Source organism: Calidris pugnax, unplaced genomic scaffold, assembly GCF_001431845.1.
Source record: "Calidris pugnax isolate Ruff unplaced genomic scaffold, ASM143184v1 scaffold225, whole genome shotgun sequence".
NCBI lineage: Eukaryota > Metazoa > Chordata > Aves > Charadriiformes > Scolopacidae > Calidris > Calidris pugnax.
In genome coordinates this window covers 4,417,288-4,486,170 of record NW_015091072.1, presented here as the reverse complement: position 1 = coordinate 4,486,170, position 68,883 = coordinate 4,417,288, and the positions used below count along the sequence as shown (strand labels likewise).

General features: G+C 43.2%; 1 long non-coding RNA gene across 1 annotated transcript; it reads left to right on the top strand.

Annotated features, from left to right (window-relative positions):
• The first annotated feature begins 8,750 nt into the window (after window positions 1-8,750).
• On the top strand, window positions 8,751-20,415 carry LOC106896855. Its single transcript, XR_001413677.1, has 3 exons — window positions 8,751-8,930; window positions 18,693-18,756; window positions 20,291-20,415. It is a non-coding gene; the product is annotated as an uncharacterized LOC106896855 (long non-coding RNA).
• Window positions 20,416-68,883: the final 48,468 nt, after the last annotated feature.

Sequence of the window (68,883 nt, the reverse complement as noted above, 5' to 3'; positions counted from 1 at the left end):
TAGTTTGGAGAAGAGGAGGCTGAGGGGAGACCTCATTGCCCTCTCCAACTCCCTGAAAGGAGGTTGTAGAGAGGCGGGTGTTGGCCTCTTCTCCCAAAGGACGAACGACAAGACCAGAGGAAATGGTCTGAAGTTGCGGCAGGGGAGATTTAGATCAGATATTAGAAAGAACTACTTTACTGAGAGAGTGGTCAGGCACTGGAACAGCCTGCCCAGGGAGGTGGTGGAGTCACCATCCCTGGAGGTATTTAAGAAATGTATAGACATGGCTCTTCAGGGCATGCTCTAGTGCCCAAGGTTATTGGTTTATGGCGAGGTGTTGAGTGTGGGGTTTAGTTGGTGGGTGTGGTGTTTTTGGTGGGCGTTTGGTGTGGGGTTTTTTTGTTTGTTTTTTTTTGTGGTTGGACTCGATGATCTCAGAGGTCCCTTCCAACCACTAAGATTATGTGATTCTGTGAAAACATCACAGCTGGGACAGCAACTACTGGCAGAGTCCCACCTATATTCTTGGTGACTTCTGTCTACTAAACCAGAACAATGATTTGACCATCAGAAAAAAGAATGAAGCTACAATAAACACAGAAACATTTTTAGGGAGAAAACACATATCTGCTAAGCCTATTTCTCACCCTTTCCTGAAGAGTTCTCTCTTCTCTCTGCCCCACTGCTCCCCCAAGCAAGAGAAAGTTTCCTGAAGAAGCCAGCACCAAACTAATCTCACAGCCTTATTACTGTTTTCCTTCCATAATTCAGCAGGCTCTGCACATACCGCCTTCCTGTAAAGCTCCCCCAGAGACCAGATCAGTGCCTCAGAGGAAGAGGAACTCCCCCATACCTCTCCATGCTCCCCCCCTCTGCTGTCTCCAGGCAAATTCAGGACCCACTGGAGCCAGCTCTTTGGGCTCCCTCCCCTGTCTCCAGGGTGGCATTTCAGTCTGTCACAAACCAGTCAGAGGTGAGCTGGGCTGAAAAGCCCAACTTCTCTCAAGAAAAAAAACAAAACACCTGTGGGCTCAGGCTGTGGAGGCTACACCTACAGTGCAGACCATCCTAGAACAGCCATGTGGGGAAACCTCTTTTAGAAGACCGGACTAGTATGCTATTGCAGGATCCATGCCCAATTATTAACCTTGTAAATATTTCAGGTTACACAGCATATTATACCTTTAGCTTATTGATATGTCCATTGACTATTAAAATTAATCTTTCATTACACTAATTAATTATGATAGTGATTTGGCAATTATCTTGGTTTGGCTGAGAACAGTTGCAAGCTCTCTTAGTGCCTTTAAAATGTGCTCCAGATACTTGCAGAATGAGAGATGAAAGATATGACTTTATTAGACCAAAACTGGGCTGCTGACAGCTCTCCTGGAATACGTATTGACATTCTTGTTTTAAAGCTACAGACTACATGGCACAGTGTATAAAAACCTTGGGTGCAGGAGTAGGGAAAGATATGCATAGCTTTAATACGTACAGCTTTGCCCTTTTCGTATTCCCACTGAGGTTGGAATTAAGGTAGAAATTTCATCACAGAATCTAGTTTATGGATGGCCCAGAAAATTCATGGAGGCATTTGTTCCAGAGACACGACTAAGTCCTCTCTTTGATCGGAGGAAGCTTATGTCACGCACTGTGGAATATGGTTTACTAATGGCCGGTGTTGGTTTGAATGGCTCCATGGATCAAAACTGACTTTACACAGTGGTGCTGAGCACATTTGCCATTCGCCTGCATTGATCATTAGGATGCTTTGCTTGCAAGGATCGTATTGGGAGACGTTTCTTTGATGTGTGCAAATGTGGGACGGAGCTGAAGCTTTTACAGGAGCTGCTTGGCTACAGGTGAGGAATGCCACAGCTTCGGGAAGAGCCATTGCAAGACAACTGAAGGCTGCTGGTTCTGCCTTCCTATTTACAGGGTGAGCATAGCTCATGCTGTCTTGACAGGGTGGAGATTTTGTTTCTGTGCTTTGGAAAAGCTCACCCGAGTGCAGCCATCACAGGTAATTTCAGCAGGAGCTGACTTTAAGCTCTGTCCTTTTGTACCCTATCACCAACCCTTTCTTTTCAGCTCTCTTCACCCTTGCTTAAGGTAAGCTAAAGCTGCGCCTTTGTGACGGTCAGTAGTCATCCTGAGCCAAACTTCTAGTCATTCTGAAATTAGCGTGAGCACTTCCACTGACTGAAATTGGAAGAGGATTAGGCTTCTATGCAGTCAGCTCCACTGAACTGTAGCAGACATGGTCTGCTCATGTTCACTAGCTTCTCAAAAACATGTGTAATAATTTGGCTGTCTGTGATTGCCTCATTCTCTTGCAAATCACATGCCCTGGGGAGAATAGTGCACTTCCCACTCCTGCTTACCTTTCTACGGTGTGGTCATAAAGAGGGATCTTGCTGTAGTCCTTGGAAGAACAGCCATTGACTTTAGTAGACTCTGGACTAAGTCCTCAGCCTGAGTTTTACCCCTGGCAGTGTCCACATTGCCTGTAAACATTTGGCAATGGATTCATTATGGACTGAGCACTGCACAGTCTTCATAGTCCTGCAGTCTTTAGACCTTGTGGGCAAATGTTCAGCACATGTGGAGGGTATTTACCTCCTTTCATGGCCGATCAGCAGAGAGGACATGGCCAGGGAGACAAGTTCATTGTTCTGTGCCCATATGAGGTAGCTAAACATGAAATGTGCAGCTCCATTTCTGGCTGATAATTGAGTTCTGCAGTCTGCAGCCAAACAATTCATTGCATGTGCATACTGCACCACTCTTGTCCCTATGCCATCCTCCTCCTGAGTGTCCACCAGCACCATCCATCCCTAGTTTGCATGACAACACATTCATGTAAAGTCCATGAACGGAAATGTGTTTGGCTAGAGTGAATCCTGTGAATCAAAGTGAATACAGTGAATCAAAGGATTGGCCACGGATGCAGGAAGAGGAGACAACAGAAATTTATGGTGAAGGCAACATCAGATTGAGCTATCTGAGTTTCTGGCCACAGCTTTCAATTGTGAAGTACACAGCAGCATCCTGGGGAGAAAGGGATGCTGCTGGCAGCCAAACTCCTGGCTGCAGCTTTGTACTCTGGAAGAGAAAATAAAATTCCTGGGAGAGAGAAGAGCCTTGGAGAGATTTAGCATTATACTGAGATAAGGCAACAGTCTTCAGGAAAACTCATTCTTGGATTTTTCTTTTTCAGTTTGGTCACAAAGAAACTCACTTGTGATTAACACTGCCTGGGACTTCCAAAAGCCTGTAAAGGTTAATGATGACTGCTCTATCTCTACAAAGTTGATAATGGGGGTTGCTGGCTCCACTCTTGGTAAGCTGAAGTAACTGTACTGATGTAACATGTAAATATTTGAGTGGCTTTGCTGTTTCAGATGAACTCCCACTGCCCATCTTCATTTTGGAGGCAAAGGCAGCACATCTGGCATTTGGAAAAACAACAACATCAACAAAACCCCCACACTATTAATATTTTAAAACTGTCTCCTGCACACAAATAGAGAAAGTTTATTATCACTTCTAATTGCATAGGCCTGTGTAATGGGTTTATGTGACATGTAGGCTTTTCTACTGAGCTCACCACTATAGGCTTTGAGAGCCTTGGAAACATTAAATAATTTAGCCTCAAAATACCCCCTAGTGGTGTCGTTCAGTGTCATTTGTCTCCATTTTACAGATGAGAAACCAATGTAGAAAAACTTCCAGTGGTCTCCCTAAGGTCTTTGAAAGAGCTTGTGGCAAAGCTTCAAAATCTTGTGCGTCTACCATTTTTTTTTTTTTTCCCTGAAAAAAAGACTCTGGGTCAAAGCAAAACTCACAAATACTGTAACTGGGTTTTGGAGACATTACAACCTGCAGTCAGATTTCACCTGATTGCCTAAAGCTACAGAAGATCTATAAATAAGAAGTCTTAGACTGGACTAAATTGTGGTGTACGTGGCAGAAATGTATCTAGGACTTAGTACTTTAAAAGTGATGACCCAAATGGTGAACTGATAGTCCACCTTAAAAGAGGAAAATAACATCACGAGGAAAGCTAAAAAGGCTTTCAAAAATAGATACTAAGGGGAGTAGAATACTTTCCTGTTTCATCCTCATTTAGCAAATAGTTTTGACTAACCCACCTTTTTTAGTATTCTACCCAGTCCTCAGGGGAAAATCCTTGCAATAAATAGACAGAAAAGCTGGGTAATGGAGGAGTTCTAATGAGATATTTTCATTAAAAAGTTTTTAATACACTGAAATGTTTCACTTTGACATTTGCTAAAGAAATAACCTTAACCTTAACCTTTCATACTCTTTCAAGAATTGATCAGCCCTGTAGAGAAAAAAGAAAATTTATATATATTTTTTAAAATAGAATCAAATAACTCAAAACAAAACATGACATTGACATTCAAAGGAAACACTGGCCACCTAAATTTGATTTCTCAAGCGACGGTGAAATAAACAGCTTATTTCCCAATCCTGCCAAAATTTCTGTTTTGATCCAAACCAGCTCTGCACTTCTGGCTTGGCTGCCAAACCAGAAAATGATTTTCTTTTCACTCAGTTGACTTCATCTTTTAAACTCAATTTTAACCCTTCAAACATTGTCCAGCCATGTCCACACATTTCATAGGAAGTTTCTTTCTTCGTGGCAGTTTAAACTGAAGGCTTAAATTCAATTTGGTCTCCTAAAATTATACTGACAGTGCAAGTCTGGATCTGAAATTTGTGGATTGCTGCACCTCAAATGCATTGGGGTCACATATCTCAGTCCTGATGGATCTGCTTGTTGCAGCTTAGGAAGTGTAGCAGTGTGCCAGTCCTACACCTGCATCTGAATTCAACCTTTATCAGTTTCAAAAGCCACCAAGACTTACACAACAAATGCAATCACATTAATTCAAGGCCCAAAAGTGGTAGGAGAAGTATTCAGCTAAAAAGAAATGGAATAGCATAAGGATGAGCAGCCTACAGCCAAAATATCAGAAAATAAAGAAGAATATTCGGCTTGGGAATAACCTATCCCAGTGTGTGGAATGCAAAGACTTGACAAAGCATTGGTAAGTAGCCTATAGATCTATACCAAAACTCTTGGCAGTATCATCATGTTTCCAGTCTTCATGGCTCTACCCACAGAGACTCATCAGACCAGTTCTCAGTCCACTCTTGTCTAACATCTGGTGCAAGAATGTGAACCCAGGTGCCTCAGTTTTAGACCTGCAGAAGTCCTCTTTAATTTCACTGTCCATTAGATCAGAGTGGTTTGTCTCTTGGACATGATGGGCTCTGTGGATGAAAACCAGATTGTGCAAGCTGAACCCAAGGAAGACGGAGATTATGCTGGCAGGCAAAAGAAAGCATTTTCAATAGTTTATGATCCCTCTGTGGCAGCCTTTCCATATTGTGAACAGCCACAAACAGTCTGTTCGGACAATGCTCTAGGAAAGACCCCAAAGCATGAGCAGAGAATGCCGAAGCAGAGATCTCTGCCATCCCCATTTGGCTAGAAGACTCCACTCCATCCTGGCACCTCATGTCCTGGCCTTGGGTAGCCAAGCTTTTGTCACCTTCTGTTTGGATTACAGGACTGCAATGACCCTTTGGAGAGTCCAGCTGGTACAGCTCACTGCAGCAATATGAACAACTCTGAGCACATCTTACTTGTCCTCTGCTGCCTATGCTGGCTCCCCACAGAACTCACAGCAAAATTCATGGTTTTTTTCTTTATCCTCATAGCCTGGGCCCAAGATATTAAAAAAATTGCAAAAAGCTCTCAGTTGCAAATTCTGTTCTTTGCCATAGTGAGAGTCTATCATAAGGGAATACTTCCTTGGCCAAGTGATGGAGTTTTCTTGGTGCCAAGTCTTGATATGGTGACAAGTATTGATTTTGATTTCTAGGGATGGTTCTTCCACAGACTAACCCAAGCCTTATGACTTTTCATTCGTGCTACCAAGTTTATTTCTTTAACAGTGCTAATCTTCAGCATAAAGGTGAGTTTGCTCCCTCTATGTATTTAAAAAAAGCAAAGTGAAAAGTACATTTACCTTAAAGAAAGTGCCTAAATCCTGCAATAAGGACAGAAGCAGAAGACGAGCATAGAACAGATGCTTTGATATTAGGCTGACGTTTGTGTAAGTGCTCAGATGCACATCTCTGTTTCCACATTATTTCTTTTTGACTGGTAGCTTACCAGTGCAAGAAAAACACATCAGCTCAGTCCACTTTGACAGACACTTCAAGACTTGTGCTGTATCTGACATTTGTTGTACATTAGAGAACATACACTTAGTTATCAAAATTCAGTCAATAAGCATAACTCGTTGGACCAGTGTCTTAAGATTTCCTAGGGAAGTCCACACAGAACTGCAACTTCACAAACAGCCCCCTCTTATAACACATAGTGTTTACTCAGGCCCAAAGCCACTTTTATTATAACATAAAGAGGGTGCTTTTCTCCCACTTTTTCAGTAACATGTCCTGTTCCTTTCTTAAAGAAGTTCTGATTTTGAGGGGGATGAGATATACTTTTGCTTGTATTTCTGAGCAGTGCTAATTGTTGCTTTGTCCCGGTCTTCTCTCTCTGGTCCCATCTTTTCTGGCCACTGACTGTTTTTGAATTATGTTGATCCAGTACCAGATTTCCAAGCATAGGAGATAGTTTCATAAGAGCACAAACTCATTGTTTTTGAGGCTTGGAATTATGGTAGATGCAACATAGTCCAATCCACCGACTTTCTAGTCTTAGGATTTGGAGAACTGGTAGAAAACGATAAACCATCTCTGACTCCTTCCAGTGACAGCTCATTCTCTCTTTCCGCTCCTGTATTATGAAATGTCTTTCTGGAGAGCTAAAAGATATATATTCTGTAGGTAGGAATAGGTGTTCACAGCAATGCTGGGCATTGAGAAACTCTAAGAGAGATGGATCTTTGCATGGCAGGAAGGGAATATATCCTGATAGAATGGCCTCGAATAAAAATGACAAGTGAGGTCCTCTTCCAGCATAGAGAAAAGTGATGTCCCCAGAACGGGAATGACACAGTTAAGCAAATCCTTAAAGCTAGGAAAACGCTGCAGAAAAAGAGAGGCACTGACGGATATCTGTTTTTTTTTGTTACAAACTCTGTTTTTCAACATAGCCGCTTTTCAAACACACTTTCCAAGAATGCTGGTGTGATCAGTTCTTTGTTGTTAGGTTCCCCCCCACCTTGAATACTTAAAAGACTAAGTGTATTTCAATGCCTTTAAAAGTCTTTCACATCATAAGAGATATACCTGTATATTTGTGCAAGCTGGAAATGAATGAAATATCACATGCTTCATTGGAACAACCACAAATAATCAAAGCTGAAATGAAAACCAAATATTGTGAAAAGACTATTTCGATCAGTAGTTGTTGTTCAAAATAGCATACAAAAATATTCCTACAATCCATTCTGAAGAACAAAAACACTGTAGAAATGTCAAAGCTTTTCCCAGATATACTTAGGGATGGACTAACCAAGACAAAATTTGTAGGGAAAGGTACCACCTTTTATTAGGCAGACAGAGAAAAATGGGGGAAAGAAGAGGCATGAGTTTGTTTTTCAGATTGGAAGCAGAAAATTTCAAGCTGTATTGTCTGTCTTAGATCTAAAATCAGTCCAATAAAAGACCTGTTTCAGTCTGTCTGATAAAACTTTGCCTTGCTGATATCCTTAGGCCATCACAGCTGCAACAACGTTCTTACTACATGTAAGGTATTGAATTCTTTTGTCTTATTCAAAGGCCTGGAAGGGACCATGACAGGTCATCTAGTCTGTCTTCCTGACTTCAGATCAGAATCAAATACACCTATGTCACTCCTGAAACTTATTTATCTAATGTTGTCTTAAAGACCTCTAATGAGAGACTGCATGACCTCCTGAAGCAATCTTTGTCTTACCTGAACCTTTCTTACTGCAATTTAAACCCATTACTCCTTTGTTCTATCCATCATGGCCATGGGGAATCACTTCCTCTCTTTGTCTTTTCCACAACCTCTTATGTTCTTGAAGACTTGTTATCCTCTCAGTTTTCCGTTATTTAAGTTAAAGAAACCCAGTTCTCCTACAGCTACCTCACTGGTCTTTTTCTCTAGGCTATTTCTGTCTCTGACTTTTATGTATTCCTAATTATTTCTGTTGCTGTCCTATAAACTCTGTGTGTGTGAATTTTTCTTGGAATCCCCAAGTACTATTTGCTCACCAGTATGGAATATGGTGCATGATCTCAAAACACAGTGAGCATAGAGGCTGATTTCACTCTTTAAGGAACAAGTGACCTTTCCTGCCTCAAATTAGAACCCCTAGAGCACAACAGCATGTTGGAACCCAAACCTGAGGTGAATGTATATGCTTTTCTCATTAGGAATTTTCTTTTGATCCCAAGAGAAGGTAGTTACAGCAGACTAAGGCAGGGTTCCATTAGGGGGAACAGTTCAGAGGCATCTAGCAGAAAATAAATATTTTGTACCAATAAGAATTTCAGTTTTCATATGGACATGTTGCAGGCTCTTAGCATTACACAGGATGCAGGAGGTTATTATTAGCACCAACTCTGCTTATCAGATGGAAAAGGCACAGTACAAAGAAATAATGAGATGAAGCCCAAAGCCACATAATGAGACATAAACATAAGGTAGACTAGAAAAGAAGATTTAGTGATTTTCCTTTTTTTCTTTTCTCCCCGCACTGCAGATTCTGGCACTGAATTTTTCTCTAACCTAAGGGGAAGATGATTAAGCCCAGGTTCAACCTGAAATCCACTGATGGAGACTGGCAGAGAAGTCAGATGAACAAAGAAAGCGCATTTTCCTCATGTATCATGACCAGAGTAATGCAGTCTATTCTGCTGGAGCTGTATCAGAGCAATGTGATGGAATTCATCTTCCACCCAGTGCCCAGGTAATGCCTGTACCTCTTTGCCTTCAACAAAATGGGAAAAGGATAAGCTCAGATTAACTTTCACAGGGTTTTGTTGCAAAACAAGTGTGTAAAAAATGGTTTTAAGTGACCTAGATGATGTCTTTTCCTATCAGTGTTTAGCAATATCTGCCTCTGTAGATGATGTAGCTGTTAGTACTGTAAGGATCCCTTAGGACAAACTTGTGTTGTAACACATTTTCTCTGCACCAAAGCCTACATAAATGTTAAATGAAGCCACTTTAAACAAATATAGGTAACAGAGGGAGAATAAGCCTGTTAACAGAATCAGCATTGCAGTCACTAAGTCATAATATTTTATTTATTTATTATCTCATAATACCTATAACAAAAGTAACTAGATGCTATAAAATAATACTTACAGACATAGAAGTTGAAATGACTCACCACATCCAACCCTTCATAAAAGCTCTTCTGACTCACAGTACCCAAAGAAAGAAAGAAAGTAAAGTAAGTATAGACCCTTTCCAACCCCAAACAGTGTTTAGTTGAATGCCTGGCTGAGCACAACAACCGTAGCATGTGATGTTTTCATAAACACAGCCTCCAAAAGAGCCTTAGATCATCATGCAGGGTGTGGACCTTCAAGCTGTAAGGGGGACAGAGGAAAGAAACACATGTTTTTCCAGATGTGGCCTGCTGTCAGCTGCTGGACCGAACCAAGCCAGATAATAGGAAAGGTGATGGAGAGGGCAAAAGTTGCAGGAAGAAGGTTCTCAGCACATCGAACACTAGCAAACATCATGGTAAATGGATTCAAAGCACTGCACCTTCTGCCACGTGAAAAACCAAAAAGACAGCAAAAGTAGGGAGCAGGGGTATCTGTGCTGCATGTTGAGAGTTAAGGTAAGTTAGGTAATTGTGAGAAGAAGAGTACTTGGTTTGAAATACAGAGAGAATAGATGTCCATGTCATAATAAGGAGCAGCAAGGGAATCTAAGAGGGCTTCTTTGGCTAGTATCAGGCTACACCAGGGGAAAAAAAAAAAAGAAAAAAAAAAGTGGCATTGAAGGGCTCTAAGCACAAAAACAGCAAATACAACTTCTCCCCATTATTCTCAGCAAAACACCTGATTTCCCCTCTTCTGGCACTTGTGGTCCACCACTCCCAAACTCAGCCTCAGCAATTTCTTTAACACTTACAGCTTGAGCAGATAGCAAGGAAAGAACAATGTGACCAATGAAAAGAAAATCAGCACCTTTTTTTGAGCACCTCTTTCCTCCATTTCACATCTTTTTTCCCCCTTTCCTTCCAAACCAAGACATGAAAACAGCATAATGCAGAGGCACTCAGATGGCACTGCCAACACGGTGCATAGGAAAACACATTCCCTCCCTGACTCTGATAATTTAGCTTTGTTTTAGTTTCAATCTAATGAACATTTATGCTGTAGCCAGTCTTCAATTTATACCCATCTAGTCCAAAGCACAATTATATGCCGAGCGTAAAATGCAGCTTTGACTCATAATAATAAGATTGGCACTGGGTCTGGCAGTTTTTCACACTTCATTTTCATGCCTGCAGCCATATCAGTTGGGCAATGATTTTGCCATATCTCCTAAAAAAAGGTCAGGCTGGCAGGCAGAGGGAATGACTGGGGGAGATGTAATATTGGAGTAGGACACCTTCTGAGATACCCAGCGAGTTCCAGAAAGGGATGTGGGAAGAGCACTTTCCCAGAGAAAAGTCTATGTTGAAGAAAAAAACATGACGTGCTTTTCACTCCGTGTTTGCTAATCTAAATTTCTCTGTTTTCACTCTTGCTTGGAGCAGAAGTTTCTGGTTCACATAAGCTCACTGGTAAGTTAGACCTTTTCTAGTGGAGACCTAGTCCAATGGTGCATTTGAGTGGCTTATGGTGGCAAGTGTGCTCAGAAGGTCATTTTCAACTACTTTAAAAACAGAGGTATTGCCTATTCAAAACACTCTGCAGACTTTCCACTAAGAAAGACGTTCTTGTGCTTAATTTAGAAAGTCAGGATTTATCAACAGTATTCTTGGCTTTCCCTCTGACTTGGTATGAGATACCACAGTCATTTTTTAATCTCCCTCTCTCTCTCTGCTTCATTTTCTTCATTAGTAAAATAAAGTGAATGATACCAAACTCTCCCAGGTAGCAGACTCTAGACTAGTCAGTGTCAATTGTAAATGTGCTTTGAGATTGCAGAGTGGAAGGTGCTAAAAAAGAGATGAAGAAAAAATAGGTCCCCTAACCATTCTTTGGAGTCCTCTCACAGTTTCAGCCTATACAGCTATTCATTTCCTGTCTATGTCTTGTATAAATGCTGCTGCTAAGCAATGCACCAAAACAGCTTCCGGTGAAGAAATCTGTTGAGCACAATGGTTCCCATTCATAGAATCATAGAATTGCCTATGTTAGAAGGGACCTTTCAGATCATCTAGTCCAACCATCAACCTAACACTGACAAAAACCGTCACTAAACCTTATTTCTAAGCACTATGTCTACCCATCTTTTAAATACCGCCAGGGATGGTGACTCAACCACTTCCCTGGGCATCCTGTTCCAATGCTTAATAACCTATAATTCTGGCTGGAAGGTGGCTATGAACAGACGGATTACTCCTGTTTGGCATCTTTTTTTCTCTTGGCTAAATACCAGACCCTATTGCATTTTCACCTGCTTACTGCACTGGGAAGTCAGCTTGTCCTTTGTGTAAATTCCTTTGTTTCTTTATTTTTTCAACAATGGGAAAGAGTTCTTACCTGGCCTCTTTGGGGGGGATTTCATGCACAGTTGGTGGTGCCCAGAAGGGAGAAGCAGATGCTATCGAGATATTCATGGTGTCCAAAATAGAAAGCAATTTATATGGACAATTAAGAAGAGCCACACGGGACTTTGGTGGTTGGAAGCTACAAGTCTGTAAGCAGACAATTTCTAGGACTTAAAAAAAAATTGAATTCACCTGAGGCCATGCAAGAGAAGAAAAGTTATATAGAGAGAAAAATTCCCAAGTTCATTCACCAAGGCATTAAGCTCCTGATTTGCAGTGGGAATGCAATATGTGGTGTCCTATCATCAACAGGATTTAGAGGACAGAGAAAGCAGTCATCACAAACCAGGTATGAAATTGTGACAAAGAGTAAAGGCAAAGCAAACCAGGGTCTTTAAAAGACTGTCTGTCCTGACCCTCATCTGCCTGTTACACCTACCCTCCTCTGATTCTCTGTGCCCTAGCTAATCCAAAATGTTTTCTCTTCTCATTCATGACATTGCACAGGAAAAAGACCTGATCAAGGGACAGAAATATGGTGGAACAGATTAGATGCCTGGCATTTATTTTCTTGTCATGGTTTTTGTTCTTTTGCCATTGGGCAGCTAGAGAATGTCAGAATTTTCTGTTGACCTGACATTTTTCCTGCTGCTTCATCAAATACGGGAGTTTCAGTTTCAGGCACAAAGGAGTTAAATCAATTTGCTTCTGAACAGCCCTAAGAAATCACTCAACTCTTTTAAAAGTCTCTGGGGAGGTGGTTGCTGTAGCCTGAGGGATGTGCAAGCTGAAGTTTCAGCAGCCACATTGACATTCGAAGCACAAATGTTTCAAAGAAGGGACAGAAATTATGTAATTTCATCCCTTCTCTAGATGACTATGAAGCTTAGTGCACTGCCTGCACTTGCCTTTTCCCTAGACATTGCTTTGGGCTGTCATGTTAGGTTTGGAGTCCCTCTGAGAATATGCTGCCTCTCAGCAATACAAAGAGCCAGAGGACGTTTCTCACTCAGATCTCCATAGCCAGAGTTGGCATAGGCTGTGCAGGAGCACTGAGAATTGACTCACTCATCACTTTTTTGCATGTGTAAAGCTGGGGCAGCTCAAAAATCCCCTTATGAACCATCACCCTACAGGATGGTGTGAGATTCTCCTCCAGTTCTTTGGCTGCTGAATTGAACTGTTTCAGCTGAGTAGCTCCAAGGCTTCTGCTGCATGCAATGTAGGATCTTGCAGGGCATTTCTTCTCTGGTTGTGTGATTTAAGTCATATAAAAACTCTAGAGACACCTTTCCTGAAGCAGCTAGTCTCTCAAAAGACTGAAACAACAATTTGAAAAGAAAGAAGGAATGGAGTGGTGAGACTAGATATAAGACCTAACTTAATTCAGGTACTGCTGAAGTCTGTATTTTTCCTGCATTTTTCATTGAGATTTCTATGGTGAAAGGAAGTATTATCCATCAAAGGACAAAGGCTTTACTTTGTTTCAGCATCTCTTACTTATCTACCCTCATCATCTTTTGTAGCCTGGATTCCCATCAGAAAGCTATTCTATGTTTTCATGTCCTTTTCCTGGCTGTTATGCCACTAGACCTTGGCATTGTCTGAGCTAAAGTGCTTTTTTCTCCTTTTCCCTTTTTCCTCTTGTTGAAATAGTATGTGTCCCACTCATTCTTTCCTCAGTACTGTTTCTGGCACAACACATACAGACCAGTGGTTAAAGTAGATGTCTGTGTTTTATGAAGTCTTTAATTTCTTGCTATATGATGTGTTTTGGCATTCTAAAGAAGAGTTTAGCTACTCACAGGTAACGCTGAAATTAGGGATTTCATGTGAGATGCAGTTCACATAGGGTTTGAGTCCTTGGTCTGAATCAGGAAGAAAGGGGACCTGAAGTTGTCTCTTTCTCATAAAATGAGCACTTGGTTGACAGATATTCTGCAGCAGAGCTCTTTCCTTTCCTGAGAAAATTTTCTAAACAGAAGTTTCATTGAACCCTGTTCATTAGAAGTAAATCATATGGTGTCTACAAACTTAAAACTTCCCATTTTATGGAATAGTCCAGAACTGGTTCTACTGATAAGGTCTTTCCAACAGAATGCCAAGAGAGACAGCAGATCCTTTGGATACTTGTGTTGCTGCTCTCCAGAAAAGGCACTACAGAAGGATTTATTCCCCAAAATAAAAGGCTAGCATGAAAAAACAGAGTTCATGGGCATCCTCAGAAGCCTAGTATATCTAGGCCCACAGCTCCATCACCTTGGCAGCCATGCGAGATGAATAAGTATGATACCAGCCTGCTGCTACCCAGCAGAACTTCTTGGCATAAGAATATCCAGAGTCTTCTTTGTCTGATGTTTGTCGTTAGCCAGGACACATGCACAAAGATTACTTCTTGCTTCCCCATTTCAGAACTGCCAAGACAGATGTGAAGGTCAAAGGAATGACGTGGCAGTGATGTGGCATGCCTCCACTCAGTGCGCATACATTGAAAGGCTTATTCCATAGGGATGGGGAAAAAAGGAAATGAAAGTTATTTCTTTTTTCTTTCTACTGGGTGCCAGGAGCTATGTTTTAGCTGCAACTGAGACAACTCTAGAGAAAGGGACTGACAGGCAGAAGGAGGGAAGTAAAAACAATAGGACAAGGATTAACCTGCAGAGAATAGGCAAAGAAATCAAAATCAAAAGAAATCAAAAGAAGAAGGTCAACAAAAAAGAAAGGGGAGAAAGAATGAAAGCAGAGGGAAATAACCCAACTAATTCAAAGGTAGGGGCAAAAATAAAGAGAGAAAATATTCACTGAACAGACATAGAACAGAAAGCAACCATATAAGCTATCAATTCCAGTGTCCAAATACTACAGACAGGAATGGAATAGATATTGAGAAACATCCATAACCTCTGCTTCAATCCCCATTCCAATTCTAAGTCAGAAACATCACAACTTTACAACACTTGATGCAAAAGAGCAAATGCTGCTGTGACTATAACATGTCCAACCAAGACAATGGGATGGATGAAGGGCCTTGGGAAGAACAGAGTCATGCAATTGCACGCAGGTGAGCACACTCAGATATTTTTTGCCCCATATGGCTGTAGAGGAAGCCCAGATGAGCAATCACTCTGAACAATCCTTGCTCTTCAGTCCAGAAGAAAATTTGTTCCTGATTCCACATCCAATCAATGCTTTTAATTCAAGACACATCAGTCAGGCAGTACCACTAGGAGCACCAGCATAACCCACCTACTATCCTGTCTTTAGCCTTGGCCAGTTTCTTATTTGGGTAATTTAATGCTTCAAAGGAAGATCAATTTGCCCTCTCCCCACTCCTCATTCCTCCCACCCTTACATACACATCCAAGAAAATAAAGGCCTAGGAAATGAAGGGACTTCCTTTTTACCCCAATAGTGGTCAGTGGGAGCTCTGAAGCATGAAATTAATTAATTAAAATATAAATGCAGTGTAATTCCTTCTATGAACTCAGCAAGCTCTACTTTTTAATTATTTAAGTTCCTTGCCCTTGTTATCCTGTATGGAAGGCCAGAACTTCTTTCCTTTGAAGTTTAGAAAACTTCTCCAGATTTCCAAGCTAATTTATACTCATCTGATCTTTTAGCAGTGCTTTTCGTCAGCTGAAACAATTCTCCATCCTGGTATTTACAAAGAGTGTATTTATGAAGAAAAACTGTACTCCCTCTCATCTTTCTTTTGCTAGTCTAACGGAGCCACCCACGCACACTTTTTAAAGGTCTGCCTCTTCCCCTAATCATTCTCACAACTTTTTACTATACGTCACTTTCCCTTTTTTGATCAGAAGTGACCCAAATTGGCCACAATATTTTAAGTGAGGCCTTCTCCGTCCCCCATCTCAGTGTACTGCTAAAATAATTCCCTTTCTGAAAATACCCTTGCCTGATACATCCCAGAACTGTATTAATCCTTTTCAAGGCAATGTCATATTCCAGCAAAAAAGGCAAAGAAAATATGAAGCAGAAAAGGGAGATGCTGAACAGAAACATGAAAGCATCCTGAGGAACAACAGACAATTCTGGAAGGAGAAAAAAAAAAACCCACAACTTAACTGCCCTGCAAACGTAAAGACATAATCAGCTTTGTAGAAAAGGTAATTCAAAGGAATAATGGAAAGTCAGAAAGCTGAGGCAAGGCACATCTGTACAAAATCACTGCGCTCGCTTTGCACGACCTCTCAGCTTCATGGCAAGTCTCTGACACTGCTCCCCAGTGTCAGCGTTTTGGCAAAAGCAGGGCTGACAGTGTCACGTTGGTGCTCTGAGTGTGAAGAGAGCAGGGCGAGGGGATCTGTCCCCTGAGTCCTGAACAGGCCCTTTGCAGCGGAGCTCATGGATTGTGTCTCCAGGTTGCAGAGCTTTTTGCCTGGTAATTTAAGAATTAGCACTCCCTGCATGTTTCTGTGTGTGCATGTGTGTGTTTTATGCGTGTGTGTGTGTGTTTGGCATACAAAACCAATGGTGTTTTTCTTGAGCCCTAAAATTTTAAGGCCAATAATTTTTAATAAAAATATTTCACTGTCCCATAGACATGCAAATATTGTCCTTTAACATGTGAAAGAATATAGTGGAAGATCTCAAAGTGTTTTGAGAATATTAATGAGAAGTTACAATAATCCCCAGGCAGTGTATGCTTATGTATCTTCTGTGTATCCCACAAGGAGACAAAGTAAGTCCTGCACTAAGTTGCCTCACACTTTCCACAGTGAAATGAGATTATGCTTTTTTTTTGAAGTCATTATTTTGAAGAAAAACTTCAACACTGAAGCATTTTGCAGAACTTTAAAACAGAAGGTGGGAGAAAGAGAAAGCTCTACGTTTTGCTGTTATACAGTAAAGCTGACAGGGTTTGCCTTGTCAAAGACAAATACATAGATATAATCCAACAAATTTTCTCATGGGTGGTTTGTAGAGCAGCATCTTTGCTTCTGCCTGTGCAGAAGGAAGCTCAACTTGCAGTAGACATGCGATATGTCAATTCATTTCCATTGTATTGGCAAGAAGCAACACATACAAGACAGATTTATCAAGCTATCTGATAGTCTGAGAGCCAAGAATTCTTCTTCCAGCTCTCTCCTCTACTCTCTGCTTTCCTCCATACACATGCGTGCACAAATAAAGGCAAATCTGCCACTCCTGCAAGCATAACACTGTAAAGTTCTGCAGTTTTATTGTGGGTGTTTATCATAAAGCATCCTTATCTGTTATCTGCTTATAGAGGAGGCTTTGGTATGTTATTTCAGAGTAATAGCCAAGAGCGAGTTAAATTGCATTAACCTTTAAAGCTGGCATTAATGGGTAACCGTGTCAGGAGACTATATTACTGTACAATTTCCTTTTGCTATTCTTATGCTGGCTCTGCATTTAGAGTATTTTTTGCTGTTAGTGCCATCACAGACTTTGAGCTCTGAGCACAGCACTCAGTGCTCTAGGGAAGCACTCAGCTGGAATAAACGTAGGACTGGCTTTTCCTAACCACTGGAATAAACGTAGGACTGGCTTTTCCTAACCACTGACAGACAACAGGAGAGAAGGCAGATTCTCATGATAGAGGCTGTACATCTTGGCCTTTGGCACAACCAACAGGTGATCCCATACATGCTCCACACCCATGATTCTCACCTGCAGTGAGGTGACTTCAGGGCCAGACTGCACTCAGAGCCTGAAGCTAGTAGGTTAGGACTTGCTATTGGACATACCAGTGCAGTATATAAGAGACAAGTCCCCTCTTATTGTTTCCCCCTGGAAAGAGAGACCTTAGAACTGAGATTTTAGATGTGGGGATTAAACCATATGAGCCATACTATGTTCTCTGTTGCTCTGAGGGAAGACTTCTGCAAGGTACTCCAAGTGTGCAAGCCCAATATACCAGCAGTTTTCCATGAACAGGGACAGCTGGAGCTACTCCAGATGTATTATGGTGTAAATGAAACTGGAATGTGTCCTACCACTTATCAGATATTCTCTTCTATGTATTAATTATACACGTAAAAGTCCTGTATTTAGGAATAATCGCAATAATTTATCACTTTCAGAGAACTGTAATTGCAAACACAACATAACCATTTGTCAGCTGTTTCAGATGGAAAGCAGTAGGCTGGGAGAAGGCAGCAGCCTCTTTGATCACATTTTGATTGGGAAGTCTCTTCATTACAGGTTTTGTTTGCGGACCCTCCTCCCACTCATAACTCTTCAAGCTTTTTTCACAAGCTGCTTATGCAAAGAATACCTGCATTTGACACACCTCCCACTAAAGTCCCTCTTGATTTTTGGAGGGAGAGCTAACAGAACAATGCACGATGGCCCCAAACAACTGAGGCCATGTTTCTGAAAATATACAGTTGACAAAAACAGCAGCAATCTTCAAACTTTTCACAAATTGGGAGCCATCAGATTTGGCATCTGGTAGACCAAAGAGACATTTCTTCTGCAAAGGGGATGAGGTCCAGAGTCAGTTGGAGTATTTCTCAGAAATAGTCCTTGTAAGAGCAGACATACCTACTCCCTAGATGTCTACATGTGGGACACACCTGGGGTAACACAGCAGAGGTGTATGTTACTTGGCTGCCATGGAGATGAGTACAACAGAAGAGCCTAAATGTAAGAGAACATGTTTTGTTTTGAAGCACTGTTGCAATAAAGGTGCATGTTAAATACAGAGCTGCTAGAGTTTCTTGCCAAAAGCTAACATTAATTGTTTAAATTAACATTGCAATTAACACGCAACTAAAATAAATTCCTTTTTCTTTTCCTCGTTTTCTTAGAACTGTCATAACTGTTTCACGAGCCTGTCCTGGGAGCACACGTGCTGTGCTGCCCTTTAAAGTGGAACCGTGAAGCCTCTTCTCCCTGGCTGACCAGCCAGGCTGGGCAGTGCAGGCTGGGGAGGCTTCCAGGCCTTTGCAGGCACCTAGCTTTCTGCTTTCTTATGAACCCCTCTTTTTTTTTTGTCACCAGGGTTGTGCTCAGTGATGTCTTTTTTGTCATCTCCCCAGAGAGGTCTGTCACAGCCCCTATCCAGGTAACCATTTTTTCTCCTTCTCGCTGTAGGGATTTACCATCAGCTTATGGTATCGACAAGAATGGAAGCTTGCACATCACTGAGTACTGGTCTGGGACCATGAGGTTTTGGGCAGCTTCCTAGGTGGTGAAACTTCAAGCTGGAGGGGAACAGATTTAGACTGGAGATTAGGAGAGGGTTCTTCACTGTGAGGGTGGTGGGGCACTGGAACAGGTTGCCCAGGGAGGTGGTTGAGGCCCCATCCCTGGAGATATTCAAGGTGAGGCTCGATGAGGCCCTGGGCAACCTGGTCTAGTTGGGGGTGTCCCTGCTGACTGCGGGGAGGTCGGACTAGATGCCCCTTGGAGGTCCCTTCCGGCCTGGGAAATTCTATGATTCTATGATTCTATAAACACATGGCACCTCCAAGTCTGACCCATTTTTGCCTGAAGCTATCAGTACACAGCCCTAAAGGACTCTATTAAAAGTCTTTACGTTTTTATTTCAAACAGCAGAGATTCACCCTATTAGTTCCAGAGGTGCTGGTTACAAGTCCCAGTGTGTCAGACAATAATAGTCACACGTGTACTTGCACACCAGTAAGCCCCTGCTTTGTGGGGGGGAAAGACTCTGGGCCTGCAGCACTACAGAGGGTTTTGAAACAACGTGTTGCATTCAGAGCTGTAATAAGGATCTCTCTCTCCCCAAGGAAATAAAGGGAAAAAATGACAATCATTGGTAGAAATGGTGTTGATTTTTCTTAAAGATAAATGAAATTGAAATTTGGATGGGAATGATGGATGCCGCCAGTCAGAGTTCCTCTTGTTACAGCAGCCAGTGCCTCTTTATGTACCCGTCTCATGAAAGTGTCAGAGATATTTAAAAAGAAAAAAAAAAAAAAAAAAGAAATATGCTAAAATTAAAATGGAGAAGAAAAAGTCATTTCACACATTTAATGGCATAATGAAGTCTTTTTAATGTAATTTTCTTTACTCTTCTGATTACATATTCACAAAGAGAATCTTCACTTCCATCTTTATTAGACACTGTGTTTGTCATCATTATGGGTTAAGTATTTTCATAAACATTTGATGAATATTAACCATTTAAAATAAAAAATAACAGTTTATTCTCACTGCAATGACTGCTGCACATGGAGATATTAATAATAGAGCAAGTCACATGAAATTACACACCCCTGCAGCCTCAGCCCTGTGTGCAAGGAAGCAATGCAAAGGCTGGGAGATGAGAGACTCTCAAACTAGCAAAGCTGGATCCTAGCTAGACCTATAGACAAGGCTGACAGAGATCACAAAAGACCACTGAATCGCCCTGTCAGAGACTTGGTGCTCCTCAGTCCTTTCTACAGGTCACATAATAACAGGCTGTTTCTTTGCTCCTTTCCCAACATGAGTGCATTCTTCTCTTCCCTGCGCTTGCAAGGGGCTAATCCAGCCCAGGCTTCAGTGTAACATCCTGGTTAATTTATATGTTGTCTCTAGCTGGTGCAAATGTCCTAACAAACACATTTTTAAACATGATCTGTTCTCTACAGCAGAGGAATGGCTTCCTACAACAAACAGTTCCAGAGCCAAGTGCCGCAAGAGGAGGAATGAACACAAGAAAAGACGGTCCAACCAAAAAGAGGTTGTCTGGAGTTGGGTAAAAACATAACCTGGTTAATCAGTTTTTAAGTAGAGCAGAAAAATGCAGACATAATGTTTTGGGTCAATAAGAGCACCAGTTGTAATGAAATTATAACTATATTTCATTTTGATCCTTTATTTTTATTAAGAAAGGTTTATTTCTCAATGACTGAGTCATTTTAAAAAAGGAAAACAATCATATGCACTGCTCGAACGTTGTCTAACCTCTTTCTCCATCCTGCTTCTGTTTCGTTTGCACTTTTATCCATTTCCCTTCCCCCAATTAACAAAATAAAAACATCAGTGATGACATCCTAATTTCCAGGAAACACACGAAAGCTCATTTCTGAGGGAAGGCTATTGTAACAAAAATACCTGACCTGTTTTTTGTCAGAAGGCACCTGTGTTCCTTTGCTTACTCAGAGGAAACAGGAGACAGCTGACACCTTGAGGGCTTCCCCACCTGTAAACCAATTTTTAGACAGCAGGTGCTGCCTCACTCTTCCCCATAAGGTCCCATGCCAGTGCCAACTTGCCCCGAGAGTAAGAAGACATAGAACACTTCTTTTTTTTAAAAAAAGAAGGAAAACAACATGCAAAAGGTGAGGGGAAAATGTCCACCTGTGGATCTTATGGTGCTTCCCTCCCCCTCCCCAAAGTGCAGAGCAATATTGCCGGTGTTGTCAAATGTTATTAGAAGGGCTGATGTGGGAAGGAGCAGAGGGTTACTCTTTGTTGCCTTCCCAGCCATAAACTGGGTCACTTTAATTAAATCCTGTAGGTGGGGGGTCCAGAGCATAAGCCTAAAGGGCCCAAAGGCCCAATTCAAAAGATCCTGACTTGGCCCTGACCGGAGAGGGTTAACAGAAGAATTACCAGTGGATGTTTAATTAGGATTTGAGCGATGGGTATTGAGTATTAGGCTGGGGTTTGTTTAGGGCTCATGTGTGCTCAAGTGCCAAGGTAATTTCACATTGTGTTTTGCTGCTGCATCCTCCGCCCGGTGCTGTGCGGGAGCTAGAGTAAAAGCTCCACCTGGAGACAGCAGGAGACTGCCTGCTTCCCCGCAGCCGATGCTGATGGCCAGGATTTGCTGGGAGAGCAGGGGGGCCAGGAATTATCTCCTGGCTTGCTCCCCGGCTGGCACTCCTCTTCCTCCCAGCGCTTAGCGCCTCTGAGTCCCCAATCCCATGGGGAGCCGAGCACATGCTGTGCAGGAGCAGTGAGTAATTGCAGGTCTGCAGCAGGGGTATGGAGGAGAGGGAGGCTAAAGGGAGAAGGAATATTTGAGCCAAAACCTCCTGCAGACCCCTGGCCACGATCTGTGGGAGAAGGCTGGTGCCTCAGAGCGACTTTGGGTCCGGACCACGCGCAGCCGCGCTGCTGGGTACCCGGTGTCACGGGATGAGGCAGCCACCCCCTCGCACAATGCCACCTTCCAGCACGCTGCAACCTGCTAGTAGCCAACGTGCCGTCTCCAAGCGAAGGATCCCACTTTTCCTTGCAGTTGCGTGAGAGGCTTTTCTGAGAAAATAAAATTAGATGTGATTCTCGGCTTTGGTTTGAGGCTCCTTTTCCAATCCCACTGTCTGATTTGCACCACCTCAACTGACGGCTTTCCCAAGAAAGCTGTTGAGGTCACTAGTACGACAGGACAAACAAGGAGGCAAGACGTAGCTCCCGGGAAACACTCACCCCTCCTTGTCTGGGACCTATTTTGAAATCCTAATTCTGAGCAGAAGTTTGCATCTTGGTATAACATTTCAGCTCCAGGACTGAGGTGTAAACTGGTATTAAGACTCAGGGTTCTGGACACTGTGAAGCAAATGGATCCTCATCTTTATGGCTAGCTAGTTAAACAGGTGCAGGGAGTGCTCCTGGTAACTGGAATTCAACCGCACACATTGCCAAACTGCTGGCAGAGCCCCTGGCGTGGTTTCAACCGAGGCCAGCCAGTAGCATCCCAGAGGACTCCTAGAAAAAGCCTGTGATGTAGCATGGGCCAGGGATCCTTTCCTGTAGGCAGCTTGTACACAGGCGCCTTGGCCTGGAGGGAAGGAGAGCTTTGTTGTATGGAAGCAGGGCACTGCAGACCAAACAGACGCAATATTGGGGAATTTGTCTAATTCCCTGCTATACAAGTAGGCTTTTTCACCACAAGTTTGCTCAGAACCAGTTAAGGGCAATCCCCTTCCAAAGACAGGCTCTCCCCAGCTGGGCTGAGCCCCATTAAGGTGTGAGACCTTCAAATGGACTTGGATAAGGCCTTTCAAGTGGGGAGGGGGACAAACAGATCTAGTTGAGGTTAGCAGTGGAACAAAGAATCTAAGATATGGAGAAAAATAGTCTTCTATGCTGTTAAAAAGTGGGTGCTGTAGAGCCTGGCTGGTGAGAACAGAGGTGACAAGAAGCATTCAGCTCTGGCTTGCATTCCCGTGTCTGGGAAGCAAGGTTCGGTATCTCTAAATAGTCTAAAACTAGACTGGTTTGTTATTAGTGGAAACCAAGCCCTTGCATGTTATTAGTCAGCAGATGGTGTATAAATGTGATGTCAGGAACCAATCTAGCACGACCCACAGCAAGAAAGAGGATGATTAAACAGGGAAATGAAACAGAGCCGAAGAATGTCACAAAAGAGTCAGCACAGAGGGACTCGGATCCCCAGCAGCATGGAGGCTTTAGACCACAGGAAAAAGCTTTGCCAAGGAAAAAAAAGCAAGAAGCAAGTCTGTAAACAGAGCTGACCACGGGGGATAAAGATGAAATGGAAGCAGACTTTTTTAGTATCTCAATCAGGGAGAAAAAAGTGACAAGAACTGACTGAAACGCTGAAAAGTGAGTGATATGCTATTGCCAAGAATAATGCTCCAAACACTGTAATAGCTGATAGAGGTACTGAGCGTCATGAACCCAGACAGAATAAGACTTCAGAGACATCTCTCGGTTGAAGGAAAAAACAACCAACAAACTAACTGAAAGCAGAAGAGGGAGCAGATGTTAGCGCCAAGAGCACTGTGCTCCACAGGCAACTTTGGAGACTGCCGTCAGCGACTCCTGGTGAAAAAGGCAGGTGTGTCTCTCCCCCGGAATACAAATGCAGTAGAGTCTCTCCTTACCCCAGCATACTCACAATGAGCCCTCATCTTTCTTTATTCTTGCCTAGAACAACTGATGTCCCTCAAGAACTAGCCCAGGAGGGCCAAAAAAGATCTCATTTCCTGACCCCTCACATCTATGCAAGAGACAACGTGTTTGCCCTCCTCTACTTTCCCACTGTTTCTCTGCTACAGTATCCTTGTCATTTCCAACAACAATGCTCAGACTCAACCCAACAGGTTCTGGGTTTGCCATTAAAAAAAATCTGTATCAGACTCCTCCCAGAGAGAATAACAGGTGATCTTGTCCCAAGGAACTCAGGGCTCTTTTCTAATTCTCTGCTTAACTTTCTGGAGAGGTTCAGCCTCCACCTTTTGCTGACCCATATAACCTGCTTGTCCAGCTGGCTTCAGGCAGAACCCTCCTAACCTAGTCCTGGTGGCGGGCATCTTCTGTTCCAGCCCCTTCAGGTAGATGGAGAAAAGGACAAACCATCTCCATCAGACCTGCACCATGAAATGTGCGGATACCCAAGTTATAGCCAAGCAAGCTCAGGTAGGTATCAGTGTGCAGCCAAGTAGAGAGGCCCTTTGGGGGGACTGGCCCTGGCTGGCTAACTGTTCTTGTAGTACAGTACCCAGGTGGCTTGCCACCTTCCAGAACTGACTGGCTTGTCTCTGGCTTGGGCATCTCTTCAGGATTCAGCCGTGTGTCATGCAAACGCACCTGCAGAAGAAGTCCCTCTGATGATGTATGGCCTCCAGCAGCCCAGCGCTCGGTGCAGATCCGAGAGGAAGTTCCTATGCTGGTGGTGGGTATATTTTTATTTATTCCTTTTTGCATATATACATTGTCATGTATAATTAATGCTTCCGTAGTGGGTTTTTTTTGATCTTGCATGTGATTTTTATTTTTCCCATCACATCCCCCTCGCCTTAGCGTATGCCAGTTTATTTCATATTTTTCTCCTCTGAGGCAACCATCCTCCCTCCCCATCTCTCTCCCCCTTCAGTTTAGACCACTCTCTCAGCTCCCTGCAATATAGGCCATCCTCCCCTCTCTCTCTTTCCTCCCTCCATCTCCCTCCGTAGCTCTTTCCCTCCCCTCTTCCCTCCCTCCCTTCTTTCTCAGTATAGGCCACCCCCTCATCTCCCTCTCCTGTCAGCAAAGCAGTTTATCGGCAGTTGCAGTCTCATCTATCAGTCCAATTCATCTTTCCCTGCAGCCTTTGGGGGAGAGCGAGAGGAAAAACCACAAGCTGCCTTCCTAAAGAAACCAGTGGCAGCCACGGGCATTAATATGAGAAGCTTGGGAAGGTGTCGTTTTTCACTCAAGCTGACATTTAAGCTGTTTCATAAATATGAAATCAAACCAAGGGCCCAGATGGGCCTCCACCCCCTCCTCTTTTGACTAAGAGTGCCTGTGATACTCTCTTCACCAGCTTAAAACAAGGGGATGACAGGAGCAAATCCCTGGGGGATGAAGGATAGAAGGAGCGACTGTTCTCAGCAATGGCACCTGTGATGTTTACACTAGTTTCAGCAAAGAGCCACCAACCAGTTCGGCAGAGCCATCAGTCACTATTGGTAGTGGCAGGTTTTCTGAGGTGGGATTTCCCACTGAGTGCACAAGGCAATGGGGTGGATATTTTCCCTGCTATCCCCACAAGGGATGGTGGATCTCTTTACACCAACAGCTCTCTTATCACTATAACACCTTTTCACACACATGCAGAGCCTGATTTCAGGAGAGATGGGGGTATAAATCTCTGTTTCTGGTCCTTTTTAGAAATCTGGCCTTTCTTACACCATCCCAGTCTCTATGCAGCCTGTGGTACCATCACAGGTGTGCAACACCTTGAGCACAGCGGATCCCTGGGAACAAACACAGGTTTTAGGAGAATTTACTGGACCAGCTGGGAGGCCTGCAACCTTACCCTCCCCTCCTCTCCCATTAGGAAGCAATTCCTCTCATGGCTGGGCCAAGGAAGGGGTTTCATGGGTACCAGTTAATGACCACGGATCACAGGAGCAAGGGAAAGGAGGTAGATCCTGCCACCTCTTGGTATGGTAGGGAGGGTGAGTTTGGAGTGTCTGCTCTGTTGTGCCCACCCCGCTGGCACTGCTTCAGACCACCATCCACTCCACTGTCCCTACAGATCTGTACAGTACACGCAGGCAAGGGAAGAGGACCACAGACTGAGGAGAGATGTGGAAATAGCAGCATTGTATATGCCGCTAGATATTACGGGCAGGGGTACAGCTCCTTGGGATCCAGGCACTAATTACAACTGCCCTGAAATTGCTCACCAGCTTATATATGATATGATAGCAGAAAGTGACATCTCGGAGCACTGAGCTTTGCCTCTTGCCTTCCCAGAGAGCCATGTAATACAGTCTCATCCCTCAATACGGCATGCTCATAGTGTCTTATGCTGTCTGTCCCTACTGTAGCCCTTGAAAAGCTATGCTTGGACGACTTTCCAATGGAGAAATACTATCTAATTCCCAGTACAGGTCTAGCTGACCACTTTTGTGAGAACTGTGAACTTCTCTTTCCCTCATGTTTGACCCGATTATGTGTTTAGAGGGAACAATTGTGTCCCCACAGTCTCCATTTGACTGGACTGAACAGTGATCATTTCCTCTGACATGATCAGCCTGCCATTCCCCTCATCATGCAGGTTTTCCATGTTGGCATTTGTTCCAGTTTTAATTCTTGTCAATCATTTTCAAGAGAGAAGAATGACACCGACTGTTTCAGGTGATATCTACACGTCCTTTGTACAACCACCATGGTACTCCCCTGTGTCTAGTGTGTGCTCCTCCCCAGGCACATCCTAAGATCTCATTTACCTCTTGCATGGCCATTTCTACTTGTAAGCTCATAGTTGTACTGTGATTGACTGCCACAAGCAACTGTCTTCTGTTGTCTTGTTTCAAGCTGATAAGCATTCGGTGTGCAGCAGAAACTGTTGCTCACAGTACCCAAATCTATTGCATTGCATTTCATGCTGCTGCATTCCCTCACATCCCAAGGTATTGTTAGTCTACAATACCTTGTGTGATAATCTGGTGACTCTAGGCATTGATGGTGCTGCCTGCAAAAGTTAACCCTCTCCTAATTTTTAGGCTAAAGTCATAAGTGAAAACATTTGTTCCAAGAACAAGGCATAAGAACTTACCTAGCAACCTCCTTCCCCTCTTTCACCAGTTCCTTGCTCACCTCACAATTCTTGTACTAATCCTCATATTCCCTCATTTAACTAATAATTTCCCAGGTGGCACCATACCAAATTTTAATGAAGTACAGATAGAGGAGATCTACTACTTTTCCCTTGTCTAGAACATCAGTAACCTTATCAAAGACAGATATCGAGCTCGTCTGGCACAATCTCTTTTTGATAATGGCATATTGCACTATATCCGATTTTCTATTCCATGTCTTCAATTATTCTTTCCGACATAATTTGCTCTGAATCCATCTATGCCCTCGAGGCCAAAATAACAAGCCCACAGCTGCCTAGAGCTCTCTCCCTCCCTTTCTTAAATACGGGTACTACATTTGATATTATCCAAGCAGTGGAACCCCCAGTGATTGGACAGATTTATTAAAAATCCCATCTACCAGACCCATAATTTCATGGGCCAGTTATTTTTGCATGCTGGGGAGGGTGATTTCTTAGCCTCCCCAGTTTGAACACAGTAAACTCTCTGAATTGCTTCCATCTTGCATGCAATCATTGCCCTTTCAGTAGAGTTATTACTGTTAGTCCACCCGACTTGTCCCCCACACTCTGTATTTCTGCTCTTAGGGGCAAAGTATCCCTCTAGTTTAGAGCTGTGCAAATTTTTCTCACAATATATAGAGGCTCCACTTCTTTTTCCATTTATGGTGTTAAGGATCTTTCTGTTGTTTCATTTCCTTTGCAGGGACTAACTCAGTTTGACTTCTGGCAATTCTCACTTCATCCGTGCACTTCCTGACCTCCCAAGACAAACCTTTCTTTGTTGCTTAATCCCCTTTCCCAGGAAGCCTTGATGTGCAGGTGGACTAGGTAGTCATCAACTGCAGCAGACTGCTGGGGGGGTAATGAAAGAGCCACAGACCTATGACTTTCTGGGCCTACACCAAGTGCTGTGGAGTTAGCCTTGCTGTGACTGCCAACACGGACAGGGTCAAGGTGGCTGCTACTGCGGCAGGAATATGCCCTCTGAGTAATGGGGGCTGCTGCTCCTACCCTCTGCTCCTCTGGATGGCAGACGGTGAAGTCTTTCACATCCCCCTCCCAGTCCTGATTCTTTGCTTCCCCTCCCAGAGACGTGTATCCACCTTTCACACATGCCACCACAAGCAGCAGCCCGAGAGGCACAGATGTGTAGCTGCTTTGGGTTCAGAATAGCAACAGAGCACTTCTGTAGTTCCTTTGGAGGTGGGGGGAAATAGAGAAAGACCTGCATTTTGAGATGATGGTGGTTACAAGGGTATCGAGTAGTTGTGGGAGAAAGGAAGACTCCTTTCTTTAACTACAGTAATCCCTGAAACCTCCCTTGTGGCCTCCCAGCTCATCTTGTCCTCACTCACCTCACATTTGCTCTGCACTGTCACCACAGACGACTTCTTTGATCTTCATATTTAGGGATGGCAGCATTCAGAAATTTGTTAATGCTGTAGACAATGTGCTGCTTCTGCCCTCCTCTGTTCCTTCTAGGCTCTCTTCTTGTGGCTGAGATATTTTTTAAGTTAAACTTTTGAAAGAAATCGGTCATTTTTCTCCCCCAGGTTTCCTCCCTTTTCCTGTGATGCAAATTCCAAATCATTTTGCACTACCCACTTAAATGTATCCCCTGCTCCTCCTTCTTTAAAGTCTCTGAGTTCCCAAGTCCAGCTGACTTACCAATTTCTTTGCTTGCACAAAGTTTACCCTTTGGAAATAAAAGGAAACTCTCAGTTATGATTCATTCTTATTTATCCAACCACTCGGTTTGAACTGAACCATATAGCTGTAGGACTTGAAGGGACCTTAAGAGCTTACACAGTCCATCTCTGCCCCAAGCGATGATCAACTATCCAGACCTCCATCACTCCTGACAGTCATGTGTTTAACCTGCTCTTTTAAACCTCCACCGGCAGAGACTCCATAACCTCCCCAAGCAATCTGTTCCTTGTATTACTCTCCCTGCCCTCAAAAAATATTCCCCAATGTCTCATCTGAATCTCTTTTCCTGCAATTTAAGACCATTATTGCTTGTCCTCTCTACCACGGACACAAAGAAAAGGTTATTGTCTTCATGGCAGCTTCTTCCTTCCCCGTAAACCCTTTCAATCTTCTCTTTCCAAGCTAAGCAGCTCATTCAATCTTTCCTTAGTGGTTGTGGTTTCTACATCTCTGAGCATTCCTGTTTTTGTTTTCTGGACTAAGTCCAGGAAACCCCCATCTTTCTTAAAATGTAGCAACCAAAACTTGATGCAGTTGAGGCTGAATTGAAAAAGCATTACTTCACATATCTTACACATGGCACTACTATTTATATGTCCCAGCATGATGTTTGCTTTCTTTGCAACAGGTGATTTACTATTATTGACTCACAGGCAGTTTGTGATCCACTGTAACCCTCTATATCCTTCTCAGCAGAACTATAATCGGCTGCTCCCATTTTGTGCTGGTACTTTCGATTGCTCCTCAGCACCTTGTACTCATCTTCATCGATTTGCATCCCACTTTTTTTCAGATTATTTCTCCAATCCATACAGATTGGATTTGAATCCTGTCCCCTGTACATGCTTTTCAACAGGGTATTCTTTTCATTTAGTATTCTTTTCATTTATTAAGGGCATGCATTATTTCGTAACCTAAGTCATCAGTGGCCATGGTACCCAACTTGATGCATCCTTCCAGTCATGCAGTGAATCACTAACAACTATTTTGCAAGTACAGTTTTCCAAACAGTTTTGAATCCATATCATAGTAATTTTATCCAGACTGCATTGCTCTAGCCTGCTAATGGAAGTCTCACATGAGGCAGTGTCAAAACCTAACAAGTCAAGGTGCTTTGTCGTTATCTACAGAGCTTGTTACCTGTCAGAGTAGGAAATCAGGTTGGCTTTATACAATTTGTTCCTGACAAAATCAAATTGCCTGTTATTTACCATGTTGCTATCCAACTCATGATCAATCTATTGTTAGGTCCCAGATAAAGCTCTCCTGTAAAATTCTCTCTGCTAACTGAAATCAAGGCTAGAATAGCAGCACTTTTGACGGGGCTCAGTGATTATTTGGTGATGAAGTCTTTTAGCTATCACATTCAAGAATAACCAGGCCCTACTTTTACTAATAGCACTTATTTTACAATGTATATTTCAGAAAATACAGCCTTCTAAACTGACTCAGTTCCTAGCTATATTTGTCTCTGTCTCGTACATGTTGAAGTGCTTTATGATCCCATGGGCTAGAGTAGACACCCAGGGGTAACTTTTTTCCAGTTCCTCCTCAAAGTTATTTTAACCCAAGTCAATTCTCTTTTAGCTTTGCTACTACTTACTTGCCTATCACACCCTTAATGTGCACAATCCCAGCTAACTTTGTCTTTGTTTCTGTCTTTCCTGAAAACCATATACCCTTCAATACCTATGTTCCAGCCATGACTGTTACTCTAACATGTTTCTATAATAACCACTTAATAACAAATAGTTATTTTGTTCTTTTTCATGTTCCTTGGACTAATGTTAATGAACCTTGGCTATTTCGGTTTAATATTGCCTATTTTTCTAGCTAAATTGTGTACAAGTGTTTCCCAAACAGTATCACTAGTTTCACTGCTGTTCTAGTCAACATTTGTACTCTCGTTTTCTTTGCCTCTTTGTTTTATTCCATCTATTGCTACATACTGTTTTACTCAGTGTTGCTCTTTCTGTGTATTAAACAAACATAGGGACAAATATTGTACTAGCCTCTTCCAGACTACCACTCTGTTTCCTAGACAATTATTAATTGTTATTATAACTATGTAATAATAACTATTATTAATTGTGCTACCTCAATGCCAGGAAGCAGCCTCTCAGGCTTGCAGGAGTCATCTCTCCCTGGAGAATGACTCTCCTTTTTGGGAATGCCTCTCAGTCGTTAGGCTGTCTGAAAACCTACCCAATAACATTAGCCCTGTGACTCTTACTGTTTCTGTGTACACAAGAAATCCCACTGTAGTTCACTGAGCTTCACTCACTGCTCTGAGCGCTTTCCTTAGCATGGCACAGATATTTTTGACCTTCTGTGGTGGGATTCTGGCAGTAACACTTGTCGCAGTATGAAGGTCAGCCACTGGATTTTTCACAGGGTAGTCTTTGGGTTCACAGATCTTCATGGTTGGATTCACCACTGGATGCACCAGGGACAAATATATATGTTAAGACAAAACAAGGCGATTAGTCCTGAGCTGTGTCTGTGGAAGCACACACCACACCATAGAAAGCTCACATTTCCAAAGGTAAGTTACCAAGTTGAGCAACTTTCTGTGCCATGGTCCAGGTGGATACCTTGCAGAAACAGCCTGGACAGGAAGGCACAGCAACTGCAGGTAAGTGTTCATGGGATATTACTTCCTTTGGCTTAGCCACTTGTGATCCTTGCAGTCATGCAGCAAACTTTAGCTCAGGGGAAGGGGAGACAGTCACTCTAGCAAGTGCTTAGCAAGATAGGAAGAAGGTGAAGGTCTGGAATGTCTCTGCTGTATGGGAGGCTCTATGCTATAGATGCTTTTTAATTCTTTACCTATAGCCTGCTCTGAGACATGCATGGACTGAGAAGTTCACGGTGCTTCAGACATCCCTTAGAAAACAGAGCAAGCCTTTGAGACTCCTGGCAGGGTGTTGTTGTCATTTGCTGATTCTTCTGCTTTAAGTCTTTCTGTTTTCTCCCATTTTCCTCTGTGAATGACCCTTACCTTTCCTCTGTGTCTCCAGCTACGTCCATCCTTTTTCTTTTCTTCAGATGATTGACTGATTCTCTTGCTATTCCATCCTCGACCTCTTTCTCCACTGTAGACTTCAGTGCAGCAAGCCTATTCTCCACTCCCATTTCTACTCCATTAGCCAGTTTCTTCCTCTGCACATATCGTCACCTAGCCTATCACTCAAGGGCCTTCCATTCAACTGGCATCATGGATCTGGAACACTGCCATATAACCACATCTAATCCTTGTGGAGAAATCTTCACTGAATAGAAGAGCTGCCTAGGGGTAGCAGGGGAACTGGTCTGGAGACAAGTTTGTGACAATGTGGAGACCAAAGCCTGCAGTGACAGGAAGTGCTCCTCCTAAAGCCTGGATATTTAGATAATCAAGAAATTTTAAGATTATAAATATTCTTGGGAGAAAATTAAAGGAGGAGAACTTTTCTCTTGGAGCGCATAGCATCACAGATTATTAGAAGATATTACAAATTAGGGACAAAATGACACACAATTTCTTGAAATGCAGTTCAGTGAGGAAACCAAGTTATATTTCTATAGCACCTGGAACATGATATCCATGCTCAACCAAAAAAAAAAAAAAAAAGGAAAAAAGAAAAAAAAAGAAAAAGAAGAAAAGAAGAAGAGAGAGTGTAGGAGAAATAAGAGAAGAAGATAGGGCCCCAGAGACACGTTATTAAAAAAATTATATTTAGAATCTCTGAGTCTCCAAGGAACAGCAGACGCAGAAGTCAATTATACTACCTCAAAGGGAGATTTCTAAATACCATATCTAGTGAGAAATTACACAGACTTGACTCCCTACATGCTTGCAGCTCCCATGATCTTTTCCATTTCACAAGGCAATTGTGAATCTCTACCACTCTGGGGTGGCTGCCTTTTCATGCAAGGTATGAGTGCAACAAACATTAGCTGTGTACATGTCTAATCCAGTGATTTAATAGACCTGAATAAAACTTGGAATCTCTATGCCAAAGGAATTTCAGCAATTTTTTTTTTATTTTAACAAAGGCAAATTTGAAAAGAAGAAGAAAAATGAAATGCAGAAAGTCTTGATGAAAAATCGTTCACTTTCGATCAATCAGAATGTTTTGTCTCTATCTTAATTTTAATATGACATTATACTGTAGTTTCAAAGAGAAAATAGGAACCCCAAAAAGTTATAAAAAAGCCTAAATGAAACATTTCAACCTCCTGGAAGTGTTGATGTGTTTTCTGAGTGAAATTTCATCAAATAGCACATTTCTACAGACCCTGAAGCTTTCATAAAATCAGTCTTTACGAACAGAAAATTGTTATACTCCAAAAAAGAAAAAAAAAAATCAAGTACCTCTCCTATTGAGTTTCTAACCTTCAGCACTGGAAGTACAATCACTGTCACTTGTGTCACTAAACAGCCTTCTAGGTGTGAGCGGCAACAACCTCAGCAGTTCCTCTTGCCAGACACTTGAGAGAGTGCGCTCAAATTCATGTGGTTTCACACTTGTGACCTACAGACCGCTGCAGGTCCACAGCCTGTCTTTGCCAGTGTAAGATACTTATGAGACACGGTGTCTTTTGCTAGGTTTGAACTTGCTATGTGAGGTGAAATTTCCACTGGAAATATTTGATTCTGATCTTGAAAAGCCTGTTTGTACCCAACACTTATCTGCCTTGCAGGGCAGCAGAGGATGAAGACTCACCCCATGGAGCCTCACCCTGACACAGGAGCAGAGGAAATCATACTGGCCAGCCATGAACCATCCCAGGGAAAACCTCCTCTCAGGTAGAGAAAAGCATTCCAAAGGAGGGAGATAACAGCTGCAGCTTCCTTTCAAAGCCACTCCCTTCCCTCTTTCTCCAGGACAAGCATGGATGTGGGGTAATTAATTTCTTTGGATTTCCCGGTTGATCTTCACTAAATGTCTGCCTTTACTCTTCCCTTGTATTTCTGAAATGTCTCTTCTTTCTCTGTTCTGTGAAATTACTCTCTCCTTCTCTTGCCTACATTTCTGGAGAGTGATAAATACATTAACAAATGCACCTCTCTGCCTATCAAACCTGGAAATCAGGAAAGGTGTACATTCAGAAGATCAAATTCTACAAATTCTAGCTGCTGTGGCTGCAGCAGGTGAGGGACTTTGAAATACAGAAGTATTGTATAGCTATCACCTGGGTGAAACATTTGGGCTGTTGACGCATCAGATCTAGCCTCCCCACTCAACAGATCACAAACAACCTAGGAAAAGATCTTGAAGGATATAATCCACTCCCCACTTTTGTCACAGAGACCTTTCTTGCTTTATTTGGTGGCAATGAAGTCACACCCTTTGTCTTCAGAGAGAAGAGTTTCACTTCAGGTCAAGTAGTGTCTGGCATCAGTGAGGAGTGAGTAGGACAAAAAAATGTCCACAAACTAGTACCTGATGAGTGGACCATCAGGGAATCACTACAGCTTGCACTTCACTGGCCATTTTGGACTGGGAGGAGGATTAATTACAGTACAGACAGTGGGATTTGCCCAAGTAAACATAGGGACATGCACTGTTAGAAATTTGCATCTGGGGAAGCCATCCTAAGCTTCCCTTGTAAGTCAGTAAAGCTCTAATCAATATAACTAATGCTGTTTAGGGTGCAGTTCATCGTGTCCTAAAATAAACACCTATGTTTTATCTGCTGAGGCACTCTCCTCAGCATCCATTAACAATAATGGCATCTAGCCACTAGACATGTAGCAGGGATCTATCTAGGACATAGACACCTGCCTTGCAGACAGCCATCACTAAGCGAGACAAGTCCTCCCCTGCCTTCCTTTCTGAACTATAAATGGGGCCAGCGGGGAATAGGCTTGCATTATCTGTGCACAATTTGTTGGGGACTTTGCTTCTATATCCTCTTGTAGCTAATGGTCTGTTCCATTTATTCTTAAGGTTAAGGTGACCTTGTAAAACTAAATAAGTGCATTTCTCAAATAGAACACAGGAAATATATGTACGCACACATTTAGATATTCGTGAAAGAAATTAACCCCACCTCTCTAACTCATTTCCCACTTTCCTTTCAGTGGAAAGATAATCCACTTAAATAGAGTTCCCAACCTTTCTACAGGCATAAAACAACATGAAAAAGATGGAAAAACCCAATTGGTTCATTCCTTTCCTGTTCATGGAATAAAAAGAATAATTATTTCCTTATTAAAACAAAAATTAAATATTTTCTAAGCTTTCATCCTTTTTTGTCTTCGTTATACCACTACTTAAAATAAAAAAAGAAACATGAAACTTAATAAAAATAAACCAAAATTGATGCAAACAGAATAATTGGCAAGGCGTGAAAATACTGCTCGTATCCTGGAGACAGACAGCGTTGTCGGTCGTTTCTTAATTTTCACTCTATTAAGGTAATTTCCTGTGACTGTGGCTTTTTTTCCGGCAGCCATTCTCATGCACTGTCAGCCCTGCCTTGTTTGCATGCTGGGTAGGAGTGTGTGGTTTGGATTTGTTTTTTTTTTTCTTGCTAAGGGAAGGAGAGAAAAAACCCCATGTAACAGGTGCATTTCTCAGAAGACTAGAGGCAGACATGCTGGTCCCCAAGTCCAAGTGCATGGAAGGGAGCAGAGAAAGTAAATTTCCAAATCTAACTTCCATATCGCTGTAATATCAGCTCAATAGCACCTTTATTGGATGTCTCCTATGAGAAGCCAAAGTTTAAAGCAGCACTGCCCACCACAAACTTTTATATTCCCAGAAAAATGTTTGCATCACCACCACAGCCCAACTTGACCCAGATCTGGTTCTAAACTTACAGCAGTCTCATAGCAATTTGTAACCAGGGTAAATCTGCAAGCATATGAGTTTCTGTGGCCAGACTGACAGCCATGTCAGTTTTCTTCATTGCTTAGTTTCTTCCCTTGCTTTCTTCCCATGCTCCTCCTCATGAGCAGGAGACGTTGGTACAATCCATCAAGGCCATTACATGTACCTGCCATAAGATGTAAGCACCTTGAGGAAGTGCATAACTAAATCTAGATTCTGCAAGAGTGCTGTCCCAACTTGAAATAAACAGTGTGTCTTCAAATATGCCAGGAGTGACATAAGGCCAGATTAAATTGATTTTATAACCACAATTAAATTCTTATATTAAATAAGACTAAAGCCTTTGTCTAAAAGTCTGACTGCTCCACCTGAAATAATTTTAGAAAGCTTTGGAGTCTGGAAGTGGAAATCATCTTTGGCCTCTTCACTTTATCCATTTTACTCCTTGCTTCCAGCCTGAACCAAATATTAAAGTGTGGAAAAGTTTTAACTGGAAGCAAGAATTATCAGATGTCCTCAAAATAAAATATACTGCCTGTGATCAGAAGCTGGCAGAGCAGAGCAGGCAAGGTGCTCTTTCATCACCATGTGTCCCTCCATCTCTAACACTTGCTATTCCTCCAGGTGCATGCATTTGCATGTGTGCATGAATTTACAATGACTTTGAAAATCCACATGAATTTTGTTGTTATTATCTAGATGTCTGGTGAATATTTCCCAAAAGTTGGAGTTTGTATACAAACTTCCCCAGAAATGAGTTATGTTCTACAATATTCATCTTGTGGTCACATTCACCTGTGCACTGGAGACCTGATTCACAACCTGTTTCTTGTGGCACAAAACTTTGGCAATCAAAAAAAAAAGATACTCTCTTTCTTTACTAGCTTTGCTCTTCAGGATTCTCTCAGCCTTTGAGCCTTGTACCAGTGAAATCAACAGCTCATGTTCTCTTTTGAACCATTGGCAGGTGTAAAATAGTGAGGCTGAGATTACTGGATCTAATTTCTGTTTCATATGCATTTGACTATAAGAGACAGTTGTCCTAATATCTGCTGCATGGCATTAGGAGCAGGCATGATCTGCATGGTGGCCTGAAATGAGAGAAGGGGGAGCTGGGTTCCACAAGCAGCCATAGACATGAGATCCAGCCTTGCAGAAGGTAGTGCATCTCTCTGCCTCCTTTCTGTCCTGCACACCAGTCCTAAGTGAAAGCTTACTGGCTTCCTATTTAATTTTCGGTTTTGCAGGTCAAAAATACTAAATAAAAAGCACTTGTCTGCTTGCAGTATTGCCCAGTTCTCTCTGTTCTTGATTTTCTGAGGAGCCAAATCACTTCCACCACTCAGGACTATGCACAAATGACAGATTAATACCATGAGCCTGTCTACAACACACAGTAATGCAGACCTACACAGAACAGCCTGAAAGGAATTGCTTTAGGTTAGAGAAACAAGTCTAACCGTGACAGCAAGTGGAATAATCAAGCCAGTTAGAAGGGAAGTTCTTTCTTTTACCCAAGGTTTTGAGGTAGCACATAGGTCTTTTACTGTACCACATTATATCACTTACCTGTAGCCATTCCTCCAGCTTCCCACTCTCCCCTGGGAAGTTCTATCTCCCTACCTATTTTTATCAGCAAGCACCAAAGCCATTGGAGGAACCAGTAAGGCTTTAGCAGGAGGACTTCTATTAGCATCTTAATGAAACCACGTGTGCCCTGCAGTCATAGAGAACAGGTCACATAGTCCTTCATGTCCACTGGGCACTGGGAGAGAAGGTCCAATCTGGCTGTGCACTATATAACAAGGAGCTGGTGCTTGTTTGCAGATGGATGATTTCATAAAGATAGGATTCGTGTCTTCACCACTGGTAAGATCCCATTTCCTACTGTCCCCTGTATCAGCAGTCATGTAGATTTACCATTGCTCCTAGGATCCCAGGTCCAAAACTTTCCAACTGATCCTTTAGATGGTGAATAATGCATCTCCCTGCGTACCAATGCCTGTTGTCTTCACTTACTGGGTACCAGTGACAACCACTAAAACTGAGAACACTTGAGAATAATTACTATGGGGCTAATGCCCCCTACAATTCCCAAGAAGCAGCTCTGAAGTTATAGCAGCACTTCACTTTGGGAGCTGCTATTTTCGGTGGATCCTTCAAGCCACAACCTGGTGACTTGTTTGTGGCAGAAGCAAGATACATAACTCGTAAAGGCAGACTGGAATCATCACTGCTCAGTGCGGACCCAGGGCTGGAGACCGTTTGACTGTTTAGTGCAATCAAACTAACTCATCAGACACAGCTGTTACCGAGCTTCCTCCATAGGATGCCCTTCATGTCAGTCTATAGCAACCCCATCTGGCCAGCTGGAAGAAAAGTATCAACCTCTTCTGGAAAGTGCATTCACACCTTGGTAGAGCTGCCCTTGGCAGGGCAAAGCCAAGGAGGAAAAAAAGAGCTCTCCAAGGCATCTAATGAACACAGCATGTAAGACCTAAACTAAGCCAGCTCCCGGATGCACCTACATGTGTCCAGCCTTTGAACTGACCTTGTTCATGGCTACTGCAGAAAGCAGAAGTGAAAGAGAGATGAGGCAGAAAGGTAGAGAGCTGGCAAGAAAAGTAAAGGCTAGAAATTTGGGATAAATGGGAAAGGACAGGCTTTTTTAGGGTGGCAAGTTTTGCAAAGTTCCTAGAGGAGGCACAAACAAGTAGGCACATAAGACCAAAAGGAGGCACTTAAACCACTGAGAAAACTCCTGCATTCACTGCAAAACATGACAAGTATGCATGGCTCCAGAAAATGTGTCCTCCAGACTCCCATCCTTCTAGTGCATTTCCATACCAACAGCCTCCAAACTCTCCAGAAGACTATACCAAACAGGAGATCAGCCATACTAAAGACCAAAGCTATGAAGAGCATTGCCCAAGTGGCAGGTCCCAAACAAAGCTTAGCAGAAGACAAGTCAGGAGACACTCAGATGGTTCTCAGACAAAGACCCTGCCTCATGCTATAAAGAACAAGAAACATATCCATGTGCAACTAATAAAACCCATCTTCTTATGTTAGCATGCTGTAAGTCCCTAACTTTCAGCAGGTATATCACCCATACTCTGCAGATGTACTGTCTATTCTTTCATTTTATTTTCCCTCTCCTCATTTCTGTCCTGTGTTTCGCATTCACTCTGTTTTTTGCTCTACCTTATTCCCAACTGCCTTTTTACCTAATATTTTTTTTTTCAATAGCTGTTTTCTCTTTTTCACCAGTCTCTGCTTTTCTCTTTCTTAAGGGGAGCATGAACTGGGGAACATCTGAATTAAAATGTGTGCGCACCGGATGCATGCGAGAGCTTAATATAAGGCATGAGAAGTTTGCCACATCCCTAGCGATTAGCTCTTTGACTGCCATCTTTCTAGCAGCAGGATTTTCTTCAAGAGGAACTGCATGGTACAATCAGCTCAGTTAAGGAAAACTAAATGAATTTGGGATTGATAAAAAACCCACACAATCAAGTTCTGAAAGAGTGAAGGAAGACGTGTTTTTGGTATCCATCCTGACTCAAATTGCTTTTCAGCAGTGAAAGTAAAACATATCTATTTACAAAATACAGAAAAAAAAATAAACACCAGAGCCTGATGCATCCTGGACAACATGTAAAGACACAAATATGGAACTAGTCCAAGTCAAAAGATTTTTCTTATTTCATACAAATAGTTAATTACTGGCGTCAGGGAGTAGACCAAACAGCACGGAAACTGACTACTTATTGAAATTAACTGAAGTGGGAAGAAAACAAAGAAAGCGTGAGAGAGAAAGACAGACAGAAAAGATACATATATATTAACACCTGATACCAAATGGAATGCTGTAAATTAGAGCTAAAGATCCTTATTCTGCCAAAAGTTACACCGATGTATAACAGAGAACAGAGCCGGGCCCAACTGATGCTGCAGGGATTTTTGCTGACCCCTTGTAAAGTGGAGTTGCTGCTGTCACCTTGTATTCATTTTGTTTTCCCCTCCCTTGCCCTCCCCCAAGGCAAAATCCCTGAATCAGCCGTATGCGATCAAGGCATTTTGCCACTGTACAAGCAAAATGGGGAGCTCTTGAACGCTCTCATGGCAGCCATCCCACATCCCGCTAGTATATTTCAGCTGTCAGGTGGATTAAATATCACCATTTAAGCAAACTCATGAAAATGTAAGAGCCTCGCCATTTTGTCTTTCTCAAGACGAGTTCGCTGTCTCGGGCTAAAGGTAGACAAGAAACGAGTTTATGCCATTTGAACTTGTTAGACGCCCAACGGTTTCAAGACCAGGTATTCAGGAGTCCTGCATCAGTGAGTGACCCAGGAAAGGTCTTTACAAAGGACTCAGCCCCTAGTAGTCCCCGGCAGGAGCTTTTTGATTCTTCCAAACCCCAATGCATGAGAATTGCAAGCACTGAGGGCTTCTGAGGACCCTGCATAACTGAACTACTCCGATAAGCAGTGGTGCTAGAAAGCTCACGCTGACCAACAACCATGTGTTTTTCTTTAGCCCAAAATACCATAAACCTAGATGGTTTAGTGTTGCTCTGCAGATCCCACACTCAAACATCGACAGCTCAGTGATGCAGCTGCCACTGAATTTGGGCTCAATTTAAGTCATTTAGATGTGTTTTCAGGCACATGATTGTGCCTGAAAATCAAATATTTAGATCTTCCAGAAGGTCTGACTTCGGGTGACAGAGAGAACCTCCACCTGAAAGCAGAGACTGTAGCTGAAAATTTGGCCTTTTGTTTAAAAACTTTTTCAGAGAAGTCCAGTGATGATGGGAAGGTTAAATGCCTGCGCCACATTGGGATGTTCTGTTTCAGTCTAATCACTCAGGGATTAATCACCTGCAGTTTCTAAATGCCACCCAGATAAGTTGCTCCATGCCTGCAGAAGCTGGGCACTGCTTTTAAGAATTGCCTCAGTACTGTCTCTGACTCAGCATCCGGCCACAAGCCTGACATTCTCCCCTGGGCCAGCAGAAGTCCTCAAGGACATCACGTTCATCTCTGCTGGAGAGTGAGCCGATGAATGTGACAGCCTCCTGCCACCTGCCATGGGCCTGGCCAGCCAAATCAGACTTTGATGTTAGTCTGTGGTGAGATGGGGCTTTCTGTGTCCCGAAGGAAAGCCAAACTCACTTGGAGTTACAGGCTTACGGTCTCGGAATCTTTCTGCTTCAGCTGATATATTGTCTAAATCTAAAACTTATTTAAAAACCTGTCTGGATGCGACGGCTTTTAATTAATCTTCTCTTAGTTTTTATACTATATAGTACCTTGAAGACGCAAGATCAATCACTGCTGTATTGTAATGTAGAGTTGGGAGACAGAAAGATAAATGAGCTATCAAGTTTAGCATTTTGATAGCTAAGTTTAATTTTAACTAGCTCAGGAACATACTGTAGATAGGTGGATAAAGTCATGAAATGGAGCATTCGTTTTTAGGACCCAAGCTAGAGTACATCAGAAAGGAACAGAAAGAGTTCTTTAATGTCTGGTCGATCTCACATGACTTTTCAAAAGAATAAACAATTGCTGAAAATGAGAAACATCACCAAACAGCAAAAATGAAAATCATGCAAGTCTGATGGGATATGACTATATTTGGCATATTTCATCTGCATATTCTACAGCTTCCACCATCCAAAGACTCATTCATAAAGGCACTGGGACTATTTCCAATGCATAATGTTAGGCACACGTGAGAGCTGAGGCAGAAACAGGTCTCAGTACTTCATTAGGAGGGGTAAATACAGCGTCACGTGCATGATGTGGAAGAGAGAGGGAAGTTTATCACTCAAGGGTACAAAATGAGTCAGCAGGAGAGCTGGCAGCAGAACTGAGGAATCCTGACTCATCATTTACTCCATCCGTGAGGCTATCCACAGAGCTCCAAGTAAGTGATATAACAGCCAGCCAAGTCATTCATCCTTTGAAAGTGCCTATGCAAGGATTAGGCACGTTCAGGTCCTTGTGCCTTTCATGACTCACGGTGACTCAAATTCTGATGTGTTTCACAGGGTCCATCACAAAAACTTTAATTCCTGTGTTTTCTCCTCAGTCCATTGTAATGATTTTCATTCTAATGCGTGCCATGCATCCATCACAGTGACTACTTCTAACGTACTCCACCCAATCTTACTGCAATGACTAATGCTAATGCACTGCACCAGTCTGTGAGGAATTTCCATCATGCATCATTTTAAGATCACATTGTATTCAACAGGACGTTCAAATTAAGGCAGTTCTTGCACATACAGTTGCTCTGAATCTTAACTCTGCCCTTTTTCCATTAGACCAGTAAAAAGGTTGATCAGGGGAGCTAAATAAAAAGCATCTCTCTTTCTGTCTGCATCTCCAAGGAATTTATAAAACACCCATTGCCCAAGTTTTCCACACTCTGGGTGAAAGCGTCTTTTTGCCAGAGGTTTTTTCTGATCCACTGGGGTAAGAATTACTGAAATTCACAAAAATAAAAAAAAGAGGAAAAAAAATGCTGAAATCATTGCTTCTTTTTCCACCAGGTCAAACGTAACAGTTGGATTTGGGGTTGGGTTTTTTTTGGTTGAGGTGAGCTGCATAGCTGTACATGATTTCTCACGTACTAAAGAAAGTGGATGCAACTGTCATGACTGATAATATGTATCTCACTCAAATAATTCAGTTTTCAGTTAGTCTTCTGGTACTGTACTGAGGCTCTGAGCACAGAGTTAATAATAAATCGCATCTGTTATTTTACCAATTGGTCAAAAATGCTGTGGCTACATGACAAAAAGAAACAACCTGTTTTAATTCATTCAGCTGGTTGAAAATTTGTCCATAACTTTTTGGCAGTTTGACTTTGGAGCATCCAAAGGACTGTATATGGTATCAGACACCATCTGTCCTCCACTATGTGGTATTAAGCCAGCATTTAAAAAAACAAACAAAACCAAAAAAACAACTTAAAAGTCACCTTAGACTCTGTAGATTCTGCTCTTGCTAATTCAACAGGCAGGAACTTGTTTGCTCCTTATTCTGCCAAAAGTTACACCGATGTATAACAGAGAACAGAGCCGGGCCCAACTGATGCTGCAGGGATTTTTGCTGACCCCTTGTAAAGTGGAGTTGCTGCTGTCACCTTGTATTCATTTTGTTTTCCCCTCCCTTGCCCTCCCCCAAGGCAAAATCCCTGAATCAGCCGTATGCGATCAAGGCATTTTGCCACTGTACAAGCAAAATGGGGAGCTCTTGAACGCTCTCATGGCAGCCATCCCACATCCCGCTAGTATATTTCAGCTGTCAGGTGGATTAAATATCACCATTTAAGCAAACTCATGAAAATGTAAGAGCCTCGCCATTTTGTCTTTCTCAAGACGAGTTCGCTGTCTCGGGCTAAAGGTAGACAAGAAACGAGTTTATGCCATTTGAACTTGTTAGACGCCCAACGGTTTCAAGACCAGGTATTCAGGAGTCCTGCATCAGTGAGTGACCCAGGAAAGGTCTTTACAAAGGACTCAGCCCCTAGTAGTCCCCGGCAGGAGCTTTTTGATTCTTCCAAACCCCAATGCATGAGAATTGCAAGCACTGAGGGCTTCTGAGGACCCTGCATAACTGAACTACTCCGATAAGCAGTGGTGCTAGAAAGCTCACGCTGACCAACAACCATGTGTTTTTCTTTAGCCCAAAATACCATAAACCTAGATGGTTTAGTGTTGCTCTGCAGATCCCACACTCAAACATCGACAGCTCAGTGATGCAGCTGCCACTGAATTTGGGCTCAATTTAAGTCATTTAGATGTGTTTTCAGGCACATGATTGTGCCTGAAAATCAAATATTTAGATCTTCCAGAAGGTCTGACTTCGGGTGACAGAGAGAACCTCCACCTGAAAGCAGAGACTGTAGCTGAAAATTTGGCCTTTTGTTTAAAAACTTTTTCAGAGAAGTCCAGTGATGATGGGAAGGTTAAATGCCTGCGCCACATTGGGATGTTCTGTTTCAGTCTAATCACTCAGGGATTAATCACCTGCAGTTTCTAAATGCCACCCAGATAAGTTGCTCCATGCCTGCAGAAGCTGGGCACTGCTTTTAAGAATTGCCTCAGTACTGTCTCTGACTCAGCATCCGGCCACAAGCCTGACATTCTCCCCTGGGCCAGCAGAAGTCCTCAAGGACATCACGTTCATCTCTGCTGGAGAGTGAGCCGATGAATGTGACAGCCTCCTGCCACCTGCCATGGGCCTGGCCAGCCAAATCAGACTTTGATGTTAGTCTGTGGTGAGATGGGGCTTTCTGTGTCCCGAAGGAAAGCCAAACTCACTTGGAGTTACAGGCTTACGGTCTCGGAATCTTTCTGCTTCAGCTGATATATTGTCTAAATCTAAAACTTATTTAAAAACCTGTCTGGATGCGACGGCTTTTAATTAATCTTCTCTTAGTTTTTATACTATATAGTACCTTGAAGACGCAAGATCAATCACTGCTGTATTGTAATGTAGAGTTGGGAGACAGAAAGATAAATGAGCTATCAAGTTTAGCATTTTGATAGCTAAGTTTAATTTTAACTAGCTCAGGAACATACTGTAGATAGGTGGATAAAGTCATGAAATGGAGCATTCGTTTTTAGGACCCAAGCTAGAGTACATCAGAAAGGAACAGAAAGAGTTCTTTAATGTCTGGTCGATCTCACATGACTTTTCAAAAGAATAAACAATTGCTGAAAATGAGAAACATCACCAAACAGCAAAAATGAAAATCATGCAAGTCTGATGGGATATGACTATATTTGGCATATTTCATCTGCATATTCTACAGCTTCCACCATCCAAAGACTCATTCATAAAGGCACTGGGACTATTTCCAATGCATAATGTTAGGCACACGTGAGAGCTGAGGCAGAAACAGGTCTCAGTACTTCATTAGGAGGGGTAAATACAGCGTCACGTGCATGATGTGGAAGAGAGAGGGAAGTTTATCACTCAAGGGTACAAAATGAGTCAGCAGGAGAGCTGGCAGCAGAACTGAGGAATCCTGACTCATCATTTACTCCATCCGTGAGGCTATCCACAGAGCTCCAAGTAAGTGATATAACAGCCAGCCAAGTCATTCATCCTTTGAAAGTGCCTATGCAAGGATTAGGCACGTTCAGGTCCTTGTGCCTTTCATGACTCACGGTGACTCAAATTCTGATGTGTTTCACAGGGTCCATCACAAAAACTTTAATTCCTGTGTTTTCTCCTCAGTCCATTGTAATGATTTTCATTCTAATGCGTGCCATGCATCCATCACAGTGACTACTTCTAACGTACTCCACCCAATCTTACTGCAATGACTAATGCTAATGCACTGCACCAGTCTGTGAGGAATTTCCATCATGCATCATTTTAAGATCACATTGTATTCAACAGGACGTTCAAATTAAGGCAGTTCTTGCACATACAGTTGCTCTGAATCTTAACTCTGCCCTTTTTCCATTAGACCAGTAAAAAGGTTGATCAGGGGAGCTAAATAAAAAGCATCTCTCTTTCTGTCTGCATCTCCAAGGAATTTATAAAACACCCATTGCCCAAGTTTTCCACACTCTGGGTGAAAGCGTCTTTTTGCCAGAGGTTTTTTCTGATCCACTGGGGTAAGAATTACTGAAATTCACAAAAATAAAAAAAAGAGGAAAAAAAATGCTGAAATCATTGCTTCTTTTTCCACCAGGTCAAACGTAACAGTTGGATTTGGGGTTGGGTTTTTTTTGGTTGAGGTGAGCTGCATAGCTGTACATGATTTCTCACGTACTAAAGAAAGTGGATGCAACTGTCATGACTGATAATATGTATCTCACTCAAATAATTCAGTTTTCAGTTAGTCTTCTGGTACTGTACTGAGGCTCTGAGCACAGAGTTAATAATAAATCGCATCTATTATTTTACCAATTGGTCAAAAATGCTGTGGCTACATGACAAAAAGAAACAACCTGTTTTAATTTATTCAGCTGGTTGAAAATTTGTCCATAACTTTTTGGCAGTTTGACTTTGGAGCATCCAAAGGACTGTATATGGTATCAGACACCATCTGTCCTCCACTATGTGGTATTAAGCCAGCATTTAAAAAAACAAACAAAACCAAAAAAACAACTTAAAAGTCACCTTAGACTCTGTAGATTCTGCTCTTGCTAATTCAACAGGCAGGAACTTGTTTGCCCACATCCAATCCAGATCAAAAACGTAACAGGGGTTGATGCAGCAGTTAAAAAAACAAACAAAACCAAAAAAACAACTTAAAAGTCACCTTAGACTCTGTAGATTCTGCTCTTGCTAATTCAACAGGCAGGAACTTGTTTGCCCACATCCAATCCAGATCAAAAACGTAACGGGTTGGTGTAGCAAGGCACGTGTCCTCAGAATTGAGAGATGCTGTTTTCTTCCCAGCTCACTCCATCTGCTTGGCAGTGTAAGATTATGTGTTGCTGTTGCATTGGCACAGGGGTTTTAGCCAGTCTGTTCCACGCTGTGGTGTGTGATGTGGCTTTGGTACGGCAGACATCCTGGGGAGGACCTGTCCCGAAATGAGAGCTTGTGTTCTGCAAAGGCAGGCTCTCATTACTAGAGCCAAATGTATAGCAAAGACACACAGGTCAACCGATTTTATTAACTTAGAAATAGAATATGACTGCGGCCATTTTTATGCTTTGTTTATACTTGCTTTAGAGAGCCCTCACACGTGCAAAGCCCCGTTGGAACGAGAGTTCACAGGGAATAAATCTCAGGCCTGTAGCTTAGAACCACTTAATCACACAACAGACTTCATTTCTGGCAGAAGTAATTAACAAAGGTTCAGCCATCTAATCAGGGAACAAAGGCACGGCTCTGTCACCTCATTGACCAATCATGCCACCCGAATATCGAATCATGAATATTGACTACTCACAGTAAAGGGTTTGCAGGTAGCTCCCAAACCAAAATACACATAAACCGAGACTGCAGGTCAGTCAAAGCAAACCCACAGTGTGAAACTGGCTGAACACAGACAACTGGCAAACATGGAGGGGAAAAAAAGAGCAGCAAAGCAAAGCAGCAGCTAAATTTGCCAACCGCTGCAGATTCTGCTTGGCTGAGTATAAAACAGAGGGCAAGAAAAAGGAGGATGAGAAAAGAGGATGCTCCCTGCTCTATTCTCCTGATAGACACTGTCCAGAGGAAGGTTCAGAAGTGTAGGAGCACTCAGGTTTGCACAGGGCATGTTGAACAGTGGTGAACTCTTGTCGAAAAACCTGTCTTTCAGGACTCCACACCATGCAGTGATCCTCCCAGACACAGCATTCCTCATTCACTTCCCTTTTCCATATGCTTGTTTTGACAGTGCCAAGCAAGGGCACTCTATCAAAGCTGATTTTTTCTGCCATGCTTGGAAGCTTTCTCCTTTGCACTGCATTCAGGCTTCCTTCCTTATGCTGAGGTGAACACCACTCTTCTGCAGTATGAGAAAAGTAAAGAGTGGGACAGGGGAGGTGGTTGGTGCTCTGTACTGGGTTATTCTGGTAATCACTGAGGCAGAACTGAGACTGAGCAGCCTGAGACAATGAGAAAGTTCTCATTCAGATCACAGCATCACACCACGTTCCTGCCCTTGCAGTGTAATGAATAACAGCCCCATCATCCAGACACCTTTTTAACAGGGGAGCCACCAAAAATGGAACCAAAATTAAGAGCTCAGGCTCCTTCTAACTTGTCATGTAAGCCCAACTCCCAAACAAACACCATTTTCAGAAAGGGTTCACACCTTACGAAAACAGCCCCAGCCCTATTCATGGACTTCAAATTCAAAACCAAATCTACAGAAAACCTGAAAGAGTTGGGAGTGGAAAAGTGCAATAGTTCATTCAATTCAAAGTGATGTCATTTAAACAATATCTTCCACCAAGTGATGCCAACAGAAAGCTGAGGTATGAAAGAGGGTAAATAGGGCATAAAGAGCTAAAGAGAGAATTTAGGTTCATACATACAAGTATAGCAAGGCAGGCAATGAGAAATTCTTCAGCTAACCCTGTCTTGCAGTCAAAACACTATGCAGAGAAGCTGGAGAGCTGGGATTTATTTTCAGCCCAGGCACAGCTTTCATGAATGACCTGGGCACCATTAATCCACCTTGTTCTAAATCTTTATTTCCTTAATTGTAAGAAAGCGCAATAAAGCCAATAAACTACTTCAGAAGAAGCAAGAAGAACATGGTAATATTTGCAAGGTGTTCAGACACTACTTTGAGGAGACAGGAAAGGATAAGAGAACAGAGGCTTCCCTGGTCCTCTTCTGTAAGGATGCAGTCAGGCATAGTGGAAGGTGTGCAGCTGCCCATACAGAGACAGAAAGTGTTGGGTCCAGTCCGGCTACTGTTGGTCATGCAGGGTAAAAGATGTGGGGAATTCTAAGTGCCAGTCTTGGTTTGCTGAATCTGAGACCCAATTGCTTAGCTGTTCAGCTTAGGTCTAGGTGTTTATCCAAGCGAGGCTGTAGCACCCTGGGTTACATTCAAGGTTAAGGCTTCAGCAAGAATGGGATGAACTGAATGCACAAGTGAATGTGCAAAGCCAGGAGACCACACCAAACTGAGAGGGGAATCAGGGAATCAATGCATGATTTAAATTAAAAAACCTCCCCACTCCCCTTCCACTCCCCACCTCAAACGTGGGGAAGAAGGACCAAAGCAGAATCTTATGATGGAGGACCTGCACACCACTGTAGCCCTTCCCAGCAATGACCAGTGTCACGCTGTGAGAATAAAGAAATAAGAACTAAGACTTCATAGCAGGTTGCCACATAGTAGACTGCATAGTATGTAAAGCGGTCTGAAGACTAAATTAACTTACCAGCCTCCTGCAGTATGAGTCCTTCTGGGTGAGTGTATCTACATGTATGTAGACAAAGAGTCCTCCCCCATAAGGCTGTGAAATCAGGCAATTAAAGGGATGTAACAGAATTCACCTGTAGGGAAAGCATCATCTTCCATTTTCTACCTCTAAAGAATCTCTCCTCTTTTAACCTTTTCCAGTCCTTCTGCTTCTGGAAAGGAACAGTGTATTTATGCTTCTCCTGCTAGCCTCATAATTTCAGCTGCTGAGGGTGTATGGATGGCAATTCAGTGTCCTGTGCAGCAATGTAGCTGTCACATGCCAGTGTCTGAATCGGTGCAAAAAGATGGCCAAGAGGTGAGAAAATGTCCAGGAGCAGTAGCAGCTGGCCCATTGCAAAAGACATTGAGATATTCACATAAGGGTTTCACTGTTATGGACTGATGTTTCTTAGCATACCAGTTACAACTGTTCCTGAGGTCAAAAACAAGGTAGCACCTTCCTTGTGAGCAGGTGAGAATAAGTTGCAATTACTTCCCCCAAGGGATTACTCTAACCAGAGAACTGCTAAACAGCTTTAATTGCTGGCAGCAGCTCAGCTTCTCCGGCACAGGCCAGTGAATGTTGGCAGACTGGTTACAACCAGTTCTTACTCCTCTGCCTTGGTGGAACAGAGCTTTCTCCATATGAAGTATCACATGAAGAGAAATGAGGCAAATGAGAAGGTGCACTATTTGCCCCCCCCCAAAAAAAAAGAAATATTGGGATAGATGAACAGCAGCAGAAAAACCACAGTGATTATCTCACATCACCTGGCAGAGGAGATCAGATGAGGAGCAAATTTAAGCAGGTAGAGAGAAGTAAAAGCAAGCCAGGTACTCTGCCTTGCCTTCCCATGCTGGCCTGTGTCTCCCGTGTGTTTGCTGTTACCAACAGTGCTGCCACTTTGCTGTGGACCTAGAAAAACCCCAGTGCTGCACAGGGAAAACAGGCAATGCCAAAGCTGCAGTGGGGGAGCTGGAAATGGGTACCCATGGGGAGCTATAGGTTCTCCTCAGGGTCAAAGAGGTGGGACAGCTTCTGCAACAGCAGCGTTATTCTGGCCAGGATGGCAGTGGAGAGCCTGGTCTGTGCCTGTTCACATCAGGACTGTGTCAGCCCCTGGGTTACCCCACACATCAGAGTACCTGGAGAATAAAGGAGAAGCTGGGTCTTGTGCCAAGGTAGGGGCGGTTCAGTGGCACAGCTGGAGATGGTGAGGAAGGGAGGGAGAGAGCTGCAACATTTTTCAAGGATATAGCAACCTTCATAGCCAATCAAACCAATTGTCCAACTGCTCTAACGCCTTGTCTCAGTCAGTGGCTAGCACCAAGGATAGATGTAAAACACTTAAAATGGGAAATAACTAACTAATATGTCCATTGGGGAAGTTTCTTTATAACCCCAAGCAGTTAGCGGTTGGATTTATGCCCTGAATCTCCAGGGCTGATATTTCTTATAAATTTTTTATTTTCTCTAATGTAACTGTGAATGTTCGCACTATCCACAGAAATAGCTTCTTTTTTTTTCTCTTTTTTTTGCTAAGCCTGTGAGCTCAGTGGGTAGTACCCTGCAGCAGGCAGTTCCACAGTTTAATAAGGTACCATAAAAAAATAATATTCTCTACACTTCCAGATTCATGTTGCCTTTTATTTTCAAAGGACTCCCTTTTGTCCCAGTACTGAGCACCTTTTTATATATTATTATTTATATACTTCTAACATACCCCTTCTTATTCATCTCTCCTACGAACAATATCTTCCTTCATCTTTTTCAGTCTCTTCTTATCTGAAAATCCTTCCAAGCCTCCAAACCATTTTCACTGCCTATCTCCAAGTCCTGCTATATTCTTTTTTTTTAAGAGCAGTTGATGAGAAATTAGCTAAGTATGAAGGGTGAAGGTTTATCAGTAACTCTATGATGGTATTATATCTTTAATATTAATTTCTGTCCTACGCTGTAGATATTTTTGCTGTGCATCTAGTTATGCTAAGTTCAAGGAAAGATGGGGGGGGTCTAACTTCTCTGAATAAGCATCTTTGTGCAACAGCTATCTCCTGCTGTTCCTCATGCCTGTGAATACATCTCTCATCTTCTGTCTTAGTGCATGTTATCAGGCTGTGTTTCTTGCTGGGGATTGTCATTAGAATGGTGACCTGCTAGGGTTATATAGCTGCCCAACTCCTATCAAACGAGAACTTGAAACATTTTTCTGTTATTTTTAAATACAGCCTTGTACCGCCTCGTTTAACTTTAATGTTCTGTTTGAATGCATTTCTCTGTAGTCATCTAAGGGAATGCTCCACAAGGAAAAAACACTGAAAAAACTTGCTGTTTTTTTTATCTCTGTTAAATTCTGCTCTGAAGTGATGCTCAGAGAGGGAGGATTGCTTGGGTGATCGGACCAGGGCAAAGCACTATGGCAGAAAGACTCAAATCCCTGCTCTGCTCTGCCTTCTGTTTCCTCATGGGGTCTTGTCACTAGCAGAGGCTATGGGTAGGCAACCACAAGTGGTCGAGTTTCTGATGCTTAACTAGTTACTGCTCATCAGCTGAACCACAGAAGCAAAGATGTCCACATTTCATGTCCATAGAGATAGCAAAATAAAATCTCCTCACTTAAACCATCTTCTAGGAGCACACCAAAGGGCAATTAAAGCTGGCCAGCTGTCACTCAGTCAGCTATGAAAGCACATCCATTCTCTCAAGGTTTCTGCACCTGTAATGATTCCTTAACTCACAGAAGAGTGGGGAGAAAGCAGCAGGAAAACTGTAAGGTACATGTATAGAAAAATCTGTCACAGCACTGCAGCCACATGGCTACGTGTGTGCCTGAGAATGCAAAGCAGCAACGGGCTATGGCACCACACAGAAAAGTGACCTTTATGGTTCCAGGACACCCTTCTCTCCTTCCCTCTATAAACCTCATCTGAAGTCACTAGAAGGAGGAGCTCAGCCATATGGGCCAAAAAAAGAAGGTGTAGTGGAGGCGGTCTTGGAGCCAGGGTCCTGGCACTGCCAGGGAAAGGATGGCAGCAAGCAAGCACAGGTGTTAGGATAGGCTGACACCACAATGTCCACCTCTGCTCTCCATTGTTGGGTGGTGTTCAAGTTGAAGCAGACACTGCTGCTGAGACAGGCAAGCCCCACACTCTCCAGGAAAAGTAAGCAGCATAACTAAGCTCAGCGCTTGGTTATGGTAGTGCAATAGCTCCAGGAACACCACATTTTGGTCATACTTGAAGCCAGCCCTGATCTGTTAGGACACAAGTGCTGTTTGGTGTGAAAGACAAATATGTAGTTGACAAACCATGCTAATAGAAAGAGGGGAAAAAGTAGAACCTTCTCCTTCTTGCTCCATGTTACTGTATTATTTTCAGGGTTGGGTTTTTGCAGGTTTGGAAATAAACGCTGAGTTGTTTTTCAAACCCTTCAAATTCAGTGCAAACATCTTATTTTATTATCTGCCTTTTTGTTGTTGGTTTTCTTTCTTCCTCCTTCTCCTCTTTTTTTTTTTTTTTTTTAATCCATTCAACTATTTATTGGATCTTCTATTCTCCTGTGTGCATTTCTTCTTTGCTACACTATCTTCTGCTTTTTGCAGATAAACACCTTACACCTGGGAGACAGGCTCCTCTAATTAGTATTAAAACCTGAAGTTTTTTTCCACCCCTCTTTGAAGCTTTCTAGGATGCCTTTTCATGAATAATAATGTCCTCAATTCAACATAATGCAACACTGAATCAAAAGGTACTGTAGCAATCACTTCCCAACAAGACACATCGGCCCTTCCTCTTCCTCTTCTTCTGTCCAGCTAATGATGAGGCAACAGAAAGTCCAGGCTGGAAGAGGAGCTCAGAAGCTGAGGTTTCTGCTTTCAACAGTCTGCTGCCCTTAGCATGCTCTGTGCAGAGGACTTGGTGTCTTTTGTCACCTCTCCAGCTCCCCATTGCCATTCTCTGGCTGCTTGACCTCCTTCCTTTTTTAGTCAATCCTTAAGCAGATTCCTAATGATTCCAACAGGATTTATCTAAGAGGTGGAGAAATAACTTGGGACCCTGGAGTTCTCCATGGATGGGCCCTCCAGGACTACACAGCCATGTGGGAATCAGGGCCTGGGCAGTGCCACCCTCACAGGTACACTGTGACAGCAAATCACAGTTCACACAGGGAGGCTGTGCTGAAGTAAAAACTATGAAATGGAGCATTTGTTTTTAGGACCCAAGCTAGAGTCTACCAGAGAGGAACAGAAACAGTTCTCCAATGTCTGGTTAATCTCACATGGACTATCAGCTAGGGAGAAGGCTTGGGAACACTGGAAGACATTTCCAGAAGACTGGAAATGCCCCTCGGGACATTTGTTCCTTATCACCCCAATCCCAGACAGCCTTGAGGACCTTAACTGGTCCAAGGAGGGCTAGGAAGTAAAACAGAGGAGCAGAGGGACTAGGCATTTTTCTGGACCTGGAAGAACAGGAATGAATGAATCCTGCAGACATCTGGGGAGTGATTCAAGTGTTTAAACATCAGACTGTAGTACTATCTGAGTTGCTCCAGGATTGCTGACATGTTTGTACAGGACTGGTGGATGTGACAACTCATGGTAGAGCCCTCCCCTTCTGGAGAGGCAGCTGAAGAGGCTACAGAACTGCTCGCCTGTCTGGGGGTGTCTTTAAGCAGTCAGTGGCGAAAGACAGTCTGAATTTAGGCAGTTGGACCTATGCTCTGTGGGGTTTTTTGTGCCTGCTCAGGAATCTGATACTGGACCCTGACACAAGGCAAGATGCCAAGCTGGACTTAGTGCTGGTCTGTACAAAGACCGTGCTGGATGCCAAAGATCCCCACCCCTGATTTAAAACATTGGGGGAAACATGAGAACGCAGCATGTAATCAGTACATTTTACTTTTAATTAAATGTTTCTTGCCACTCTCTCCTTCCCCCATCCCATCCCCCTCCTTCTCCCCCCAGATAAAGCATGTGCCAGGCTCAATGTGGTTCAGAACATTAGCTAAATGCCCACTGGGCTGAGGGGTCAGCTAGTTCACCAACCATATCAATTAAATGCCGGTTATTACCCTTTCATTATTATACAAACTAATCCCATACATCTAGTGAGCTGGTGTTGAGGGGACTTCACGCCCCTTAAAACTTGTAACATTAATTAGAGTGCAGTCAACTCTCCTTTGATTTGCAGCCCTCCTCCCCACTACCTTTGCATCCCTGTGTCCCGGTACCCACCCTGCTTCTGGTACCCCTCCCTCCTGCCTCACAGCTCCCCTTCTGTCCCAGAGCTGGGGTGCCCATTCACAGCTGTACCTGTTTTCCTTGTTTTTCCCCTGTTATTCCAGCCCTGAGGCTCCCCTCACACAGTTCTGCCTCTTATCCTGAATTTGAAGCGTCTCTCTCCACATTTCTGAGACCCTTGCCTATTAAACCAGCATTTGCTTGAACAGAACCCTCTAATCATATTGAATTATGCCAGATTTTAATGTGGCTTCCTAACATAGACACATGCCCATAGGGATCCAGGCTGAGAACGCCAAGCCCACATCATCTTTGATCTAAGACACTACAAGATATAAACCCTTGATCATACTTCTAATGCTAATTAGTCATCACCTTCCCCTTCCTAAGATATATGTGTCTAAGAACATTGCTGCTGATTTGGTCATGGACAAATTAATCGTTGCATATGCAGTATGTAGTGGCATTTCTATAAGAATGTTTAATACTACTGAAGTGGTTGCATTGAATCAAAAATTATAAACTTTTCCAGCACTCCTGTAATTGCTATTCAGGGAGTCATTCCAATAGCAAGCTTCCAAAAAGAAATGAGCAGCAGCATTTTTGTAACGAAAGCAAAATGTCTTCCAGGAAAACCATAGCCCCCCTTCTCTTGGAGGAAGTCTGCATTGTATCCTGAGAGGTGCAGACCCCGATTTAAAACTCAGACTCCAGCCCTAAAATGCCATATTATTTTTGTAATCTCTACACAGGAACTACTATCATGTAAACCCACAATTACAAAAACAGTAATGGCGCAGGTTTCCCCACTCCCATTATTTTCTCTGAATAGTTCTGGCAACATATTCCCCAGCCACTCTTAGGAATCACACTACAGTTCATGCTCCTATGCTACTGCAAAATGATCTCACATAATGAGCCACGTTCGGGGTAATTGATGGAAGTCATATAACTCATGCAAACAAATGGATGCCTAACAAATAAACATATCCAAAATGAACTTGCACTATTTGTGTGCTCGGCTGAGATATGAACTGCATGTGCTGCAGGTGACAGACAGAAAGTGACAGAGACTGGCAAAAGAAAATGAAAACCTAAACATTTACTAATTTAATCAGTTCTTTCCTTGTTCTTTACATCTGGTGGAATGTACTGACTAGCAGTCTTAATTTTAGTCCTAAATCTTAATTCCAGTCCCAAGGTTTTGTAGGATCTAGTGTACAGACATTGGAAGTGCTCTGTAGCTAAGGTTGTGGATGGAGATTTCCACTGGCTAATGTATAATTACTGGATTCAATTTTCAAATTTGGCACCAGGGACAAATGGATTTATTAAATAATTGCTTCAGTTGAAGATTTAGAAACTCTTACAAAATAGACATTTAAAGATGCCAATTGAAATTCAGGCCTGTTTTTCCCATATTTCTTTGGGTTTCACTATCTTAAATCATACATGCTACGCACACATCACATTTCACCCAGTATCTCATCTTTACAATCTTTCAGACATAGGGCAGGTATTGGGACTTGAAGCGAAGACCTTTAAAAGTTATTTCTATCATTTTTTGCAACTGGATTTATCCTGGCAGAGAAAACCAATAGATGTGAGAGCTGTCATCAACACCACGCTCTGCTATGCATCAAGGTACGAAAGAGACCTTTGTGCCCAGCGTAGTTTATAGACATTGCATTCCACTTAATGAAAGGGAGTAAAATACAGATGCTGTTTTCAAATAGCAGGGTCTCCTTTTGCTTCCTTTTCAAGCATATTGTCAGTGTAAAAGGAAACAAGCAAAACCCAACCCCAAGTGGACCGTGTCTTTGTTAGGAAATAGTAAGTTAGGCTCTTAACTCATCATAACAGCATAGGTGCAAAAGGCTTGTAAAGATGGACCCACATTCAAAAAGTGCAAACTAGTACTGGATCCCAGTTCCTCACTCATGTGAAAACAGCAACTGCTTTGTTTCTCCTAAGGTTTTCTCTCTGGTTAGTTGAGAGAAAAGAAGGAGAAAATGCTGCCAGGAGAAAATACTACCATGATGTCTGTAAGATGACAGCAGAAAGTGCTGTGGAAATCTGACTTGGGTGTACATCAGCAAACATCTGTGGTGGTCTCAGAAGTCACCTCCTCCTGGCTGCCCGCTCCCAAGTCAGTCTGCTTGCCACCACTGACTGCAGCAGAACTTGCCCAGGCTTTAGCTGCTGCCATAGACAGCAGCAGCCCAAACCCACCTTCACCAGCAGCTTCTGTTGGCATCTTGGGCTTCCAGCTCCAGTGGCTTAAAAGCAGATATATCATAGAATCATGGAATGGTTAGAGTTGGAAGGGACCTTGGAGATCATTGAGTTCCAACCCCCCTGCCATGGGCAGGGACACCTCCACCAGACCAGGTTGCTCAAAGCCCCATCCAGCCTGACCTTAAACACTTCCAGGGATGGAGCATCTACAATTTCCCTGGGCAACCTGTTCCAGTGTCTCACCACCCTCACAGTAAGGAATTTCTTCCTAATATCTAATCTAAATCTCCCCTCTTCCAATTTAAAACCATTACCCCTTGTCCTGTCACTACACTTTCTGACAAAGAGCCCCTCTCCGGCTCTCCTGTAGGCTCCCTTCAGATATTGGTAGGCTGCTATGAGGTCTCCCCAGAGCCTTCTCTTCTCCAGGCTGAAAAACCCCAGCTCTCTCAGCCTGTCTCTTCATAGGAGAGGTCCTCCATCCCTCTGATCATCTCTGCTTTATTGATTCTAGAGGAAGATATATCCAGCAGAAGAGTGGGGCAGGCACCAGGGGGTAGCTGTGGTGACAGTAATATCTGCCAGAAACATTACCGTTGGCCACACTGAAATAAGAACCCCAAGTGCCATCTGAGGTCATACCTGCACGAGAAAGTTCCAGCAATCATGTTAGTGGGGATGCAGATGTACAATTTAGCAGAATGGATCCCAGTGTGAACACCATTATCCCCATATGAGAAAAGAGGGCTTAGGAGCAGAGGGATGGGGTATTGCAAACTCCTTCCCAAGTGACATCATCTAACCTGAAATAGGCTCCTCTAATAGTCAAAAAGTTGTACTCTGCAGGAGGATTATACGTGTAAACCGTATCAGTTTAAATCTACCTCTGCAGTCATATTAGAAGGATGTTCCCATACATACAGAGGCTAACGAAGGGATAAGCACACGCCAGGAGTAGCTGGGGACATGGTGGCCAGATATGCAGGGTCAAGGGGAGAAGAACTGAAGCACAGCTTGAGAGGAAAGCTGGGGGGGAGCAGGTTGACGTACCAGTAGTTAGGAGTGTGAGGGAAGATAAAATGCCCTTCAGGAGGAGGTTCTTGGGGATTATAGCTCTACACCCTTGAGCACACTGCTGTACAGCAGTCATGGTAATAATTAATAACAAGGAAATGATTCTCGCCCTGTTCTGGTCACCTTATTAAAGTGAGGATATTGTGGAAATGGAAAAATCCCAGCAGGACAGCACCTGGGATGATAGATGGATGGGATGCATTTTTAACAGAGCTTACCACATTTCAGGAAATATATTTCTGAGGGGAGAGTGCCTGCAAAGCTTTTATATTCCTTTCCTACTCTGCTGCTACCAACTGCTGTCAGAAATAGGACAGCATGAGCCAAGGTGGACCCTTGCTCTTACTGACTGGTGGCCAATTGTGTTATGCACTGCGTCCCTAAAATGCTCAGCTAAACCACTAACCTTATCTTTATATTTTTGTTGCCGTTCTCCTTTGCTCTTTGGGTTCTTATTGAGACAAGGAACAGAAACACTTAAAATAATGCCAGCCAAGGTGTTCTTTCTGCATGTCCAGAGTGGCCCACGAAATCTGGAAAGAGTTGCTGTTTGCCCTGAAGGACTCCTAAAATCCCATTTTCAACTGTTCGGCCAAGCTGTAGTTTCTAATTTAATAAGGGATGCTCTCAAATAACCTCAACGTGCAAGAAGTCAAAATAGGCGTGGGTATCCAGGTGCAGCAGAGCTGAGTTTAACATAAACACAGGACTCTCTCACTTACACAAATGCACAGCAAGGAGTAGATGTGGCAAGGCTGTGCAAGCCTTTTAGCCACAAACAGTTCCCCCCACAGGTGGTCACTTCTCCTGCATGAAAGCAAACCAGGATCCCAGCAAAGAAAACTTTCCGTGCGGGGTTTGAGCACTTTCTGCTCTGCCCCTGCAAACGCAGCCCCACACTGCAGCTCCTCCTGCCAAGGCTTTTAGGTGACGTGGTGGGCTAACAGAGAATGGGCCATTCACCCTGTTCCAGCTAAGCCACAAAGAACAGACCTTTGCAAGGATCTGTGTTACAGTTTAAAGGGGAGGCAAGAAAAAGAAAGAAAGAAACAAAAGAAAACCTTGGCCCTCCAAAACAATTGAACAAATATCTCCCGGGTTAATAAATAACAGGCTTGGCTGGGGAATTGTAATTGTGTGTATAATGCATCTCAGATCTACGGTATAATTACACTCTCAAAACCATTGACTAATAAAAGGCACCAGCCAGGGGAAAGGATGCCTTCTTGCCATGGGTTGACAGGCAAGCAACAAACAAGGCTCACTTTTTCACCTTCTATTCAATAAAATCAGTGTATTAAATATGCAGGCAGAGCACCTCCATTAAGCAATTCACTTCCTTCCTTTTCTTTCTCTCTCTCTCTTTTTTTTTTTTCTTCTCTTCCCCTCCTTTTGTTTCCATCAAGACAGGGAAGGTTAAAAAAAAAAAAAAAAGCTATATATGAAACCCCCGGCTATACGTGAGCTGTATTTTAATGAGGCTGCATCTTGGTCCCTCTGCTATACTAAGTAAACATGTTTCTCCCCCTGCAAAGAAAGGCTTTGCTTGCCTGGGCCAAAGGGAAAACAGCTCAGGGAATACTAGATGGTTTTTTCTCTGCCCACAGCCCTTCCTCCATTCCCACTAAAATAAAACCCTTCCTTACATTACAGAATGAATGCTTGTTCACAGAGTAAAGGCAATATGAGCTATTTCCACACAACTCACAATGCATTTGGAGGACCTTTACAGGAAATCAGAGGCCAGGGGACTCACCTGAAAATCACGTTTCAGTTTCTAAAACTTAGAGAATCACACCTGGATTTAAACAAAACAGCCAGCCCTTTTCCTCCAGCGTGGTCTGAACTGAGGCACTCGAGTCAGTGCATGTCACTCTGGCCACTTCTGATTTCAACCCTGCCCAGAGAACTGAAAAACAAGAGCATGACATGACTATTTGGAGGCTCTGGGAAGCATCTGGTGTGGTGCTTTGCTATAGGAGCCCCAGCAGGATATAGAAAGGACAGTGTAACTGGTTCAATATACAAGAACAATATAAGCCCCTTTCCAGCCCTTCACTCTGGCACCAAAGCAGGACCAAAGGGCTGGTGTGTGGTGATGCCTTTGCCTCCTCTGCCTGAGAGCCTAGCCCTCAGCTGGAGCTGCCATGTCTTTGCAAGGAAAGAGGAGGTGGCACGACCCGCACACTTCCAGCTGCCCTGGCACACAAAACGGAGAGCACTAACGTGGATCCTTGCTTTCATTGTCCCTGACCTGCCCGTCACAAGGCCCTAGAAGAGGTGGCCACCTGGGTCTGAGATGGGTGAACATGGCAAAGCAGGCTGAGCTGCTCCAGCCACCTCACCCACCCTTCTCGGCCTGTGGACTGTGGTGAGGGGCCTGTGTGTCTGTAGGTATTCCTCCCAAGGAAAGCAAGCAGAAGAGATGCTCTTCCCACAGACTGAGGAGCCGGGTATTAAGCTAGAAACCTGCATCCTCACGCACCAAGTGGGAGAGCTGCTAATTGAGAAACCCCACAGCTGATTAGCAAGCACTTCCAGTTTCAGATGCTTCCAGCCGACGCACCTCATTTCCCACCCGTGCCGGCAAGAGCGCAAGTCCAGTAATGACCCCGCCGAGGTCCCCGGGATGCGGAGCCTGGCCTTGAAACACGCAAGGGAGAGCAATTGAGCTGTGCTGGCTGTCACTGCCTCCCTCCCAGGCCCCGGGGAGGGAGCGAAGAGAGAGGAGTGGAGTTGGGAAGGTTTCCTGACTCAGCAGCCGTGCGTTCATTCGCGGAGGCACTGCTGCTGCCACTGCTAATAGGTTGTGGTAATGGAGAGGCGTCTCGCAGGCAGGACGGTGGGAGGCTGATCAGCTCCAGCAGAAGAAGTGAGGTCAGTGGTAATGAGCGACAGCGAGGAGGAATGCAAATTGCGGGAGGATTTATGGAGCGGTTTCTGCTCAGTGAGCAGATTCCAGATAAGTGGACTGTTAATAAGGCAGGCAAGCTCTTGGGCTCTGCCAGCTGTTTTGCTTTTTTGACTGGCATTCACCTCAGAGCGGGTGCAAGGGTGCCCACAGCATGGACACCCTGGCACAGGTGAGGTGTTCCCTCGCCACACACACACACGGTGTGTCAACAGGCATTGCTGTGCTCTGCCACGACAGGGCCACGGCACGAACTTGTGCCAGGATGAAGGAAAGCTGAAGGAAAGCAAGGATGGGTGGCAGGGGACTGCTTACCAGCACACAAGCAAAAAAAGAGTATAACCTAGCAGGCCCAAGCCCTAACCAAAGCCATTTTTATCTTCTGTTCTTCATTCTCTCCCTCCATCCTTCCCTCATCTCAGAATATATGAGATATATATATATATATATATATATGGTGTTAGATGAGTATCTCTCACCAGCCCCCCAGAGATGAAGTGACCTGAAGGCACACACAGTAAATTCCAGCACAGCTGGGAAGGGCAAACTTACCTTGCCCACCTCTCGCCTGCCCAGGCTTGAGTCTCTCAGGAGCATTGCTGCTGTGAATTACTAATGGTAGGTGTCACAGACTCTGCTGAGGAATGCCACTCTCGGGCCAGCCTGCAGTGTGTTGGTGACATACTGGAAATCCTTTTTCTTTTAGAATTATTCCTCCTAAAGGCTGTGGGATTTGATCACAAAAAGGCCGTGGGCACCAGGAGAGTAGCCAGTTTCTCAGGCATAGCACTGCTGCTCTCAGCTGTTTGGTGTGACACTCCAGAGCCTGTAAAACTTAACCACTACTGGTCTTGCACCTTTCCTCCAAGCAATCTGCTTGCCTGCAACTTGTTAGATCCCAGTCTCTGGGTTAACGAGGCCTCACAGACTAGCTGCCATCAAGCCCTCATTATTTGTAGGAGCAAGTCCACTCTAGCAGAGAAGGTGATCTGTGAAGTCCCACTCAAAGCGCTTATTGTAATCCTGAGCTGTGAAGCCCCACTGTACTGTGCTGGGAAGGTCCTGCCTCAAGAAGATGGGAGATGGTGGGAGCAGTCACCTCTGGAGGAACTATCTACAGAAGAGAGGAACAGTAAGGGACCCTCTCTAACACTGGACAAGGCAGAGCAAGGTCCCAGGCTAAGGGGTCTCTCCTGCCATCCCTCTTCTGAGCCAGCACACAGGGCTCCCACAGACATCCCACAGACTGGGTGACATGACAAGGGAGAACGGGTGGCATGGACAGGGGATTCTGGGTCATTCTGCAGCAGTCACTGCACAGACTGTGTTGTTTTCAGGTCAGTAAAAGCAGCTGTGTGTGCTCCTTGGCTTCCTGGAAGCACCAGACCTCTTGGCTACATTTGGGCACATCCTTCTGGATCAGCAGAGGGTCATGGCACTGCACATGTGCATCTTAGCAGCACCACAACAGGGGAGTGAGAGACAGGAACCAAATGAGCTAATTTCATTCTGAATACATGAGACTTGACAAGTCTATTAAAGGGCTGGAGCCTACTGTGTCTCATTATGAAAAATTAGTGCTGTCCTATAAAAATACTGGAGACAGTGTCACTTTAGGAAAGGATGTCTTGAGGATATGGTCTTTTCTTAATAGGCCTTACATCATAAGGGACATTCATACCTCAGGAGTGAGCGAAGGGGTTTTGAACCTCGGATCTGGTAGCTCTGAAGTCTGACACTTTTAGGATACTCTAGTTTGACCATCTCTTTCTGCTCATTTGAGGAAAAGCTGGAGTAGCCAGGAGTCAAATGGACAAAAGGAGGATTTTTCTTATTTCTTGCAGTGTCTCAATGAAAAACCCAGTAAGAAAAACAATAGGTTAGATTCAAACAGAAATAAAAATGTGCAAAGGTTTTCAGAAAAATAAAAGCAAATCACCACCATTTCATCTTGGGCCAATGCCAACTAGGGTCAATCCGAACATGATGTTTTATTTCTTCTCTGAGTTATTCAAGCTGCTGCCTAATCTTTTCTTTTTAATGTGGATCAATGTTAATGCCATTTCAAAAAACAAAGATACTTCTGTGAAAATAATGTAAAAATTAAACATTTTAGTGTTTCAGAAATGAAACACCACAGTCAAACCCAAGATGTTTTGATATTTACAATAATTCTTATCTCTCTTCTGCCCCTGGGTTTTTGGGAGGTTGGTGGTTTGGGTTTCTTTGCTAAAACTCTTTCCCAGATTTGGACCAAACATATTCTCAATTTTGGCTTTTCACTTCTCTCCTCATCCCAGACTGTCCCACATCTTTTAGTACTTGTTAAAAGGTTTTGCCTATCTCTGTTTGCAAGGTCGAACCTTCTCATGGCTTTGGGGACTAACCTAGTGTAAAGATAAGAGAAAAAAGGTGTTTCACTCCATCTCTTCTTCAGCATCTGGGATGGACCCGAGGAACTCAGACATCTCTGTGCCACCTAGCACCTTGCTAACTTTGCTATGACCACAGCAAACAAGCACATCAACTCTATGGAGGTGAATGATCAATGGAAAGGCCAGGATGAGTCCTGGAGGAATGCATAAGCCTCATGGGCAAAAGAAAACTATCTGCCCCTGCTGAAGCCCTACCAAGAGAGCTATGGCTATAATGGGGACAAGGCCTGCAGCATCTTACACAGTAACAGAGGTGTGCTGGATTGGTCAGCACCCTCAGACATCAGATCTTCACATCTCCAGGATGTTCAAACAAAGCTTAACTCAGTACACTTTTCTGACCTCTTTTCTTATAATTAAAGTGAAAAGATTTCTCCTGCCAGCTACCTCTCCAGGAATGTTGTCTTCCAGACAGGCAGAGGAAAGAACACATATGACAGCTGGAAGAGCTCAGAGAAACCAAAGTGCTTTGTCTCACAAAAGAAAATACAAATGAGCAATCTGAGTGCCATCAAACCTGCTGTGAGAGAGAGAGAGAGAGAGAAAGATCGAGGTAGGATCAAATCCCTTGTTAGACCTTAAGCTCCCTGGAATTAGGCTACTTTAAGAAGAAAAGGGACTAGAGTTTAAAGGATTCAGAGAATTTCCCATTTCTTGAGACAACTCTTTGACCTTTGCAAAGAAAACTACAAAGAACCCAGAGCATAAATGAACAAGACTTTTGTGTCTTTCCCTTTCTTTCCTTTTTTTCCCTTTCTCAGCTTTCTTTGTAGAAACAGTAATTGTGCTGCCCTTTCTTGGAAAGATGCAGTTCTCTCTCAGTTAGAGCTTCATAATACAAGTGCCAGTACTGCTGCCTTTGGCATTATGGGAAATTTGAATGGAGAATGCAACTGTATGAGACTCATCATTAAAAAAACTTCCTTCACAGTGTTCTCTGGAGCAGAGGCAGAAAAGACCCAGGGCCTGGGCTCAACCCTAGCCTAAATCCATTGAAGTCTTAGCCTAAATCCACTGATGTTTAAGACAATTGCCCTAACACAGATGGATGGTTGCTAGCACAGGTTACCATCTCTATACAAATGTTTCACAGCTATAGAGGCATGAAATGGTCTATGGTACATGTTTGAGTTTCCCTGGAAGCTAGTGCCTTGTGTCCATTGATGTTTCCCTCAGATTTGAACCTGGGTGAGGCAAATCCATCTGTTGATATATACATTGTGCTTTTCTGTCAGTCTATCACAAAGATTTACATGCTTGGAAGAAAATCCAGCCATAACTGTCTATAAAGAAGTTGCTAGTACATGAGCCACAGCAAACAAGCAGAAGATAAGAAGGGAAAGGAAATTAAAAACCTTGTTTGTCAGGGAAAGAAAGAATATATCTCTTCCATATGTGCAAATACAGAGAGCACTGTGCAGTCACGGGAGCACCTAACACAGCACATCCATCACATGTATACAGAAACAAAGGTATTCCCTGCGGTACCCCTGTGCCCCACAGCTTGGATGGGCACGCAAGTGACTAGAGACACTCAGAGGGACACCCTAAATGCAGACAGTCGAAACCCAAACTTGCACACTGACAACTCCTATCAGAAACTCAAGTGTGAATAAAAAATTCTGTGGACACGCAGTCATTTCCACAGGTACAGACGGTTCCAGGTGTCCAAGCCTGCAGCCACACACAATACAAGGTACCCCCACTGCACGACAGTGCCCACACACCATCACACACTCTCAATAACATGCACGTGTTCCTCTCTCCAGCACACTTACGTATGGTGACTGGTTTTAAGTAATACATCAACACAAATCTCCTGCTCCTGGCGAGTTTCTACACAGGCTTAGTAACAAACATCCACGCGCATCATTGGATAACTGATCTGTATCTGCACAGGTTCCTATCTGCAACCCATGCATGCACCCGCAAATGGGACACCTGCCCAGCTGGATGCAGATCAGCCATAGGCACAAGAATACCTGCTTACGAGGCTACTACAGTGAATTACATGTATGACCAGAAATCACAGCCTCATTGGTGAAGATCTGCATAGCTCCCAGAAAGTGACCCCTTCTCTTCAAGGTTCAGCTTCTTCATCAACTTGGTTTTCTTCTGTGCCTGCAAAAGCTCCTTCCCTCCCTCGATCCTTCCTTCCCTCTGAAGCTCTCTTCAGAGAAGAATAACACAGCTGAACTAATAGTCTAGCACGTAGCTGTCTGATGGCCTTCCCTTCATGCCTGCCACTTGCCCATGTGGACAAATGAACATCTAGCTGCCAGTTGCAGCACAGTCCAAAAAAACATCAGAAGGTAAATGAAAGGGAGAAAAACTTCAGGGGTAAATCCCTCACTGAGTGCCAGGCAGCTAAAATCAACAGCATAACACGAGGGCTGAACTTGGCCCAGCATGGTGCTTTGACGAACTAAACAATTAATTAACAAATATCTTCCCAGCAGATCTCTTCTTGCGGCAGGGTATGCGAGGAACACACAGATCCATGTAAAAGCTCTATCGCCACCATTACATGCTGGAGAATAGCATCTAATTAATTATAATGATGGCAAAGATTAGATCCAAATTCCTCTACACAGTGTGTACACAGCCCAAACAGACAAAATAAATCAGAGCGCCGTACCCTAATCCAGCAGCTTCAGAGGATTAAATAGGTGCATTCTAATCATAGGCTCAGAGCAGCCCCACTCAGTATGCACAGAGCTGCCCCCGTATGCGACCGTGTCTCTAAGGGACCCTGGAAAAGGTATCTCACTTCAGATGAAGAACATAATTTGGGCCTTGCCCACCTGCTGTCATTTATGATCTCCTGGCTTGCTTTCCCTCCCCAGATTTTAGCTTACACATCCCAGGCAAATTCCAGGAGTAATAATTCATATCTCTCTAAGCCTCTCCTGAAATGTCAGCTGGGGAAGACACTAGTTTTCATTGCTCCACCAACACGCTGTTGTGCTGTGTTCTGTTGCTTAACAGTAGGTGCACCGATCTAGAGGTGGTAGCATCACAGCCAGAAGGAGGGAAAGGGGTTTTCCCTTCCTCCTCCTCCCCAAGAAATTTTATCAAAACGAAGATGCTTTCTTTTTCTTAATTTTGTTACTATGAACTATATGAGAAGGCTGGGGGTTACACTACTCATAAAGCAAATAGATCTGTTCTGTGTCCATCATGAATAATTTTCAAATTCAAATGAAAAAAATTACTTCTCAGAATGTAAAAAAAAAAGAAAAGAATAAATAAACACATCTTTCCATGCAATAGGTGAAAAAGTCATTAATTGTATCACTAATTATTGGGTTGGCTCCACCCCTGGAGTGGCTGAGACTGAATCAATCCTATTACAGCTACTGTGAAACTGAGCTCTTACGCTAGCTAAGAATAGAACTGGGTGGTCCAGCCCATAAAAAACACCACAATTTGTCAGCATGAAAAACTTAATTAATACATACTTTTCCAAAGGAACAATTTTTTTTGAAAAACACAACTGGAAATACAGTCACTTTTCCACTTCACAAGTCCAAACAATATCTTTTGACATTCCTTGAAACCAAACATTTCATTTTGGGGTGTTATCATGAGTGTTTCACAGCCCTGCTTTTGCCTGTGCTGGAACTGATCTTCTGTAATGTTTGGCTGCTCCCTGACTTCCACCCTGCACTATAGAGCTCAGTCAGAGCAGATCTGCAGTGTATTAATGGGAATGTGTTTTAGAGAAGCAGACCAGTCCACTTGAAAATCATATGCACCAGAAATACAAACTACAACTCCCATGAGGCACCACAGCCACTTGATGTCAAATAAACGTACAGCAAAATGCTTTGATTCATTTCAGCAAGTGCAAATGTTTGAACCAACCCAAGTCAAAACATTCTGTTCAGATTCTAACATTTTAAAGCTGTCAAATGTTGCTGCATTTTATTTATGATAATAAAGAAAATGGTGCTTTCCCTTGGAGAATCATTTCCATGGGAAATCTCATGCCTGGAGAAGTTCTGGGAGCTAAAAGACTTGGTAAAGGCTTCTCTTCTCTTTCATACAGGGTGTATCTTCACTGCAGTTAAATTGCAGGCTAAATTGCAGGAAGCACGGACATACATGAGCTACCTTGATCTCACATGCTGTTGATATAAGGAGCAATAAGTTTACAAGAAGCCAGTGTAGGTTGATCTGAAAATCTACGTAAATATCTGCTACCCTAAGCTGGCATTTGTGAGGATCACCACTGCTGACTTTAATTTAGCTAGGGTGGTTATTTCTGTCCATCCTGAAATCACACCTCTGGCTCCAACATGGACATATCATCCACAGGTTGGCTCCATGTTTAATAAAGAACAAGGCACAGTACCTAGGAACATCCCAAGTGTGTGAGATCTTCCAGAGGAATTTTCCTGAGAATAGTTACCCCATGCATGCCCTCAAAGAAGAGGTGGCGGGATACTGAAATAGGGTAAAGGGAGTATGGATCCTTAGGGCTCCGTAACACACCTGAAGAACTCCATCCATCTCAGAAAAAAAAAGGAAAACCAGACAAATTAAATCTGCGTGTTCTCATCACTACCCCTCTCTTTTTGTCTAAGAAAAAAGGTGTAATATAACCTTCCATCATTTCATCACAGCCTCATGCTATGAACCAGTCAATACTTTTTATTATCACTTATTATCACAAAAGCTGCAACACTCTCTGATCCATCAAGTGTGGAACAAGGTCCCATTCCACCTGATGCCATACAAGTAGAGAACAAAAAGACAGTCTTTACCTGAAGGAAAATGTAAATATAAGGCAAGAGAGTGGGTGGCTAGAGACAGATGGGGAAGAAGGAGGCAATAAGATGAACAATGTCACTGTAACAGGCAGACCTCTGTACATTGAGTACTTAATAATTATCTTGCTTTTGGTGTGGAGTGGGTGAATTTGGCTTGGTTTTTTTGAGGGGTGAGAAATATGTGTTACAATAAAGACAGATTTGAGGGCAGAATGCAGAGGTGCCTTTGCAGATACTGTCAGGGAATAAGGAAGACAGCAGCGAGATGCTCTTTATGTAAACTTGACAAGTGTTGGTGCCAGCCAGCATGGAGAAGTGACCAGGGGACAGAGCAGACCTGCTGATGAATCAAAAGAAAGTTCATGATGTTAGAGAAGGGTTGTGAAAGCAAAACGGCAGAGGGCAGACTTTGCAACAGCGTCCTGCAAAGTTTTCATCAAGGTGCAAGCAAAATGTGCTGTGACACCCAAGGGAAGGAGGGCTTACCTCTGAGCTGAGGCCCTGGCTTAGAGATGCTGCTCTTGAGAAAGTATCTGCAACGGTTGAGGGGCTGTGTGTGTGCATGTTAAGTTTTGCCCTTTAATCATTACACTGGGCCTGGATACTCCCAAAAGCAAGTCGGAAGCAAAGAGAGAAAGACTGAATCACAGAATTGCCTAGATTGGAAGGTACCTTTAAGATCATCTAGTCCAACTATAAAACAAACAAAAACCAAAAAAAACCAAAACAAAACACACCCCCCAACACTAGACCGTATTCCCCAGCACCATGTCAATTCGTCTTTTGAGTATCTCCAGGGATGGTGCCTCACCCACTTCCCTGGGCAGCCCATTCCAATGCCTGATAACCCCTTCAGTGAAGAAATTTCTCCCAATATCCAACCTGAACCTCCCCTGGTGCAACTTGAGGCCATTTCATCTTGTCCTATCGTCTGTAACTTCGGAGAAGAGACTGACCCCCACCTCACTACAACCTCCTTTCAGGTAGTTGTAGAGAGCGATAAGAACATACAGAGGACCTCTGATCCCAGCCCGGCCCCAGGTTTCAAGGGTGCTGATGTGCGAGTCAAGCCAAAACCTGTGGTGTGGAGGATTCTATCATGGAAACTTAAATGCATTTTAAACAGCAGCTTTCTCAGAGCTTTCTCCTGAAGTAAGCAGAGAAGCATTTGGTCTGCTTCCTCCTTTTTCATTCTTTCCCTTTTCCTTTCTATATTTTTTCTTTGTGAGGAAACACTGAAACCAGAAGGATCTCTGAGACACCAGACCTGACCAAGCGTGGGGCAGAATCTGCTCATTCCAATTATCTGCCAGCCTAATCATAAAAACATCACGGTGCACGCTCCATATGTCATTTTTATTGAATTCATTCAGGAGTTTCTCGATTAATCTTTTATTATTCCTTTCCAAATCCCAAGGTTCCCATAACAAGGGCTGATCAGCTAAAGCAATTCCTGCACAGAGAGGAAACAGTGAGAATTATCTTGGCTCTCACATCCTTCTGTCATGTCACTAGAATTCCCTACGGCCTCTTCTTCAAGCACCTCCTGCCTGAAGAAGACCCTAGCCGCTCATCCCTCCAGGTAGGAGAGCCTGACCTACCCCAACGGGTAGGCCAGTGCTCGTGTACAACCTTAGCAGCACCCAATCTAAAGAAGGAGAAATGAACCCTCTCACACTGAATAATTAATGAGAGATTAATTAATTAATTAATTAATAAACATGAGAGGCCCACTCTCAAAACCTCTGAAGAGTTGCCTGGCAGCCCAGACCAGCAGCATTTTGGTATTTGTACCAAACTTAACATCAATGACACTGGGTAGATCCAACAGAAGGAAAAAATATGACCCTTTTTCAACCTAGCACCTGCCCCCTGCCTCACCTTTTCTGAGAAACCTGGATCTCCCATAGATCTAGCAATGGCATCCCTACCTGCATGATTTTTCATGCCATCTCTATTTATGTTAGCAATTCGCATGCTGCCACATGCAACAGCGAGGCTATGGCACTCTTCTTGTCCCCAGCCAAAGCTTCTTCATCTATTCCAGCTCAATAAAAGAGGCAATAAAGGAGC